General features: G+C 45.9%; 1 protein-coding gene across 1 annotated transcript; it reads left to right on the top strand.

The window, feature by feature from the left end:
* Positions 1 to 56430: 56430 nt before the first annotated feature.
* htr5ab (5-hydroxytryptamine (serotonin) receptor 5A-b) lies at positions 56431 to 60422 on the top strand (the record flags this gene model as incomplete). The annotated part of the gene is made up of 2 exons (XM_079754462.1): positions 56431 to 57153; positions 60090 to 60422. The coding sequence occupies 2 exons, from the start codon at positions 56431 to 56433 to the stop codon at positions 60420 to 60422; spliced, it is 1056 nt and encodes a 351-aa protein (XP_079610588.1).
* Positions 60423 to 60760: the final 338 nt, after the last annotated feature.

Genomic DNA, 60760 nt, shown 5'->3' with positions numbered 1-60760 from the left:
GTGTGTGTGTGTGTGTGTGTAAGTTACATGTGTGTGTCTGTATAGTGTGTCCTTTGTGTAGGGAGAAGGTGTGTGTTCGGTATGTATGTGTGTGTGTTACGTGTTTGTGACTGTATAGTCTGTCCTTGGTGTATGGAGATAGTGTGTGTTCTGTGTGTGTGTTAACACTCCCGCACGACCCCCACCCTGAGACAGAGAGACATGGCAGGGGTTAGTCACCACACACACACACACACACACACACACACACACACACACACACACAAACACACACAAACACACACTGACGGTGGATGATGCATGACTAATGGAGCTATTATGTGTGTGTGTGTGTGTGTGTGTGTGTGTGTGTTTGTGTGTGTGGGTGTGTACGTGCCCTTGCTTATTTCTTCTCAATTCCAGTCTGTATTTTTTCGCTGTTGTTGTTGTTGTTGTTTTGGTCGGGATGCCCGGGGAAGAGAGAGAGCCGGGTTTGAATTGGAGCAGATGTCAGGGCTCCGATTAGCAGCGCAACGGGGGCTACATTAGCTAACGGCGTGAAGCGGGGGCTACATTAGCTCACGGCTTGAATATCCAGAGGAACATGAGTTGGTGGGGAAACCAGAGCGGCTGTGTTCCCTGATGGGGAGCGGGAACACCGTCAGCAGCCAGCAGAAGGGAGGAGATAAGAGGCGGAAGAGGATCAGTTCTCTTTCAGGTCCTCTCTGGATGAGGTGAGTCACGCCACATCCCATAATAATCACAGACCACCAGCAAAAGTCCCTTCAGAGGAGGACTCACCCACGCAGGCTTTTAACGCCCTGGTCACATGATCACTAAGAATAACCACCGGCCGTGAAACATCAACTCATTCATGAAATGCCCAAGACGACATAAAAACATTTAAAACAACAGGGTGAATAAACAAACGTCTTATTTTTCATGTGTTTCGTGATCGTCGTTATGTTCAACACACAGACAGTCACCTGCAGGAGACACACTCACAGCTGCACAACGACACACACACACTAACAGACAGCTGCGAACCACACACAGTAGCACACACACACACACACACAGACACACACAGGCTGAAGATGGATTCATCACTCATGTTCCATTCACGCTCAATCAGTCCCTCGAGAGGCAAAGAAATCCACTCCAGGTTGAAGGGGTTGTGGAGTTGTGACACCATAAATGTCGCGGATCTGGGGGCGGGTCTATGAGGCTCGTATTTTAATTGCAGTTAATGAAAATTCCATTGAGTCCTTTCTATCTAACTGCCTTACAAGTGAGGCAGAGAACAACCAGAGGAACGTTAGCGTACCTGAACGTACACTGTTGTCTCCTATAGCAACACTAGTGTACCTGAACGTACACTCCTCTGTCCCATAGCAACACAGTGTACCCGTTGATAGACTTTTCAGTCCCATAGCATCACAAGCATTCCTGTACATACACTTCTGACTCCTATGGACTACAGCAACAGAAGCATCAGAAACCTCTGAGCACATGATCACCAATTCAGGTGTGCTCAGAGTCTTCGGAGGGTGCGGTTGATCGGGTCCCGGGGCACACTGGAATTGTATTTGGGTTCCAAGGGGAAAAAGTAGAAGACCCTGAGTCCAGAGCGTCTGCATTAAAAAAAAGTCCCTTTCCTTCCTATCTTGGAGAAGCAGGTAAAATGGATCAGAAGACTAGGACCGGCTGGTTCCGGGGGTATTTTTAAGCTCTTCCTCCCTATGAGGAAGATATCTTATATGTCCTGCTCTATCCGGTTAGATGACATTTCTTTCCCCCTCGCTCAATCCCTTGCTCCCTCCTTCAATTCCTTGCTCGTCCCCTTCCTCTCCCTCCCACTCCCTTCCTCTCTCTCTCCTCCTCACTCTTTAGCTTGTTCTTTGAACTCTGTTTGAATAATTCATCACTGCAGCAGAACCCGGGAGAGGGAGGGGAAGAGCGGAGAAAAGGGGGAAAGAATAGGAGAGAGGGAAAGGGAGACGCGATAAGTGGGGGTGGGAGTGTTGTGCTGCAGACAGACTAAAAAGACAAGGCAAATAAATAGACAAAACTAGAAGCTCTTTCTTTCTAGGAGCTCTTTCCCTTCCCTCTCGTCTCCTCTCATCCCCTGCCCTACTCTCTCATTACCTCTACTCCCCTCTCGTCCTCCCCTCCACTGATCTGGACAGGAAGTAATACCCTGACCAGGAGGATATGCTAATGAGAATGCTGCTTTGAACTTCTGACACATTAAGGTGGGCTGAGGCTTAATCCCCCACCCCCTCCCCCCCAAGAAGACCAACGAGATCCACCCATGACCCCCAAAGCTAGCCCGTCAGCAGTTACCTGCCCTCTTCATCCTCTTCCTCGGAGATCATCCTCTTCCCAGGAGAAAAACCTCTAAACAACCAGCGGCCACAGCCTCAACAACCAACTCTGCTAACATATAACAACATCCTGCTATGCTTACCGTTAACGTACCTCAACATTCAGCTATGCTAAATGCTAACATATTGCAACATCCAGCTATGCTTACAACTAGCACACTACCAAATCAAGCTATGCTAACTACCGACACGCTACCACCTAACATACCATCAGCTACTCACTGCTAACCACTAACACACTAACTACTAACCATGGCCTACCTCTGCTCAACGGTAACTGTTACCTGTTATTAAAAAACCCTATAACCCCCAAACCACTTACACAAACAAATTAGCTAACAGGCTATAGTAGCACTGAGGCGATAAAGAGAAGAATAGCATCAGAAAGAGGATTATAGAGGCTGTGAAAAGACAGAGAAATGTTGTCATAAAAAATGAAAGTTTAGATTTAGCATATCCCTATTACACAAACAAACACACGCACATGCACACACACACACACACACACAAACACACACACACACACACACACACACACACACACACACACACACACACACACACACACACACACACACACATAGACGCTATTATGGGATCTGGGATTCTTGGTTGAAAGACAATACCATCAGTCATTCAGCAGAACCTTCTCTGGTTCAGTGTGTAGGACCTGGCTGGCTTGAAACCACAACCTTCAGTCTGATCACTAGGATGTTCTTACAGGAGCCCCCCCACCCCCCCGCTACTGCCGGATCCTCAGGAAAAAAGAAACAGGATGTAGGCACAGGAACACAGAGAGAAAGAGGATAAGAAAGCTAGAGAAAGGAGAGGGGGTGAGAGAGAAAGAGGGAGGGAAAGGAAGAGAGTGAATATGAGAGGGAAAATTAAAGAATGGCGAGTATAGGGAGGGAGCGAGAGAATAGAAGATAGGCTGTGAAAAGGGGAGAATGCTGAGAGAGAGAGAGAGAGAGAGAGAGAGAGAGAGAGAGAGAGAGAGAGAGAGAGAGAGAGCAAGAGACAGGAAGGATTACAGAGGGAGAGAGAGGGATGGAAACAGATAAAGGGATGAAGAGAGAGAGGGATGAAGTGAGCTACAGAGAGGTTGGTAGAGTGAGGGATGGATGGGGTTTGGCAGAAGAGGTGAAGAAGCATGCAGTTCTGGCATTCGTTAGAAAGCTGAAAGCTTACATAACTCAAGGTCCCCCATTCAGATAAGCTTTCATAAAAACCAACAATGAACTCTCCCACAGAAAAAAACACAGTACACAGTACAGTTACAAACAAAGTTATACAGACACATTTGACTACTGACACACATTACAACTGACGAACACAGTACTTCTGACCGAAACACAGTACTACACAAACAAAGTGGATTTGACACACACACACACACACACACACACACACACACACACACACACACACACACACACACACACACACACACACACACACACACACACACACACACACACACACACACACACACACCCAGCAATACGAAACAAACACAGAACTGAGAAAGAATCTGTGTGAATGTAGAGCGTCGCTCCAGTTCCGCTCTGCACGTCATCCCTCCTAGGATTTCATCTGAGAACATCAACCAGAACACAAGCTTCAAATCTCACCCTAGTTTCACAGAGCCACCCTGATATATGCAATGTCTGGGACACAGCATAGAACCATTCAAGACCCGCCTTCTTATCAGAAAGAGGTCTTAATTGACATGCAAGTATTACCAATCACGGACCATACACCGGTAACAGTACTTTCAGTAAACTTGATTTACAATTGTTCAGCGATCTACCCAAAATAACGAACCTATCCAGAGATGTAAATATAAGAATAAACATGATCCACCCATAACGGAACATGGACTACATTTCTGTGAGAGACAATGCTGATAGCCAATGAGAATTATGTCTTGAGTTTATTCAAGAACCACCATGTATCAGACGGTAAGAGTGAGTCACATGGTGACATACTGCAAATGAAAAGAAGAAACATAGATAAACCTTGGTCTTACTCAACACACTCCACCTGACTCTAGAACACACACCACCACACACCTCCATCTGACTCTAGAACACACACCACCACACACCTCGACCTCACTCTAGAACACACACCACCACACACCTCGACCTAACTCTAGAACACAAACCTCCACCTGACTCTAGAACACACAGCACCACACACCTCCACCTGACTCTAGAACACACACCTCCATCTGACTCTAGAACACACAGCACCACACACCTCGACCTAACTCTAGAACACACAGCACCACACACCTCCACCTGACTCTAGAACACACACCACCACACACCTCGACCTAACTCTAGAACACAAACCTCCACCTGACTCTAGAACACAAACCTCCACCTGACTCTAGAACACACAGCACCACACACCTCCACCTGACTCTAGAACACACAGCACCACACACCTCCACCTGACTCTAGAACACACAGCACCACACACCTCCACCTGACTCTAGAACACAAACCTCCACCTGACTCTAGAACACACAGCACCACACACCTCCACCTGACTCTAGAACACAAACCTCCACCTGACTCTAGAACACACAGCACCACACACCTCCACCTGACTCTAGAACACAAACCTCCACCTGACTCTAGAACACACAGCACCACACACCTCCACCTGACTACAGAACACACTCCAAAGAGATGGAGTCTGTAGCACATAGCACTGTTATTAAGTCCCTTCAGTTGTAACCTGTCACTATTAGAATAGGGGATAATTTGACTGCTTTCCTCACTCAATAGACTCGCGATGACTTCACTCAAACCACTCTCTGAAACAATACTACAACAGCAGCCACAAAAACCTAACTGACTTTTCATCACACGAACACACCCAGCTCACAACATCTATTAATATCGTGTTTGAAATAAACACGATTAAATGAATAAAGCGATGACTAAGCGGAGGGCTCGTTGATCATCTCACTCTAGCCTGAAAATAGCTTGGCTAGCTAAAGGTTAGCGCTAGGGAAGAAAGTGGGAGGGCTTGAGCACTATGAGATTATACCATTACAACACTCTAGCTAAGAGTAGAGCTAACAGCGCCAACCAACATCAACGCCCACTTATCGTCTGACACAGAGCGCCATCAGCACTCGAACAGTAACCAAGAGCGGTGAATCAGCCTGCATGTGTGTTAGCGGGTTTTTACGTGTGCACGACACACATGTTCTTGTGCAAAAAATAAGAGTGTGCGGTTGTGTCTATGTGTGAGCTAGTGGGGTATAAGTTATGAGCAGGTCAGAGTTTGTGTGTGCGCTTGTGCGTGCATGTGCGTCTCTGTGTCTGTGTGTGTGTGTGTGTGTGTCTGTGTGTGTGTGTGTGTGTGTGTGTGTGTGTGTGTGTGTGTGTGTGTGCATTCAACATTCAATACTTTTTTTCTTAAGCAACATTATTCAGGTAATTGCAATTGTGAATCTGATCTGCATCATCCAATTATCCTTTTCCAATTCACCTGAGACAATCTCTGAGACACAGGCCTAGTCTCAATGTGTCTGACCCGTCTTGTCTTGCAGGGTTTCACAAAGATTTAGCTAATCTGGTGTTTAAATACCCAGTGCTCCAGAGCACCTCATTAAATAAAGACTCATCTGATGTTCGATAGGAGTAGAGTTACATCATAGCCTACGGAGGCTAATAGGAAAAATAACAAAATAAATCGCTCACAGGCAAGCTAACATAGCTAACATCGCAGGCAAGCAAGTATCACAGGCTAGGGAACTTCAAATACTGACTCACTAAGGCTAGCAACACAACCGCCAATCAGATATACCCAGTTACAAGTTACGCTCTGCGAGATGACCACGCATGTACAATCGCACACAAACACGCACACACACACACACACACACACACACACACACACACACACACACACACACACATCCAAACACACTCGACTGCACCCTGACATGCATGGTAAGTTAAACAGGCAGCCAAACATCTCAGGGGATTAGCATGTTAGTGTTACGTCATCAACAAAACTATGATTGATTCATGGGTTTTCCATGTAAAGTCAGCGTAAACATTTAATAACCAATGTCGTATATATGTAGGGTCATAAATAATGCCATTAAGGATAATAATATAATGCTGCAATCTATTAATAAACATAGTATAAAATCTCATATGAATTAATATTAATACACAATAAAATGTCTTCCGATGCGTAATAATACATCAAGTTATGCATTGCAATAAGAGAAGGAGAGGAGGGGGAGATGAAGGAGGAGAAGGGGAACAGGGGGAGAGAGGAGGAAGAGGAGAGGAGAGGAGAGAAGCATGTAAGAATTGAGGAGATGTAGGGGATACAAGAGATGTAGCAGATAAAGAGATATAAGAGATGTGGGATATTAGGGTGATACAAGAGATGTAGCAGATATGAGAGATGTAGGGAAGTAGGTCAACCTATTCAAACAGAGGCTGGCGGCTGAACATAAAGGCTGTGATGCGGTCTCCCAGTGACAGGGACCCACCCTGCAGGCTGCACCGCCTTTATGAAAGAAAATAATCTTTACAACCAAGAGGGGATTGTTACGCTACAAAATGCACTGGTGTAACAGCCTAAACTTATCACACGCCGCCGGTACAGTATGAAAACTATCACTCAGCGGTGTTACGGAACAAAATATATGTATAAAATAGGGAAGTAAAAATTAAATATATCATGCAATGGTGTTACAGTATAAAACATGCCTTAAACACTGGTTTAACAGTATATAATATGTCTCATACACTTGTGTTATTGCATAGAATATGTCCTACACTGGTATTACAGTTTAAAAGATATCCCATACACTGGTGTAACGGTATAAAATATATCCTGTACACTGTGGTCCGATGGATTGATTTATTTGCTTTATTGATTGAATATTGCTGTGGTGGGAAGATACGATCTCAAAGTAAAGAACAGAATAACTGCCAACAAACTGTCAGACATTAAGGCCCACGGGGTGAATTATTCCACTAGCAGCCATTCTTACTGATGACTTCACACATCACTAGCCTGGCTCTGGGCTATTTTAAATGTGAATCACTGTGGGCTAGTTTGGATGTGAATTGCTGTGGGTTTATTTGACTTTACATTTATAGATTTATAAATCTAAAGTCCGATTTCTGAGGCTAGTTTATATGTGGTTGGAAGTGAATTACTGTGGTCTCATTTAGATCAGACCAGGATGTAAACCCTAGTCTAATTTTGATGTAGTTTGGAAGTGAACCCCGGTTTAGTTTAGAAGTAGTTTAGACCAAATATGTCTGGATGTGAATCCCTGTTCTAGTTTGGATGTGATTCATGTGTAGTTCCTAGAGAGGAATTATTCTTATCAGCAAAAAGAGTGCAATCATTGAGAAAGTGTGTCTTCCTTGGCCTGAAAATAGTTAATAATTACCTCAGGAGATTCCTGCAGGACTCCGCAACACTTTTAATTAAAACACACACAAAACTCTCAGTCTCTTCGCTCTTTTCACCAAATGTGTGAATTAAAATATGGAAGGGATTTCTGGTCTTCTGCCCAAAGGAGATAACAAGATTCTTTCTATTTTTTGCGTGTTCAAAATCACAGACAGATAAACAGAACTAATGGAAACCCAACGTGAACAGTGACTTGGCTTTTCACTGCAGTACCAGCTCAGCAAATAAAGGAATTTAATGTTATCTGTGGTAGCTTCCAAGTTTTATAACTTCTATAAATAACACTGCAGCTACGTCAGGTGGGACCACGATGAGCGTGTTTAACCTGCGAGTCGTACGGAGTTGCGTCGCCGCGGGAGACCGGCCTTGCGTGCTCCTCTACCAGAAGGTACATCTGCTGCCCAGCATGTTAGCACGCTCGAACGCAGCAGGCTAGTGGCTAACAGACTGTGCTAGCTTGCTCCACCACACAGCCTGATAGATAGCACCACCACATAGCATGCTAGCTCCACTACGCAGCATGCAAGAGGCTAACACAGCATGCTAGCAGCTAACAAACTATCCTTGTGAATAACGCAGCACGTTAGTGGCTAAGACAGCATTTTAGTGGCTAACATAATGTGCTCCTCCTAGCTTGTTCTACTTCACAGCCTGGTAGCGGCCTACAGAGCTTTGCAAGCAGCCAACCCCTTTTTCCCGTTTCATCTAGATATCATCATGAAAGTATTCCCTTAAACCCAAGAGGAAGAAATACAGCAACTATATTGTTCTCTTCACTGTTGTTTAATGTCATTCACAGATTCCTCTCATCTCAACACATCGCCCAACACTTCATGTTCAAGATGCCTGTAATCCAGTTCTTCTAACACACCCCTCTCTCTCCCTCTCGCTGCAACCACTCTCTCTTTTTCTCCAAACACTCTCTCCCTCTCCCTCCACCCACCTCTCTCTCTCTTCAACCCCCTTCTCCCTCCTTCCACCCCTCTCTCTATCCCTCCACCCACCTCTCTCTCCCTCTAACTCTCTCTCTCTCTTCAACCCCCTTCTCTCTCCTTCCACCCTCTCTCTCTCCTTCCACCCACCTCTCTCCCTCTAACTCTCTCTCTCTCCCTTCACCCATCCTCCTTCTGTCTCCCTCCATTCCTCTCTCTATCTCTCTTTCTCTCCCTCAACCCCGCTCTCTCTTCTCCACCCGCCTCTCTCCCTCTCTCTCTCCCTCCACCCGTCTCTCTCTCCCTCCACCCGTCTCTCTCTCCCTCCACCCGTGTCTCCCGCCACCCGTCTCTCTCTCCCTCCACCCGTGTCTCCCTCCACCCGTCTCTCTCTCCCTCCACCCGTCTCTCTCCCTCCAACCGTCTCTCTCTCCCTCCACCTGTCTCTCTCTCCCTCCACCCGTCTCTCTCCCTCCACCCGTCTCTCTCTCCCTCCACCCGTCTCTCTCCCTCCACCCGTCTCTCTCTCCCTCCACCCTTCTTTCTCTTCATCTCACTCCCACCTTTCTTTCATTCTAGGTCTCTTGACATCATTTCACGCTTTCGACCCGCAGCTTTTACCATTTATCTACCCAGTAGTAAGGCCCACAACACACAACACACACACACAAACACACACACAGGAACACACAACACACACGCTAATTAAAACACAGTGGCTGCCATGTGGTTCCAGAGGGACAATAGCGGGGGGTTGATCTGCGCAACGATGCGAGTGGTTCGGTTAAATAGGTGTTCCGACTTCTACTTCCTGTGCCCCCGGTTCCCATGGGAACCAGGAAGACAGAGTGTGTGAATGGGAGGGGAAACTTGGGAGTGCTAAACTCGGGCTGAACCGTGTGTTCCGGACTAACGAGATGAACTGAAGCGTGTCCTGAAGCGCAAAGTGATTTTTTAGAAAAAACAAGGCTCCTTTCTCCACGTCACGATTGTTCCTTCTATGGCACCGTGTGACTCATTGAATATATAAATACTCTCTCCTCAAGGAAAAGCCCCAACTTAACTTTCTTTCTATGTTCTCCGATCTATCTAAATATATTGGTATATAACACAGGATAGACATTTATAGCAGTATATCACAATGTAACAACATCACATCATAATATAGACATACGTCAAAGCATGAAGTCACAGGTACATGATATATCACTGAATATAACATGTCCCTATAAAATACAGCCATAGTGTGAGGACCTATGATAGAGGCATTATTCAATGTTACGGTGTCATACATTACCAGAGTCAGACATGATCAGTGTCCTGCCTCCGATCAATTAGTTCTGATTCATTCAGCCATCAGTAAGATTAGATTTAATAGATTTTATATAGATTTTGATATAGATTTAGATCTGTCAATGGGCAGAACTTTCTATAGACTAAACTGACAAAACCCAAACCTCACCCCTACAGCTATGGTGGTGATGTGTTTGTGTGTGTGTGTGTGTGTGTGTGTGTGTGTGTGTGTGTGTGTGTGTGTGTTTGTGTGTGTGTGTGTGTGTGTGTGTGGGTGTGCGCGTGTGTGCGTGTGTGTGTTTGTGTGCACATGCTAGTGTACATGCGCATGCGTGTGGAAGTGTGTGTGTGTGTTTGCGCAAATGTGTGTGTTTGTGTGTGCGTGCGTGTGTGTGTGTGTGTCTGCACGTGTGTGTGTGTGTGTGAATGTATGCGTTTGCATGCGCTTGTGTGTGTGTGAATGGCTTAGTGTGTGTGTGTTTACCCGTAGTTCTACTTGTACTGCTTGTAGTTTGACTCTGTCCATGGTGCTGAATCCATTACACTGATACCAACAGACATCCATCTAGAACCATCTCCAAAATTACATCACATTGACCCTGTCTAAAGCCTTTCTGTCAATTGCTGTTGTTATTCAATATGGAATATATCTTAATCAATACTCAGTATTGATTACGGTGGCTTCAAGTGTCACCGGATTCACATTACATCATAAACCCCTTTTTCCACAACGAACACACGATAGGGATTGGCCTGTTTTCTGCTCTGCCTCCATGCTTGATCTGCATATGAAAGGCCTTCAATCTTTCCTAGAAGATACAATAGAAGACCCCCAGGTGTGTGACTGGATGCCAGAGTAGGTGACTTCTGGTCCAGTCTTGTTGAGATATCTCCGACACCACAGTTCAGTTTCCCTGCAGTGGCTGGCGGTCTGTATTTCATTAGAGGAGCACGTGTCTGTGAAGCAAAAGATAATCTCTACACACGCACGTCTGTTGGGCTTCTATTTGCATGTTTGTTCTGCTGCGTTATTTTGCTCCATATGTGCCAGATTTGGAAACACAAACCCACACTTCTTTTCTCGCAGTGTGTCACCATCGCTTGCGTCAGAACTGGAAAAAAGAACAAATGACGTTATAAGCTATTAACTATACCTCTACCGCTACTTTCTCCAGCATTAACTTTCATACCCACCAACCACTACAACCGCTAACTGTTTTAGCCACTCACCATCTAAAAAGCCACAACCACTAACCATCTCAACTGCAAACCTGCTCCGCTGTTAACATATCCACTAAACGTGGCTAGCTGTTCCTAGCTAAAAGACTAACCATCTGGACGATAGGCTAAATACAAGCAGGCATTTCAGTCAAACGATTCACACACATGATTCACACGCTAACACACACTTCCCCCCCCCACACACACACAAACACACACACACGCCATCTGTCAAGCTGCTCCCCCCGCCACCTTTGCCGACACACATACACAAACAGTAATGATTTCGTAACTTTGTTTCCACATCGTTAAGGTGTGCTCGTTATCTCTGTAGGCACGGCGATACCGATCGCTTTGTTCAGGCACATGGAGAGTGGTGGTGGCATCATCATCATCATCATCATCATCATGGATATTGGCCTGATTCGCAGCTCGGTGCCAAACAGAAGGGCCGAACCAGGACCTGCCAGGGGCCGCTCGCGACCCCCTGACCCCCCGGCCAGGCTGGCATCCCAGCAGCCATCTGCCCTGTGCTCGACCACACTGCCCAGAGCACGATAACTAGCACTATCACCACTACCAACACCACTGCCATCGCTATCTCTAACACTACCACTGTTAATACCACTATCACTACCACTGTTAATACCACTATCACTATCACTACCACTGTTAACACCACTATCACTACCACTGTTAATACCACTATCACTACCACTGTTAATACCACTATCACTATCACTACCACTGTTAATACCACTATCACTACCACTGTTAATACCACTATCACTATCACTACCACTGTTAACACCACTATCACTATCACTACCACTGTTAACACCACTATCACTATCGCTACCACTGTTAACACCACTATCACTACCACTGTTAATACCACTATCACTATCACTACCACTGTTAATACCACTATCACTATCACTACCACTGTTAACACCACTATCACTACCACTGTTAATACCACTATCACTATCACTACCACTGTTAACACCACTATCACTACCACTGTTAACACCACTATCACTATCACTACCACTGTTAATACCACTATCACTATCACTACCACTGTTAATACCACTATCACTATCACTACCACTGTTAACACCACTATCACTATCACTACCACTGTTAATACCACTATCACTATCACTACCACTGTTAATACCACTATCACTATCACTACCACTGTTAATACCACTATCACTACCACTGTTAATACCACTATCACTATCACTACCACTGTTAATACCACTATCACTATCACGACCACTATTAATACCACTATCAGTATCACTACCACTGTTAACACCACTATCACTATCCCTACCACTGTTAATACCTCTATCACTATCACTACCACTGTTAACACCACTATCACTATCTCTGCCACTATCCCTATCACCACCATTATACTGTCACCCACACTATCACTATTACCATCATGATCACTATCACCAGCACTATCAACATCACTATCGCAACCACTATCCCTATCGTCAGCACTGTTACCACAACTATCCCCAGCACTATCACTATGACCACAACCATCACCATCACTATCACCACCACTATCACTATCACCACCACTATCACCGTCACCATAACCACAACTAATTCCGTCGCCATCGACACCACTAACCCCATCACCACCACTATCCCTCTCATACACGATAAAAACTGGGTTAGCTGCAGCCACTAGCACCCTCAAAGAGCCTCAACCACATTCACACCATTGACCCTATGGGCCCTATTTTAACGGTCTGAAACACAAGTGAGAAGCGCCAAGCGCAAGTAGCTTTGTGGGCGGTTGTATGGCGATGTCGCTATTTTTTTTTCCTCCTTTCGCCGAACCGCCCCTTGGGGCGCAAGATCATTCCCTAATTTACCGACGTGTGGCGCAGGAGGGAAAAGAACGCTCTGCGACAGTTGCAAACTAGCAACGACACATGCGCCAGTGATTAAGTCAATTGCGCCGGATGCAAGATAGGGCCCTATGAATATAGGATCAAATCAGACTCTTTAATCCAAGGAAACCAACAGTGTATTTCGATATTTCACCACAGTGGTCCCAGACCACTAGAATAACCCCCCAACACTTATAATCCATGGTGTTATCCACATTCAACCACCCGCAGCCGGCTGCCATGTTGCCATCCCCAGCAATGTGTTTACATACGGAGCACGGCTGCGTTCCCAGCTTGGGAAATACCATCACAGAGCAGCCAAACCGGAGCCCACAATATAACACAGCCTAGATATGAACCCTGACAGCTGAGAATACAGCCAACCTGGCAACCCGCCCAGCCAAAATGACAACCCACCCACCCAACCTGGTAACCCAGGCCAGCCAACCTGACAGCCCCAGCAAGCCAAACTGGCTGTGAGGGCTGGGAAGAAGGGTAACCCGCAGCGTGTCTAGACTGGTGCAGTAGTGGGAGCCAGGAGGGGCACAGAATACCATCAGACTTGAACACTAACTCTGCAGAACACTGCAGAGAATGACTTGACATATTACAAATATCACATCCCATAATCAACCACAAACCAGGACAACAGACATCTGCACAATAAAAAAATGGACTTTGTGCTTAAGGTAGTTTAAACACAAAAAAATATATTTAAAGGATTATGAATGACAAGTAAATGCTATCAACTGTTAGATTTATTTGGGGGATAGTTGAGTAGCCAATCACATGCCATGGGGGGCATGTCACTGGGGAACACCAGCCAGGCCGGTTCTGGCAATTTGAGACGAATCGAAGCGCTTCAGACAGATCTCCCCTGGAGAGCCAATCACTGGTACACAGGTTGTGGTCCGTGGTCCGTGGTCCTTATCTGACCAATCAGAGAGACTACATTGAGGAAGGGGCCGGGACTTTTTTTGTTTGACGTATGTTCTTTAATATTGCATTGTCATGAAGTAAAGATATGACTTTTCATGGTGTTTTGTATTCAAAACGTGACATAATTAGTCAAATAGTTAGTTAATTTGTAAACATTTATAGGAAGATATGCCTTCGAAATGCTGAAAATTAGATTTTAAACCAAGGGATTATTTTTAATACAGATAAAAAATATCAAACATTGTATAGGGTAGTAATCTAGGGGCAGAGGAGGCTGGATTAGATAAGAGTAGTCCAGCGGGGGAGGGGGTTAACGAGCAGCCGAGCTCGTTAGGTAGTTCGTTAACCCCACTAACCCCAGGCAGCCTAACGACCTCTGGTGGAGATGCTCATTTGGTCGTTCCCAGAGATTATCCCGTTCCAACGCCTCAGATTACAACCGTGTTGTCGGATAGTATGAACGGACCCATATGCAGGATACGTTTCTATATTTCATCTAGTTTTCACTTTACCACGCACACACAGGCACACACACACACACACACACACATTAGAGAAGTCACACTATCTGCCCAGGCTTTTAATGTCAGTCCCTTTGATGGAGGCCTAGTTTAATATCGCTGTGGTGTCGTATATAACGCCACACAGTATACATCAACTGGTTCAGATACAGTGTGTGTGTTTCAACAGATTAAAGAGAGTCAATAGAACGTCTTATCGCCTCCATGCTTTCTAAACACCAGGGTCCTCGCTCCATGAGGGTGACTCTATCGCACAGAACACTGCCATGGAAATGTAATTCCTCCCCCTCTCCCCTCACAATTTTCTACTGCCCACGTTATGCTTCTTTTCTTCCCCTCTCTCCCCCTCTCTCCCTCCATCTCTCTCCCTTTCTCTTGCCCAAGTTCTGCTTCTTTTATTCTTTCGCTCCCTCCTTCTCTCAGCCCCCTCATCCCCACCTCCCCCTCCTCTGCCAGCCAGGGTCTGATCCATCGCCGTGGGCTAGCCAGTGCTACACAGCCCCCTATGGAGGGCTGTGTATGGAGGGCTGTGTATGGATGGCTGTTTATGTAGGGCTGTTTATGGCTGTGAATGAAGGTCTGTGTATGGAGGGCTGTTCATGGAGGGCTGTTTATGGAGGGCTGTTCATGGAGGGCTGTTCATGGAGGGCTGTGTATGGAGGGCTGTTTGTAGGGCTGTGTGTGGAGGGCTGTGTATGGAGGGCTGTTTGTAGGGCTGTGTATGGAGGGCTGTTTGTAGGGCTGTGTGTGGAGGGCTGTGTATGGAGGGCTGTTTGTAGGGCTGTGTATAGAGGGCTGTTTGTAGGGCTGTGTGTGGAGGGCTGTGTATGGAGGGCTGTTTGTAGGGCAATGGCAATGGCTCTGGGTGGAGGGTTGCTCTGGGTGGAGGGTGGCTCAGAGCAGAGAGTCTGTAAATGTCAGTGTCTTGGCGTGGCTGCTTGGCTGAGCGTGAGATGTAATCTGGCAGACTTTAGGGCCGGCGTGGACTGGCTGCCCCTTGATAAGGGGCCATATAGAGATATTACATAACACCCTCCAGTGCATACGTTGTGACTGCATACCCACACACACACACACACACACACACACACCCGACGCACACACACACACATGCACACATACACACACACACACTCCTCTTCTGTTGTACTTTAGTAAAGAGAATTTATACAATGGATAGAGGATGTCACCCTGAGACACACAAACACACACACACACACACACACTGCAGCACCTGTAAGTTCATTAATATGTATGGATGTACTACATGTACTGTGTGTGTGTGTGTGTGTGTGTGTGTGTGTGTGTGTGTGTGTGTGTGTGTGTGTTTGTGTGTGTGTGTGTGTGTGTGTGAATGCATTACATATATACGGTTAAACTATTCATGCATGACACCACATCAAAATTACAAGAAAAACTACAACACGCAACTACAGATACACACTGAACCATGGATCCCACTGAACATCACTCCCAGTCACACACACACACACACACACACACACACACACACACACAGACAGACATACACACACACACACACACACACACACAAGGGATGTCCCTCTGAAAGATGTAGGATGGGCGAGCAAACTCTGCTTAGGGGGAGCAAGGAGCTCTGTATAAGAGAGGAGGAGAGGAGGGAGGAAGGAGGAGGGAAGGTGCTTAGAAATAGGAGCGCTCTGTAGAAGGAGGAGAAAGCGGAGTAAGGTGAGGAGTTAACTAGAGGAGGAGGAGCGGGTAGACATAGAGATGAAAGGGGAGATAGGAGCGAGGAGGAAGGAGTGATGGGACAGAGAGAAGGAGAGAGAAGATAGAAGCTCTGCGTATGAGGAAGGAAGGACAGAAGGAGGTGAAGGGAGTGAGGACGGAGGAGCAGGGAGGCAGTGAGGAGCTGTGAGTGGTGCGTGGGCGGCTGGCTCTGTGGACCCCTGTAGAGCTCTGCTGCTCCAGATTAGCATTTCACTTCAGATGCCGACGCAATTAAATCCTGCAACACTAAAGGGCCCCTGGGGGCATCTTCCAGCCTCAATAATAGAGCCCTGACCGCTTCTACTGGGGTCTACTGCTGCTGCTTTTAGTCAACAATAGAGCCCTGACCGCTTCTACTGGGGTCTACTGCTGCTGCTTTTAGTCAACAATAGAGCCCTGACCGTTTCTACTCGACTCTACTGCTGGTAAAGTCAGCAATAGAGCCCTGGCAGTTTCTACTGGAGTCTACTGCTGGTAAGATCAACAAAAGAGCGCCTTTTCTTCCTGGGTCTGGTGGTGATAGAGTCAACAATAGAGCAATAGATCTCTGTAAAGTTTTTACAGAGAAATTAAAGCGAAAGACCCATCGACGTGGTTATAATAATAAATTGTTTTTATTAATACCATCATGATAGATTGTGGCTGTGCTCTTCTGGAGCTCCCAGCATGCTCTCTGTCTCTGCTGAGCTGATCTGGGGTTAGGGGCTCTGGCTAAAGCTCCCTGCTTTAAATAAGAGCTGTCCTCCTGCCCTCTGAAGGGTCACATGATCTCAGGGGAGTCGCTAGTCTTATGATCCCTGGACACTAATTACTATATCGGTCTGTAATATTCTGTCTACTGACAGTCTGTCTGTCTTTCTACTGTCTTTTTTTTAACTTTTATTTTGCATAGTAATGAGAACAGACATGTAACAGAAAAACAAACGAAAAGCACAGAAATAAGATTGGGAGAAAAAAGAAAAGGTCATGGAGTCACTTCGTTATCGTATAAATAGCTTGGGGGGGTCGCCAACCAGTGGAGGTGTTTCGATCCAGCCCTTTCTGCTCTCTGTCAGTCTGTCTGTATGTCTGTCTGTCAACCGAGACAGACATACTGTCAGTTAGCTGTCACAGACAGATGTACAATCTGTCGTTCTGTATGTTTTCTGTGATGGTTAGCTGTCTGAAGTTCTGTTTGTCAATCATAATTCCACATAGCCCGTTTCAAAGTGGGACATCATTAAAACACATCTTTACATCTTTCAATAATGTATCATATAGTTTAAACCAGCGTTCCTTAAACTATGGCCTTGTGGTCGACTTGGAAATGGGTTGACGACGAACAAAGCTCTCCCTCCCGTCTGCCTGGAATTATATTTTGGGTCCCGAGATGAAAAATGAACCCCTGGAGCATCACCTGATGAAAAAATGAGTTCTACGTTTACCAGAAGCCCTCAAAGCAACTAACCATCGGCCCATCCAAGGCTTTAGAGGTCCTTTCCTCCGTGGTTTACCATGGTTACCGTGGCGAACACAGTACGACGTACTGGCGAGATAGGCGGCGAGAGGTTGCTTAACCACCGCCCTCATCAGCACCAACCAGTAACAATGTCACGGTTATTATAATGGGATACTAAATGGGATAGCAGGGGCACTGCCGAGACACAGGTTTGATGAGGACTGAGAGAACAGCAGATTAAAGCTCCGCTAGATTCAGCTGTTGTAATGATTACAGAGCTGGCGGTTGCGTTGTGTACGCAACCTCAGTTACTGATAGTCTCAATGGAGACTTGAATACACAAAGGAAATGTATTATCCACTATAAAATATGGAGAGCCTTTGATTAAAAGTGAATAAGAAATAATATCTGTCATAACATATTTTGTATGGTTTCAGTTGCAACTGACACCATAGAATAAGAATGTCTAAGAAGGTCTAAGAATTAGACATTCGGATCTTAAGTAATTTGGTGTTCTACTGAACAGCTTGTTTAACAGTCTCTGAATCAGACTTTTTTAGAGATAGACCCAAACCCAGTACCTGCTGACATCAAAGTTAGTGGCTAGTGATTACACAGGAAGTAAGGCAGCTAACAGGCTACTATAGCCAACAGCCTATTCTATAAGTACTTAACAGGCTACTATAGGCAGCTCACAGGCTCTGATTGGGGGCAGATATGAAGTGTGAATACCTGATGGGAGAGGAACAGCAGAGGGGAAGTGATCAGCGTTCCAGCAGGAAGTGGCAGTCAAGACATGTTGTGGCTAATTAGGCTGTCGCTAGGTGCTGCAGCAGCTGATGGTGCTAGTGGTCATGGTAATCAATCACATTACCCAGAAATCATTGCCAGCTTTTCGTGTGTATGTGTGTATGTTCTTATCTATTAGTGTGTTTGTTTGTGTGTGTGTGTGTGTGTGTGTGTGTGTGTGTGTGTGTGTGTGTGTATGTTGCGGAGGGGGGGGGGGGGGGGGGGGGGGGGGGGGGGGGGATAGATAGAAGTGTGTCACATGTGTGTAAATAAGCAGAGTGAGAGTATTACAGAAAGAGTATGATCAAGTAGTTAGTATAACAGAGCTGAGTATAACAGACAATAACAGAGTAGAGAGTATAACAGAGTAGAGAGTATAACAGAATAGAGAGTAAAACAGAGTAGAGAGTAAAACAGATTAGAGAGTATAACAGAATAGAGAGTAAAACAGAGTAGAGAGTAAAACAGAGTAGAGAGTAAAACAGAGTGGAGAGTAAAACAGAGTAGAGAGTATAACAGAATAGAGAGTAAAACAGAGTAGAGAGTAAAACAGAGTAGAGAGTAAAACAGAGTAGAGAGTTAAACAGAGTAGAGAGTAAAACAGAGTAGAGAGTAAAACAGAGTAGAGAGTTAAACAGAGTAGAGAGTAAAACAGAGTAGAGAGTAAAACAGAGTAGAGAGTTAAACAGAGTAGAGAGTACAACAGAGTAGAGAGTAAAACAGAGTGGAGAGTAAAACAGAGTAGAGAGTAAAACAGAGTGGAGGGTATAACAGAGTAGAGAGTTAAACAGAGTAGAGAGTAAAACAGAGTAGAGAGTAAAACAGAGTAGAGAGTAAAACAGAGTGGAGGGTATAACAGAGTCTCCTGTTGCCTCTGCCTCAAACGCACAATGATGTCACCCACGCATCAGCGATGATGTCAGAGGCTTGCCGAGTCAGTTCGACCCCGGACCTTCCGACGTCCCTCTTCTAGCGGAGACAAAGATATCAATATGTCCACAGATCGTCACACACACACACACAGACACACAGACACACACACACATATAGACACACACACACACACACACACAAACACACACACACACACACACACGCACACACACACACAAACACAAAATGCCTGGGGAGCCATTGAACTTCAACGTCTTAGAAATATTTAAATATTAAACTCCAGCTGATTCATTAAGAGTGTCTCCACTGGGAGCTGAAAGTCACTTTTCATTCCTAAACTCCTCAAACAGAAGATAATCGGGGATTATGGCCGTGAACTGCATGCAGAGTCAGCCTCCGTTCCCAGAGAGCAGTAATCTGTCGTCTGATGCTCCTTCTGCAGCAGCTGTGAACCTTCTTTGACAAGCTGGGGTCCCTGTAGACCAGCCCAGGACATGGCCGACCAGCCATGGACTCTCCAGGCTAACCGTGTTCCTCTTGACCAGCTGTGGTCCTCGAGACCAGCCGTGGTCTTCTAGACCAGCCCTGGACCCTCTAGACCAGTCCTTTTCCTCGAGACCAGCACTGGTCTTCTAGACCAGCCGTGGTCCTCTAGACCAGCTGTGGTCTTCTAGACAAGCCGTGGTCCTCGAGACCAGCACTGGTCTTCTAGACCAGCACTGGTCCTCTAGACCAGCTGTGGTCTTCTAGACCAGCCGTGGTCCCTCTAGTCTAGCCCAGCAGTGGTCTTCTAGACCAGCCGTGGTCCCTCTAGTCTAGCCCAGCAGTGGTCTTCTAGGATAGCTGTGGTTGCTGTAGACTAGTGGTTCCCAAGCTTTGACTTTTGGTGGAACACTTATTTGTCATAAAGACCTTTCCCGGACCACCTCTTATTCAAAAGGTAAATTATAGATAAATACACATGCGATGGCTGGAAAAAGATTGCCAGCGCCATCTTAATACACAATTATGAGTGCAACAAGGCCATGGCCAGTGGGAAACAGCGGAAAGAAAAAGTCAGCAACGCTGCTTATGCTCCCAGTGTGTATACTTGGCAAACACAAATGAGCACAAAACATCAATAGAAAACATTAAAGTGAGACACAGATGAGATGATGGAATGCAAGAGCCAAACCATGTTTGAAATCACATAAAGTCCATAATACCATAATAACTGCACTATATTTATGAGATATATATATTCTTAAATGTTCTTTATAATCCTTTCTCTTATTGTAAATCAGTATATTCAGGAATAAAATCCCTCATACCACCTACCACCCTCGCGTCCCCCCCGAAAAAACTGCCTGGTCCTAAAGACCAGCTGTGGTGCCTCTAGACCAGCTGTGGTGCCTCTAGACCAGCCTGCTGTAGACCAGCACCGATCATCTAGGCTATCGCCCTCTAGACCAGCCTGCTCTAGACCAGCACCAATCATCTAGGCTATCGCCCTCTAGACCAGCCTCCTCTAGACCAGCCATGGGCTTCTAGACCAGCTGTTGTCTCTCTAAAAAAGCATCATCTAGACCAGTAATCCAATGTTCCTCTAGACCAATTAATGCTCCTCTAGACCAGCCGTGGTCCTCACGACCGACCCTCTAAAATAGCTTTGGTCTCTCTTGAACCTCTGCTGTCCTCTAGATCAGCTAGATAGGAGAGAGGAGGAGAGAGGGGGAGAGAGGGGAAAAAGGAGAGAGGGGCTAGGAAAGGGGAGAGAGAAGGTAGGAGAGAGAAGGTAGGGGAACTGAGATAGGAGAGACAATCCTGTCCTCCACATAACAACCAGAGACAGGAGGAGAGGGGGAAGAGCCTGGAGATGAGCGGTCCAGCTGACTCATCATCGTGATGACAAAGCCGTGACAACGCCACATCATGTCAGCGGGATGCCAGCCCCGGTCGTCGGAACCCAAAGAGGGACGCGTGATAAGCAACACGCATGACATCACTGTGTCATCTCACCCCCCGCCCACACACGCTTCCTGCTATTGTTGCCGATAGAAACTACTGGCCATTGGGAATGCAATAACTGGACTGCAACAAGCTAAACACAACAACTAAACACAACAAGCTAGCCTAACAAGCCAACACAGCAAGCTTAGAGAACCAAGTAAACACAATGAGCCAGGACAACGTGTTAACACAACAAGCTAACACAACAAGCTTACCACAGCGAGCTAGCACAACAAGCTAACCACATCACATCACAGCAATAGCAACAAATATGAGATGTGATGCTGGACAGCCCAGTCACATCTTCAGAGATCTCTCAGAAGAGCATATAAGGTAGGGTTTAGCCAGTACAGACAGGTCATTAAGAAGCAGGTAGGGGTTAGACAGTACAGAGAGGTCATTAAGGAGCAGGTAGGGGTTAGACAGTACAGACAGGTCATTAAGGAGGCAGGTAGGGGTTGGACAGTACAGAGAGTCTCTGTACTGTCTAACCCCTACCTGCTCCATAATGACATGTCTCAGACTGTTCATTAAGAAGCAGGTAGGGGCAGTTAGGGGCACCTTGCTTTGAGATGCCTCCAGGTGGTCTATGAACTTTGGTGCTGGGGGGGCGTCTTTAAAGATTGGGAAGAGTTCTCTGACGCAACATCAACACCTCTGTCCCTCAACCAACTCTCCCTGATGGCACGTAGCCACACTATGCTAGGGACACGCTAGCAGAGATACCGTACAGGAAAAAGGAAACAGATGAGGACGAAGAACCCAAATCCTGCAACCTTTTATTCCAAAACGTCATAAAAAGATTATAATGTGGACAGAGGAGATGAGAGACATAGAGCAGAAGAACAGAGATGAAAAGATTAAATAAATATCAGGCAACGGTTCCTTTACCAATGAGGAGGGGCAAATAAAGAGAGAGAGAGTGAGAGAGAGAAAGCGAGAAAGAAAGAATCCTTGCTAAATAGTCTGACGGCTTCAAGAGGCAAACAGAGGCTCTTAAAACCTATTCAGGCGCTAAACATTAATACCTCAACCCTATCTATGGGTTAAAAATATGAATATATCAAACTAATTTATGGTTCAAACATTACTGTACCAAACCTGTTAATGGGTTGAACATTAATCTATGGAACCTGGGTTAAAATATTCATCTATCAAACCTGTTCGTGTTGACGTTATCGTGTAACGCTTTGAGGGTTCTTGGAGTAAGGAGTCAGAGGAAAACTCATTAAAAATGTTTCTTGTTGCGAACCAAATTACCTTCAATTTAACACCCCCCTCTCCCTCTCTGTCTTCCCCCGTCTACCTCTCTCTCTTCTCCCACTCCATCATTTCAGCTCAATCCCTCTGCCTCCCTCTGTATCCATCTCTCTTCACCTAGTCTCTCTCTCTCTCTCTCTCTCTCTCTCTCTCTCTCTCTCTCTCTACATTGTTGACCTTCTGGCCCAGATCACGTTGCGTGGCCTCTAATAGGTCCGCCAGCGCCTCCGAGAGAGATAATTAGAGACAAGTCACCGACACGCGGTAATGACGGTCATTTATTCCTCCGTCGACCTCCGGTGCGACTGCTCCGTGACGTAGTAACCGACACATTTAGAAAAACACTGTCCAACAATAACCTGATGACTTAATTACATATTATATACATATATATAGAAATACACACTTAAAGTCCAGTGCCACCACCTTACAGCCTTCCTAATATACGTGGATGAATAATTATGCAGAAATTACATAAATATGACCAAAGAGCAACAACAACCGTTGCTGTAGAGCCCCAGATTTACGCACTCTGAGCAACGCAGCGCACACACATCTCCCCTCTGAACCAATGAGCCTTTTCTGAATGGTTCCACCAAGTTGACCCAGACATCATCTCCATCCATGTGTCCGGCCATCTCTCATCTCCGCGGTATTCTTACTATTTGAATCACAGTGCTGGTTTTGATATCAGTAATAGAAATGATCCGGATATCTTTCATCATGTCACAGTGGGGGGGTTGGTCGAGGAAAATAAAAGAGCAAGCCCCCCTAATTAAACTTGAATTCAATTAAAACACGAACAACGATAGTAACGGCGTTGATTTGCGTGTCTTGTCTCCGATACAGCATTCGAGATGATGTGAATGATATTATTATTATTATTATTATGATTATGATGATGATGATGATGATGTTGATGATGGTAATGATTATGAAAGAATGAAAGCCCAGCTCCGACGCGGAAGCCCAGCGGAGCCGCGGATCATCTAGTGGACATGTCCAAGTGACGCGACTCGGAACGTTTTCATTCAACAATCAAACATAACCGGATCAATACAGACGCGCGGGTCCCCTACCGCGGCTTGTCTGATGAACACCAGTCCAGTCGTCTCCTGCTCGTCCCAGTAATCCTCAGTGTTTCACCCGCACGGCTGTCAAGACGCGGTGACGGATCATGGTGTGTGCCGGACAAGGGTCGGTTCGCTGGGTCCGCGGGGGGCTCTCAGATACCTGGCTGTGGACCCGGTTCGTCCGCTCTGCGGAGGATCTGCTGCTAGACGCACCGAACACTGCTCGGCTTCAAGGCGCGCGGGAAAAAGAGGCACGGAGCCCAGTCCTGGAGCGGAGCCTTCTGACTGGGGGGGTTAACAACAATCCGCCATTTTCTTCATATTACTCCAAGAAACAGTTTGATTCGTAAAGATGACAACATGGAGACACATACGCAGTTCACAGGCCATTGTCCATTGTATTTCGCTGATTTTTGAGTGACTTGCTCTCTCTAATGAGGCCATGATATCAGCTGATTAGTTTACACCGGAATTGAAAACATAACAATTTGTGTTCAGTTAGCCACAGCAGAAAAAAGCTAATAGCACCGCGCTCACCTGGCAAAATCAATACCTGCCTGCCTGGCTGCCTGGTTCACATGAGGAGAAACACCTGCAGGCTACAGAGACCCTGATGGACCCAAAGTTGCTAACGCCACAAAACCACACATTTGAATTGGAAATCTGATTCTGAAGACTTTGGTTTGGGTAGGGGGTCAAGCTCCCTATCTAACACTACCTGACGTGGACTCAGACATGAGTCCATACACAAACAAAACACATTACCACACACACAAACACACACACACACACTGACACACACACACACACACACACACACACACACACACACACACACACACACACACACCAGAGTAAACTGAAGAGTAAAATAAATCTAAAGCCCCTTACTAAATGGATACCTTTGTAATGACCAATAAGCAGCCTAGCAGATAGATACCTGATAATCTTCCAATAAGTAATCAATTGGTGGCAGTTGCAGAGTGTGTGTGTGTGTGTGTGGGGGGGGGGGGGAGATTACACATGAGACTACATTGAAAGGAAGAGAGAATGATGGGAGGAAGAGACAACAATTGACTAGTCTGTTTCATCCCTCTCTCCCTCTCTTCCCTCTCTGTCTCCATATGTCACTCTCTCTCCATCTCTCTTTAACCATCAAACTGCTTCGTTTTTAATCTGCACCCCAGTAAATATAGGCCTATTTGTTTATATCCTGGAAAAATCAATTAATAGGTTACTAAAATATGGTAGCATATATAAAAATATGCATTTATTTCCACGCCTTTTGCAAATCTACCAGTAAAATAATGAGTGAAGTCTTTGTCACAATTGATGTGCAACATCTGTTGCAATATCATACAACATGTATCAATATAATGTATACGTTGCTGTCTCCAGCAACGTAAAACTAGTGTGTGTAGATCCAGTCCGTCCCGGAATCCACTCCAGGTATTCCGCGTCTCTTTTGCTCCGCCAGCAACAGTCTGCCAATAATCAATAATTCACGGAGAGAAGAGGTGGCGGCAAACGTGAAACCTGGCACCGCGGACATCAGAGTAACCCTTTCATTAGTACATTATTCACTCACTGCTTCATTTCATGAGATACTCACTGCTTCATATCAATTCATAACCCGCTAGACCAGACCCGTCTCCCGTCGTTTTAATAGAATAGTCTATACTTAATTCTAATCTCATCCACTGCTGCATGTAGGAATTGACCCAGTGTGATATTGTAGTCTCCATCTCTCTCTCTCTCTCTCTCTCTCTCTCTCTCTCTCTCTCTCTCTCTCTCTCTCTCTCTCTCTCTCTCTCTCTCTCTCTGTCTCTCTCCCTTTGTCTATCTCTCTCTCTGTCTCTCTCCGTGTCTGTCTCTCTCCCCACCCTCTTCAATTCTCTCGATCACTCCTTCCTTACCTCCTACGTCGTTGTGTCTCTCTCCTCTCCTCATTTCCCCCCACCCCCTTTCTCTCTTTCTCTATATCTCTCCCTCTCTCTCTCTCCTCACCCATCTCTCTTTTACTCTCTCTGAATCTCTCTCTCTCTCTCTCCCCCTATACATATGCTGCATATATATCCCTCTCCTAACCTCCTCTCTCTTCTCTCACTCTGTCTGTCTGTCTCTCTTTCTGTCTCTCTCTCTCTCTCTCTCCCTCTCTCCCTCTCTCTTGTCAAGCTCAAACATTTACTATGTAATGTAAAAAGTCCACCTAAAAAGATGTCTTAAAGTACATACATTAATATTTAACTGAAGTAAACTGCACTTCAACTTCTACAGTTAAAGTTGTCTAGTAGTAGATATAAGTAGAATATTCATCAATAATATCACTTTAACAACCTCAAATATTTAGCTTAACTTGATTATAGAGTGTACACAGCAGCATAGACATAAGTGGGGTGGACTGTGGTCTAAACAAACATAAGGCTAACTCACTGACTGGCTAACTGGCTAGCTCTCTGGGTGCTAGCTAAGAATAGCGAAGCAATGTGAATTATTCAAACCAGTGGGTTGAATACCCAATGCGTTTCCTCCAGAGGGAATCAAACCTGCGGCCTTTCCTACTGTAGGCCTACTATACATGTTCTCAGCTGTGTGTCTGGGTTTGCTTACTTTGAATTTGAAGTAGGATTAGTAGAATAAGTATTGTTGTATCAGTTGTTGTGTCAGTAGTAGTATTACTGTAGTAGTTTATTGTAGAAATATAAGTATCAGTAGAAACACAGGTAGTATAATTAGTATGTATTAGCAGTATATCAGTCATACTGTAGTGGTACTAGTAGTAAGTAATAAGTAGTATTAGTAGAAGTAGTATAAGGAGTATAATCTCAGATTCAAGATGCTTTAAGATACAAGAGAGACTTTCTCACATAGACGATTAAACGGTCTTCTATAATATGACTTATTTCTTTACTTCTCTTCCTTTGTCCTTTCCTCTCTCTCTTTGCTCATCCTCTATCGTCTTACCTCTCCTCACTCCTCCTCTCTCCTCTCTACTCACCTCTCATCTTCTCTCCTCACTCCTCCCATCTTCTCTCTTCTCCTCTCTCCTCCCCTCCTCTCCTCCTCTCCTCTCTTCCTTAACGGTGACAAGTGACTCCCAGCGGGGTATAAATTTTGAAGAGCAGAAGGCAAGAGTTGATCAGCGATATATTGGACCGCAGGTTAGAACCCGCCTTGTGGACCAATCTCATTACTCAGCACTTTGCTTTAATGAGCCTGTTGTCATGTAGACACCTGCAGCTCTACCTCACCGCCTTCAACAGTATTCCATAGCCACATTATACACACCATACACATACCACACCATTCACATGCAAAATAGCATAGTACACACATATCAGATATATACCATATGCATACCATATAGAATAGTATACATACACATACCAGATATATAACAAATACATAGCACCTAGCATAGCATGCATACCATACACATACCATATATATATCACATACATACTGCATACCATATAAATACCACATACATACCATATATACCACATAATTACCACGTACATACATCCCATATATACCATACAAATACTAGACATACCATACCATACACATCTCATACAGAACATTGTTACCATTATATCAACACACACACACGCACGCACGCACGCACGCACGCACGCACGCACGCACGCACGCACGCACGCACGCACGCACGCACGCACGCACACACACACATACACACACTCACATATACATACACATAGACACATAGACATAGACACACACAGACATACACACACAAACGCACACTGATGCAGACAGTTCCTACATCAAGCTGACAGCCAGAAGGTGCTGAGCAAACTGAACACTGACTAAATTATCCTCGCTTCACTGCTCTTTCTCTATGTCTCTCTTTCTCTCGCTCCTTCTTTCTCTCCACATCTCTGTCCCTCTCTGGCGCTCTCTCTCTCCCCCTCCCTCTCCTCTCTCCCTCTTCTCTCTCCCTTTTCCTCTCTCCCTCTCTCCTCCTCACTCTCTCTCTCCCCCTCCCCCATCCCTCTCACCCTTTCTCCTCCTTCCTCTCTCTCTCACCCTCTCCCCCTTCCTCTCTCCCTCTCCTCTATTTCCCCCTCCCTCTCCTCTATCTCCCTCCCTCTCTCCCTCTCTCTCTCTCTCTGGTGACAGTAGGGTTCTCCTCTTCTTGACTAAACAGACCAAATGTGGCCCGTGATCACTGCTCCACCTCCTCTCGCCTCCTCCTCTCCACTGCCCTCTCCTCTCTCCACACCTCTCCTGCACACCTCCTCTACCTCCACTTACTCTACCTCCACCACCTCTATCCCCCCCTCGCCTATCTCCACCTCCCCCCCTCATCTCCCCACTCCCCCATGAGACTCCCCTATCTGCAGTTCCCCCCGCGCCTCCTCTCTTCAAGTCCCCCACAGTGCTCCCCAGTGATTTTATAAAATTAGAACGTTTTTTCAAGTTCCCAGTTGATCATGTTTAATGTATGCACCCGGCAATGCATAATTAATCAGGCATAATAAAACCAATTTAAACATCACATCATTTATAATCAAATTATACATTTACCTTACCTAAAGCCTCTCAGAGGGCACTGCACAATAGAGAGTGTGTCTGCGTGAGTGTGTGTGCGTGAGTTTGTGTGTAGGTGTGTGTGTGTTTTTGTGTGTGCTTGTCTGATTTAGTCTGTGTGAGTGTATGTGTGCGTCGATACATGCGTGTAGTGCCTGTGTGTATATACGTACATGCAATACTTTCTATTTCTTTAGTGTATTCTGTTGGAGGACCAGCTCATGACGAAGGCCCCGGCCAAGCCGGTACGAGCTGATGCGGGCTCTACAGGAAGAAAGAAAGGCACGTCTGACAACTTCCTGCTGACGGCCGTCAGTGGGTTGGTCTCCCCGGGGAGACGAAGAGTGAAGACATCAGGGCTGTCTCCTGGGATCCGACCCATCAGATGGATCCGCCACGCCTCTTGGACGCCGGGATTAAGAACACAAGCAGGCGTTATTCTGTGAGATGTCACGTCTCCCGCGTAAACGTTTGAATCAATTTCACACGTCTTGGGCTCTTGTGCTCTGAGTTTACAGTCACACGGCTCTCACCTCTGTTGTCAGTCGCGCGGCGCTAATCCGGTTGCGGCGTCCGTCATGGCAACTGGGGCCCGCGGCTCCACGGGGATCCAAAATGTCTGTCGCCGAATCGGTGTGAAAGTCAGATAGGGAGGGGAGGAGACGAAGAGACGAGGAGAGAAGGAGAGAAGGAGAAAAAGGAGGGCAGAGGATAAGAGGAAGATGGGGTGGTATGTTGAGTGTGTCGTTGTCTGTTGTGTACTGAATAGTCATTTACATGAGACATAGGTAGGTGCAATCTACTGGGGTGGTCACAAATTGTGCATGGATTTTGTGGCCATGCACATGCACCCGCTCTGAGTGCAGTGAGATAAGGCGTGCTTTGTTAGTCGGAATACATCTGAGATCAATGAGGAGAACACGGTGGTCGGGGTGTTTGACTCACAGCACAAAGGTCGTGGGTTTGAGGCCTCAACGTCTGCAGTCTGCCTGTCGTCATCTCAGAGCACGATACCCTAACCCTAACCTCTGCTCCTTCATGATATGAAAAGATATTCACAATACGTCCGTCAGGGGAAAAGGTTCTGCTAAATGACTCAATTGTAAATATTGAAGGTGCGTGTGTTTCAGTCAGCTGGCTGGTCTGCAGGGAAAGGGAATGTCTCCTCTGGTATTCTCTCCCTCCCTCCTACCTAATGAGAGACAGAGCTGGAAAGGTCATGTTTGTCCATAAAGGTTATCCCCATTCCCTTGGTAATTACATCCATGTTTTATGCGCTGGATTATTAACTGTGCCCATAAAAGATTGTGTGTGTGTGTGTGTGTGTGTGTGTGTCTGTGTGGCAAAGTCAACAGCTCATCATACACTACACACTGCACTCTACACTAAACTACACACTACTATCAAAACACAAAATACATGATGTATCAGAAGAAAAAAGAAAATAAAGACTTTTTCTCAGCAATGTATAACGTTTCAAAAACAAGTATCTTAGCTTTAGCCTACTCAGTAATATTTAACCATATCATGTATATTATATAGCTCTAGGCTTGAGGTCTAGCTCGGCATGATTTTGTGTTTGAAGCAAGCTGACTGATCTGAAGGGAGATGAATAGCTTTCAGTCACGTGATGTTTTGCTCGTATTTGCGTGTGAATGACACAGTGGAGCGGTACAGCGCGGGAGTACCGTGAAATGTCGCCCCCCTGTGGCAGAATCCAACAGTCACAGGCATCAACTAAGTACGGCTTCACTTGAACCATTTCTATCGTTAAAATTCTCAAACAGGGTTCAAAGAAAGGGAATGAAACCCTGAATCTAAAAATCTATTGTCTTGCAGTACCCTGTGAATAAACAAATACAACGTATATGTTATTGAACTGGCCAATTAACAAAGTTACATTAATGTGGTCAACTAATTGGTTTATTACAAAAAAAGGTTACCAATTGAATTAAACTAATAAATCATGTTTGGTTTGGTTACTTTCGTTATCCCTCTCGTATCCCTTCTGCCTTTAAGAAGCAAGGACAAGTGATGAGTTTATGATGTTGGTGCAGATAATCAGCTCATAAAGACGATGAGAGCGATAAGGGAGAGGTAACGCCCCGTTTCCACAGTAAAACACATTACCCTGCATTCTGACTGCTCTGCTCTAAACCTCATGGTGAGGATCGACTCTACTGCTCTTTGTTCTTCTGTTCGGCGGTCTGTCCTGGACCGTGTGTGTGTGTGTGTGTTTGTGTGTGTGTGTGTGTGTGTGTGTGTGTGTTTGTGTGTGTTACCCCCTGGTGACCTCAGGATCATGGAAGTGCGCAAGGCGGGCCGGGCCGTCCTCATGTTCATGGCTCTCATCTTCTTTACCGCTGCCTTCACCCTCAACACCCTGGCCGGCCTGGGATCACGGAGTGGTGAGTGTGTGTGAGGGGGTGTGTGAGAGTGTGTGTGTATGATTAAGTATGGCACATTGATACATGGTGTGTGCAGTTTTTGTATAGTGTATTATACATGGTGTATGTAGTGTATTATACATGGTGTGTGTAGTGTAGGGGTAGTGTATTATACATGGTGTGTGTAGTGTAGGGGTAGTGTAGGGGTAGTGTACTATACATGGTGTGTGTAGTGTAGGGGTAGTGTATTATACATGGTGTGTGTAGTGTAGGTGTAGTGTAGGGGTAGTATATTATACATGGTGTGTGTAGTGTAGGGTGGTGTATTATACATGGTGTGTGTAGTGTAGGGTGGTGTATTATACATGGTGTGTGTAGTGTATGTGTAGTGTAGGGGTAGTGTACTATACATGGTGTGTGCAGTGTATGTGTAGTGTAAGGGTAGTGTACTATACATGGTGTGTGCAGTGTATGTGTAGTGTAAGGGTAGTGTACTATACATGGTGTGTGTAGTGTAGGTGTAGTGTAGGGGTAGTGTATTATACATGGTGTGTGTAGTGTAGGTGTAGTGTAGGGGTAGTGTATTATACATGGTGTGTGTAGTGTAGGGGTAGTGTATTATACATGGTGTGTGTAGTGTAGGTGTAGTGTAGGGGTGGTGTATTATACATGGTGTGTGTAGTGTAGGGGTAGTGTATTATACATGGTGTGTGTAGTGTAGGTGTAGTGTATTATACATGGTGTGTGTAGTGTAGGTGTAGTGTAGGGGTGGTGTATTATACATGGTGTGTGTAGTGTAGGTGTAGTGTAGGGGTAGTGTATTATACATGGTGTGTGTAGTGTAGGGGTAGTGTAGGGGTAGTGTATTATACATGGTGTGTGTAGTGTAGGTGTAGTGTAGGGGTAGTGTATTATACATGGTGTGTGTAGTGTAGGGGTAGTGTATTATACATGGTGTGTGTAGTGTAGGTGTAGTGTAGGGGTGGTGTATTATACATGGTGTGTGTAGTGTAGGGGTAGTGTATTATACATGGTGTGTGTAGTGTAGGTGTAGTGTATTATACATGGTGTGTGTAGTGTAGGTGTAGTGTAGGGGTGGTGTATTATACATGGTGTGTGTAGTGTAGGTGTAGTGTAGGGGTAGTGTATTATACATGGTGTGTGTAGTGTAGGGGTAGTGTAGGGGTAGTGTATTATACATGGTGTGTGTAGTGTAGGGGTAGTGTATTATACATGGTGTGTGTAGTGTAGGTGTAGTGTAGGGGTAGTGTATTATACATGGTGTGTGTAGTGTAGGGGTAGTGTATTATACATGGTGTATGTAGTGTAGGTGTAGTGTAGGGGTAGTGTATTATACATGGTGTGTGTAGTGTAGGGGTAGTGTATTATACATGGTGTGTGTAGTGTATTATACATGGTGTGTGTAGTGTAGGTGTAGTGTAGGGGTGGTGTATTATACATGGTGTGTGTAGTGTAGGTGTAGTGTATTATACATGGTGTGTGTAGTGTAGGGGTAGTGTAGGGGTAGTGTATTATACATGGTGTGTGTAGTGTAGGGGTAGTGTATTATACATGGTGTGTGTAGTGTAGGTGTAGTGTAGGGGGTAGTGTATTATACATGGTGTATGTAGTGTAGGTGTAGTGTAGGGGTAGTGTATTATACATGGTGTGTGTAGTGTAGGGGTAGTGTATTATACATGGTGTGTAGTGTAGGTGTAGGGTATTATACATGGTGTGTGTAGTGTAGGTGTAGTGTATTATACATGGTGTGTGTAGTGTAGGTGTAGTGCAGGGGTAGTGTATTATACATGGTGTGTGTAGTGTAGGGGTAGTGTACTATACATGGTGTGTGTAGTGTAGGTGTAGTGTAGGGGTAGTGTATTATACATGGTGTGTGTAGTGTAGGTGTAGTGTAGGGGTAGTGTATTATACATGGTGTGTGTAGTGTAGGGGTAGTGTATTATACGTGGTTTGTGTAGTGTAGGGGTAGTGTACTATACATGGTGTGTGTAGTGTAGGTGTAGTGTAGGGGTAGTGTACTATACATGGTGTGTGTAGTGTAGGTGTAGTGTATTATACATGGTGTGTGTAGTGTAGGGGTAGTATCAGACTAGTCCAGGTATTCTGAAGAGAGTCTGTATGTATAGCACATGATGTATGTATGATACATCTGCTACGTATATCCAGGTATTCTGCTACACCCAGTGGGTGGTGTATGTAGTGTATTTATGATATATTATACCTGTGCAGGTGCATCTATGTACTGCATGTTTAGTGAATATATGATATATTAAGATGGTAGTGTATGGTGTATGAAGTGTCTGATATGTGATAAACCTGTGAATGTTTAGATGGAAGTGTACAGTGATTGATGTGTATGATGTGTGATATACCTGTGCAGGTATTTCAATGGCGGTACATTGGTTCATTTAGTGTATGATGTGTGATATACCTGTGCAGGTATTTCGATGGCGGTACATTGGTTCATTTAGTGTATGATGTGTGATAAACCTGTGCAGGTATTTCGATGGCGGTACATTGGTTCATTTAGTGTATGATGTGTGACAGCATTACTCATTGCGCGGCTCGCAAGCCACATGCGGCTCGCCAAGCCTCTATTTGCGGCTCGCATGGCGGTAAAAATATACAGTGATATGATCATGCAGTGAATACAGATATTTAAAAAAACAATACAAACAATTATTTAAAAAATAAATCAACAGCGGCATTAAAAGGTGGAAATATAGCCTTGTCTAGAAAATATTTTTAAACTTGCTCGGCTCTACGCTGACAGCGGGGTTGCCAGATTGGCGGTTTTCCTGCATAACAAGAGAGAATGTGCTCTTTGGATGGACTTATTCTAATAACTTATTCTTCAATAGCTTCCATGTTATGTGACCCAGTGTCTCCACATTATTCCAGAAAATAGCACACAGTCACACAAGTCTTAATTTTCCTCTCAAAGTGCACCAGATTGATGCATTCCAGGTTAAAAGGTACCAAATTTTCTTCCGGGGGAGCATGCCCCCGGACCCCGCTAAGGACCGGGTTCCCTCCACAGTTTCACAAAATTCTGTGGGAAACACTGCTTCAGGGAGGACATATTATTAAGCAGGCATACTTATTTATGACTGGATTTATAGCTTTTGATACTTTGCGGTAAAAATGGCTCTCCTGTTGACGTCGTCCTGTCAGTGCGGCTCTCCTGAAAAAAATAGTGAATACCACTGATGTGTGACATACATGTGCAGGTATTTCGATGGCGGTACATTGGTTCATTTAGTGTATGATGTGTGATATACATGTGCCGGTATTTCGATGGCGGTACATTGGTTCATTTAGTGTATGATGTGTGATATGCATGTGCCGGTATTTCGATGGCGGTACATTGGTTCATTTAGTGTATGATGTGTGATATACATGTGCCGGTATTTCGATGGCGGTACATTGGTTCATTTAGTGTATGATGTGTGATATACATGTGCAGTAGTGCTGCACGATTTGGTGAAAAAGCCATAATGCGATAATTGTGGACAATATTGCGATTTGCGATTGCGATTGCAATAAAATAAACAAATGGTGTCATGAGTCTCAACTCAAACATACAAACTTAAACTAGCATAAAAATACAAAAACAAAAAATGTACAGTACTGTTTTCAAAATAACAATATTTTACAAAATTAGATAAATAATAAAAATATATATTTTTCAAAATAAAGGCATTTCTGCAGTGCAAACTTGTTAGTTTTTCTCAATAGAACTAAATAAAATAAATAGAATAAATAAGTAAATACAAATTATTATTATCATATATATATATATATTTTAAATTAAATTGCAGCCTTCTGCGATTATACAATCACAAAGGCTGATATCACGATTGCGATTCGATTAATCGTGCAGCACTACTGTGCAGGCATTTCGATGGCGGTACATTGGTGTATATAGTGTATGATTCATGATATACCTGTGCAGGTATTTTCAAGCAGAGTACGGAGGACGTGACCCTGAAGTACAGGACCCCACTGTCTCCAGCCACCTGGTCTCTGTTCGTGTGGGACTTCGTCTACGTCTGGTTCTTCTTCATGTTCCTCTACTTCCTGGCCGGCCTCTGCAGAAGGTAGAGACCCCGAGAGGCCAGTGGCAGACCACTACCAGCACGTCACGTAGTACAGGATCCACTTACCCCTGGGCCTTGAGAAGGCTTGGTGGGCCCTCTTTGGGATTTCTCTACGTTATTGTTTTATGTTCGTATTTGGAGACAAGTTCCTGACAGAGAATACCGCCGCGCCGCTGAGTGAGAGCAGATAAAAGTTCTTGCTTCACATCAAAACATATCTTTGACAAGATGTCAAGATTTGAGCCTTTCACTATGTGAAACATTTTTGACAATTCTGCTGTGTGTGAAACATCGTTGTTTTTTTCTAACATCTTGTTATAGCGTGTGAGAGGTTTCTGGAACACATGGAATATCTTAGACCTGAAGGTTGGAAACATTTAGTCTAGTTTCCAGCAATCACTGTTCAAAAATCTTCTCCTGCTTTAATACTTACTGATACTGTGGGGTTCTCTGCTGGTAGAAACCATCATCTGCTCAGAGCTTGCTACTGGGCTCTGACCAGTCACTCCTCTCTCCTCTCTTTATCATGCAAAATATTCTGGAGAGTGAGAGTCGTCAAGGTCTTCTCAGTGTCTGCACAACCTCTTACTATTTGGTAGGCTTCATACAAAAGCTTTCAACACACTGTCCTCTCTGTCCCCTGAGTTTTTCCCACTTCAGCTCATGTTTTGTGTCGTGCGCCTGGACCACTTTAACTAGCCGCTGATGTCTCAATCACGTCACAGTCATACGTCAGCGTTATCCAAATGGTTTTCGTGCCTTTCATGTGGCGACACTATAACAGAATACCGGTGTTTTCAAATCATCCACTTGGATGAGCCTCTTGGAATAAATCTCAGCTATCGGTGGACACGGACAGACACAATATTTGCGAAGGCAGTAAACCAGGATGGTTGTAGAAGACTAAGCAAGGACTTGGTCGACTAACACAGGACCTGGTAGCAGTAGACCAACACAGGACCTGGTAGAACAACCCAGGACCTGAAGCCGTGGACTAACCCAGCTGTTGTTTCCTCAGGGGCGTGTATGAGTGGATGTACACCACTCCTGCTGTGCTGCCCTATGGGTTCCACGCCATGTTGGTCCTCAACATGAGCCTCAACATCACCTGGCTCTTCCTCTACCACCAAGAGTAACACAACATGTTAGGTTGTTAGAGAGACATGTTATAGGTTGTTAGAGAGACATGTTATAGGTTGTTAGATAGACCTGTTATAGGTTGTTAGACATGTTTTAGGATGTTAGATAGACATGTTTTAGGATGTTAGATAGACATGTTTTAGGTTGTCAGATAGACATGTTTTAGGATGTCAGATAGACATGTTTTAGGTTGTCAGATAGACATGTTTTAGGATGTTAGATAGACATGTTTTAAGTTGTCAGATAGACATGTTTTAGGTTGTCAGATAGACATGTTTTAGGTTGTCAGATAGACATGTTTTAGGATGTTAGATAGACATGTTTTAAGTTGTCAGATAGACATGTTTTAGGTTGTCAGATAGACATGTTTTAGGTTGTCAGATAGACATGTTTTAGGTTGTCAGATAGACATGTTTTAGGTTGTTAGATAGATATGTTATAGGTTATAAGATAGATATGTTGTTAGAGTTAGGGTGTGTGTGTGTGTGTGTTCCAGGATGCTGCTGCCATCCTTCATCATCTCAGCTCTGATGTCGTTGACAGACTACCTGCTGCTGTTCTTCTCCTGCCAGGGCCTCAAGGTGTACGGGGCGTGGCTCCAAAAGCACAGCCCGGCCGACCTGTGGATCCTCCGAGTCCTGGTAAAACACTCCACTGAACCTACAGGCTCCATACTACATGCTTGGGCCCACAACATTTCGTTTCTCCTGGAAAACCATGGGAGCGTTGTGAGAGTGTGAGGGAGCGTTGTGGGAGCACTTTGGGAGCATTGTGCGAGATATTATATTTTTCACTGTAGGAGATTGCGGGAGTGTTGCGGTAGCATTTTGGGAGCACTGTTGGTTGTTGTGGGAGTGGGAGAGTTGTGTGAGCGCTGTGGGAGAGTTGTGTGAGAGCTGTGGGAGCGTTTTAAGAGCGTTGTGGGAGCGTTGTAGGAGCATTGTGGGAGCGTTTTAAGGGTGTTGTGGGAGCGTTGTGGGAGCGTTTTAGGAGCGTTGTGGGAGCAATGTAGGAGCATTGTGGGAGCGTTTTAGGAGCATTGTGGGAGCGTTTTAGGAGCGGTGTGGGAGCGCTGTAGGAGCATTTTGGGACTGCGTGTTAGGGCTGGAATTGACTTGCTGCAGAAAACGCATACGTGTACGCATCATGGCTGCAATGCGCATTCTGCCACCGTTTGGTGCGGTGGTCGCGCACGTCATCACAAGCGATCAAGAAGATGCAATACTGACAAGAAAGTTGGGGGCGATCGAGAGAATAAACAGTGACCTCGAGGTCAGAGTCGGGGAAGTCATTATTGGCATGGGGAAAAGTTTTGAGTAGAGACTGGACCTAGTCCGCAATTTCCCACACCTGTATGATAACACTCTTTCAATGCATTTTTCTGCCTCTGTCTTAACAGTAGTAAAATGATCAGTTCTTCCTCTACCAGAGTCTCCATGTTGTTAATTTACATGAGAGCGCAATACACATGCTTTTGCATGATTTACGGATCTGATTACTGATTACTGTTGTCTGCCCCAAGTGAAGACCTCCATTATCATGGCTTTTGGCCGCTTAATGCTGCAGCATGTCTGCACACAGGACCCAGCAGGTCGAATAAACTTACGCTTGTCGTTACAACAAGTCTAATCCAGCCCTTAGGAGCATTGCGGGAGCGTTGTGGGAGCATTTTAGGAGCGTTGTGGGAGCATTGTGGGAGCAACAGCTCTCTGGGTTTTAAGTAGTAGAAGTTGACAGCATCAAAGAGACCCGCCTGCCGGCCCCCTTCGCCTGGCATCATCAAAGTGCTTCAGGTGTCATGGCAACCACATAGACAATGGGGTGCGCTGGTCTGAGCTTCAAAGACCAGAGAACAGAGACGTCCTGTTCAGCATTTACACACTGGATTGTAATATATACATATATATGTAGATAAATATATATATATATAAATAAGAGCATTTAATTGTATTAAAATAAAACACTATACACTATGTATGTAGTATTAATATTTTTGTTAGTAGTATCAGCATTATTATATACAGTTGTTTTATATATAGCAGTATTAAGTTATATTATATATATATATATTATAGTCCATAGTATTCTGTGGTGTTAAGGTGCAGAACGGGGTAGCGGTGTACGCAGCGTGGGGGAGCATCTCCACCCTGATGTGCCTGTCCGTCTACCTGGAGAACCGGACCGCCACGTCCAAGTGTGACTGCGCCATGGTTTCCCTCATGATGCTGCTCATGGAGCTGCTAGCATGGTGAGTTAGCACAACTCATTACAGGTGATGCTAGCCTGGTGCGTGAGCCCTTATGGAGAAGTAAGCATACAATGCTACTAGGGATACCAGCATGGGGAGTAAGTCCCTAGCGAGAGGTCAGCATACAAGGCCACTATAAATACACCTGATTGCCTGGTTAGTGAGTCCTAATGGAGAGTTCAGCATAAAACGCCACTAGTGATGCTAGTACGTCTCCATACGTAGCTACTAGTGATGTAGCAATTAGCATTGTGAACATAGGTCGCTATACGTGAATGTATCGTATGCGTGGTTAGTGTTAATCACCACCCCAGATTGAGCTGCCATCATGGTGAGCATACCTTGCTACTCGCTGCCACTGTAACTAGTACCACTGTAGCTCTTGTATTTCCACAAAATCCATCTTGCTTATCCTGTTCCTCTGTGGCAGGTTCTTGTTGGAGAACTTCTACCTGGACAAGCATGTGCGCTACGTCCTGACCGTTTACCCTGTGACCATCCTCTGGCTGGCGGGCAGTGTCACTCAGTCGGCACTCCCCGGGAATTACATCTACGACTTTTCCGGTAAGCACCCTGCCTTCCCTTCTCTCAGCGATGAGTTCTGTAACGAAGTGACAGGTGTCGTCCGGGGTTAAGCCCCTCACTCCCAGTGCCTTAAGATCACTATAACCGCAACAGAGAACAGCTGCAGTCCTTCGGCTTAAGCCGTGATCACATGATGAGCATTCAGTGTCGGCGTTGCCCGCATTGGCATTGTTTTCCTGCAAAGTTGAGCGTTGAAGGCCAACCTACCCAGGGCGTAGCAGTAGCTCGCCCAGGATAGGTTGGCCTGGTAAGTTGGGGCATCACAAGTACACCTTATGAAAATCTTTCCGGCCGTTGGACTTTCCAGGTATAATGGTGGTGGTTCTGAGGCACCTGGTATGGTCGGGGTCTGGGGTACCTGGTGTGGAACAGGATGTTCGGTATCTGGTATGAAATGGGGTCTGCGGCACCTTGCATTGAACGTGGTCTGCGGCAGCTGGTAGCATGGACCAGGGTCTGGGGTACCTTCTATGGAATAGTCTGGGGTATGGAGTACTTGGTATGGAACGTGTTCTGGAGTTCCTGGTATGCAATGGCCTGGGGTACCTATTATAGACAGGTTTTGGGGTACCTGGTTTGCAATGGCCTGGGGCCTGTTGTACCTGGTATGAATGAGGCCTGGTTTACCTGGTATGGCATTCTGATCCTCATAGAGGAATGTTTGGTCTGTCCCTAATGTGAGTGTTCTTCTGTCTTCTGCTTTCCAGTGGTGATCCTGGGTACGGCGTGTGTGATGTTTGTAGTGCGCCTGGCCCTGGTGTTGTGGCGACACCGAACAAAGCCTCTCTACAGCGACCCCTTCACGGTCCGATCACCGGTGGAGATAGCCCTGACCCAGAGGGGGGTCTTCCACTAACGTACTTCACGTACCCCTGAGAAGTAGTGGGTGTTTGTAGCGGAGTGAGACTGTTTCTGTAGAGGAGTTGAGAGTATGTTTGTAGCGGGGATGAGCGTGTGTTTGTAGCGGAGTGAGTGTTTGTTTGAAATGGAGGTGAGATTGTGTTTGTAGCAGAGTGAGAGTGTGTTTGTAGCGGCGTGAGAGTGTGTATGTAGTGGATGTGAGATTGTGTTTTCAGTGGATGTGAGATTGTGTTTGTAGTGAAGTTGAGAGTGTGTTTGTAGTGGATGTGAGATCGTGTTTGTAGTGAAGTTGAGAGTGTGTTTGTAGTGGATGTGAGATTGTGTTTGTAGCGAAGTTGAGTGAGTGTGTGATGAATACACACAAGAATACACACTGATGAGTGTGTATTCTTGTGTATTCTTTAGTAAAAAGCACCTGTTATATGCTGCATTTCCACTGTATTTGAGCGGTCATTTGAGGAGAGACATATCAGTTCCACAGTAAATGAACAGCTCTCTGTATGTAAATCATGTCGGCTTGAATAAACAACGTTCAAATCTCAATCTAAAATAGTCTTCCTCCCATATACACAGCACACACACACACACACACACACCTAATTTAACCATGATACGGGGATAATTGCGCCAGCAGATGGTCCATCAAGACATCAGCCAGCTGGCTCTGGGATCAGATCTTATCAAACTAAAGTCCAAAGGTCAGATCACCGATATAAAGACAGTTGGTCCGTTTAGTAGACAGGTCCACAGGGAGGTTGGTCCGTTCAGTTAGAAAACAATCCCCAGCGAGGAGGTTGACGACTCGAGGTAGGATATGATGGCGTTCTCCTTGAGGACCCGCAATCCAACTGACACACCAAGGACCTCCGGTCACGTGATCATGCACGCCGCGACCATCGCCCTGGCAACCCTAACACACATCCTCTGTGAGGTGGTTCGCTGTCTTGCGACCGACCGCAGCACCCCCAACGGTGAGTTATCTTACCCCTCTTTCTTCTCAACTCTCTCTGGTCCTTGAATTGATCTGGTCCCCTACCAATTCAATCAAAGAGAGCGTTGGCCATCTATTGGCATGGAAAATAATCATTTGCATTGCCAAGGCATTTGGAAAATGAGAAAAAGGAAACATGATCGGTAATCTCACTCTCCTCTCCTGTACAGATTACATAATGATGTGCTCTGTGTTTTGGAGAGAGGACCCTGGAGCAGTTTTAGTTAATCATTTCCCCAGCAGCACGGTCAAAACAATCCATTAGGAAGCTGCTTTATGACCGACCTTTAACCCATCCCCACACAAAACCACACTGCACTGGGTGTTAAGCCAGGGAAACTAGTCTTCGACTTTCCAGAAAGGAAATTCAACCTTTTTTCTAACTTTATTTTCCTTCTAACTGTCTCCACGCAACAGCCCCATAAGTTCTCTATCAAATCAAATCATGTCCTTTAAATGCATGCAGTTGAATTAAGATGCATATTTTCCATGTAGTTCTTGAGGCGTTACTGCCACGCATGATTTCCCGCAAGGTTTCGTTCCAAAGTCCTGTCTATCATCACCATGCTTATTAAGTCTGGCAGAATGTCAACAGAGCATCCAGCCGGGCTGGCGACTGTGAAGGACGTCGTGGTCGTCATAGTGACATGCTGGCGTTTGTGTCAAGTGCTGCTATTTTGTAGCTCTCTTCCAGGCGTCCGCCAGGAATGTGTCGGCTACCTTTCCCATGGAGGTCAGCATGGACACCTGGGCGGAGAACTGCTGGATCATGATCAACATCTGGACGCTTGCTTGGATGTTGCACGCCATCGCTACTCTGTTCCAGCGGTACGAGTTCCCTCCCCGTTACCTAACACCACTGTAGACTGGTTTGCATCAGAAAACCTCTCTCTAGGTTAAACACAAGCTACTGCATTATTAACCAGTGAATGGCTGATATGACTGGGGACCTGGTCAACTAGTGATAACTCCTTAATGCGACACACCTGTCCTCACCTGAAACTGAATTGAAGGGGTATAAATAGGGAAGCGGATGTGAGATGTATTAAAGCAGGGCTGAGAGGTTAGGTACAGCAGGGCTGAGAGGTTAGGTACAGCAGGGCTGAGAGGTTAGGTACAGCAGGGCTGAGAAGACAGCAAGGCTGAAAGGTTTCTACAGTGGAACAGAGATGTGGAATACAGCAGGGCTGAGATGTAAGGTACAGCAGGGATGATATGGTTGATGTTGACTCCCCGGCGTGTAGATCCGTTGTCGGACCTCTGTCCTGCAACCCAGAGATCCACTCCCCTCTGTTCTTCCTCGTTTGGACCACCATCAACATGTTCAGGATAGCCGCGATCCTCCACTGGTCCAAATAGTAAGAGGTTTTTAATTAACATCTCACACACTCATACATTCACATTGACACACAGACACACACACACACAGGCCTAAAGTTGTTATTATGCTGATGTTGCAGTGATCTGGTTGGGACGTTGCTATCCAGGTGGCTGGTAGTGGGGTGTAGTTTCTTCACCCTGGGAATGTCCTATCGTAACCTGGCCCACCACAGCGCCTGGCTTCAAATCAACCACCCAGCACAGATCTGCTGGATACGATACCTGGTACACACGACAACACAACAATACAACAAGACTCTTCACAGTTAGAGCTATAGAGCTATGGTGATGATGATGTCGATGTCCGTCTGTGTCCGTCTGTCTATCTGCCGGTCTCTCTCTCTCTGCCTGCCTCCCTGCCTGGCTGGCTGCCTGTCTTGTTTGTTACTGTTTGTCTGTCTGTCTGTCCACAGGCCCAGAACGGTTTGGCTGTGTTCGGCTGCTGGTCCCTGCTGGAGGCGCTGGTGGTTCTGGGTCAGGTCCTCTGCTACGTGGGGGGCTTCCCGGACCCTATGGTCAGCTCTATCATCTTCGTCCTCATCCTCCTGTTCATCAAAGTCTGGTAGGACTGCGTCACGCCCATCATCTCGTACAGAGGGACCTCAGCTGGACTGAAGGATGAGCTCCAGAATCGAACCTGGTGACATCCCAAGTGGGCATGTCCGTCCAGATGCATGCTGGATAGATCAGCCTACCAGTCGGTACCGTCCACTAGGGAGACTGATCAGCCTCATCTTGTGTTTTTTTAGGGCCCTTTAAAGTCCTTCCTCAGAAAAAAAACAAACCCAGAACTGCAGAGGTTTTGACTTCCAGTTGACGTCTTCCTGTTGTGCGTATTAAGTGTTTTATTGCGTGTGTGTTAAGTGTGTTATTGCGTGCGTGTGTGTTAAGTGTGTTGTAACTGTTCCCCTCAGGTTTGCGCTTGAGAGACTCGTGTTCCCCAGACACCTATGCTACACCTTCACCATGTACCCCACCCTGATCCTGGGCCTCGGAGCCATGTTCACCGCCAGCTACCAGTTCCAAGCTATGGCTGCTAACACCATCTTATGTGGTGAGACACTTAACCATAACTTATCTGTACCTTACCTTTACTGCACCTAGCGTTAATCATAATTTAGGCTTACCTTAACCCCAAAGATCTATTGTGGTGACACTTCACCATTTTCTTAACTAGATCTTATCTACACCTACCTTAACTTATTTTTTACCTCAACTGCCCTATCTAGTGTGGTGAGACACCTAACTACACCTGCTAAACCATCTACTCTAGTGAGACCCTTAACTACTTCTTAATTTTACCCTAGTGTACTACAACCTGACCTTAACTGCAGCATCTACTGTGGTGGCACTTAACCACTTCTTACGAGACCTTAACTAGCCCCTACCTTAACAACACTCAACCTTAACTATTCTCTCAATCTAAGTCCAAGAGAAACTGACCTGCTGCGGTGTTTTTCAGGTATCATAATGGGGTTAGCCACCTGCTTCAGCATCTCCAGTACCGTCTACAGCTGTTTTCTCGACGATGAACCCCCCGCCCAGCCCCCGGCGTTAGAGTTCGACCTGACCTCGGAGAGATGCGAGACGGTCTGCCAGGTGGAGAGCGACAAGACCAAACACATCAAGTCTGTTCCGCACATCCTCAAGAAAATACTCAGTGACTTTAGAGTTGGGTCACATTAAAAGAACAGACTTCCTGCGCCTGACCCCCTTTCCGTGTATGTGATTAAATAGAGTAAAGTGTGTCTGCTGATATTCTTTACGTGTCTTAGTTTGGTTTATGGTTGGTATTTTGTATGCACTGCAGAGTAATCGCCAGCAGGGTGTGCTAAGGAAACATGTCAAATAACAGGGCCTTGATGTGATCATATGGGCTCCGGCTTGATTGTACACTTCACGTAACCTTCCGTTGGATTGAGTAATGATTACTTTGTGAGTTTTCAGTTGAGAAATTAGAATTGTATTTTTTGATAGGTACCACTACACGGTTTAAGTCGTTCATTTTGCGTTTGGAAATTACCACTCACTGTTTTCACGCCTCATACCTGCTTAGGTCTAAGCATACAATGCTTAGAACACACAAAATAAATTGAAAGGATAATTGAGCCACCTGATGGTGAATAAATTGGGTTTGAACCGGAGCTCAGTTTATTTTCATCACAGGGAAAGTCAATTGCGGAATCTGTATTGCAATCTAAACTGGCAAGTGATCCTCCAGCGAAAGTTAAGTAGAAAAAGTCACACACGCATACGCACACGCACGCACACAAACACACACACACACACACACACTCACACACACACAATGTAGGCAATTCTGTGAAATAATCGGGTTGAGTTTTTGTGATGTTTTGAAAGGAATTCAATATCAAACAGACTGTCTGTGATGAAGTGAACCGACACTAGAGAATAAAGCGCTGCGCTGACTCATCTCACCACAACTAAACACAAACTCTCTCTGGTCCCCGACAATATGCCCTTCGTTCAGTTCACTCTTATTTAACCTAAATGAAAACGATTTATATTTAACAGCATGCATTACTGTTGTCATTATTATTGAATGCCGATTGACTGCCGTTTCCACAAACCAATAAATGTGTTATAATTGTCTGACAGGTTTAGGGGCGGTGATATGCCATCGGCACATCTCAATGCAGAAAAACCCCAATGGACTCTGAGTAATCTCTAACACTCACGAAGTGCCGTAGGGGAACACAATGGTTATTGTTTGTTCTGTACTGTGGAAGGTAGTGTGTCCTCATTTGTATTCAGAGTATTGTTTTGTGTATGATTTGTAACATGGAGAGAGCTTTTTAAAGCATTGAAAATGAATGTCCTGAGCAACGTTACGTTATTTTATTCCATTTCATCAGATGTGTGTTCAGTCCATAAGGCTTGTGAAATGAAGGAATTCCAGTGACTTTGTTCCAATATTTTAGACAGGACAGGAAATATGAGTTGTTTCTACAGTACTACAAAGGTTTTGTTAACCTCTATAGTCTTAGAAGAGTCTAAGGTTTACGGTCAGGGTTACGGTAATGGTTAGGGCCAGGGTAAGGGTCTTGGTTAGGGGCTTAGGAGTTAAGGTAAGAGTCCGGGGTTAGGGTCAGGGTTATATCCTGGTGTTTGTTATATGAATACATCTTTGTATCTTGTCTAGGTGCTTCATTAAATTACCCTGTTGAACATTCCGTGGGGCGCTCGGATTTGCTTCAGGCTCATGACGCAGGTCATTCATTGGTTCTGCTGCTCTGAACACAACGTTTCAGCCGCTGGAGAGTCCGTCTGAACCCAACCCCCTACCTGGAACACCTGCTCCCTGCTCCCTAAAAAACCTGCTCCCTGCTGCCTGAAACACCGGCTGCCTGAAACACCTGTAACCTGAAAAACCTGCTGCCTGAAACACCTGTAACCTGAAACACCTGTAACCTGAAACACCTGTAACCTGAAACACCTGTAACCTGAAATACCTGCTGCCTGAAACACCTGTAACCTGAAACACATGTAACCTGAAACACATGTAACCTGAAATACCTGCTGCCTGCTGACTGAAACACCTGTAACCTGAAACACCTGTAACCTGAAACACCTCTAACCTGAAACACCTGTAACCTGAAAAACATGTGACCTGAAACACCTGTAATCTGAAACACCCGCTGCCTGAAACACCTGTAACCTGTAACACCTGTAACATGAAAATTTACATTACATTTACATTTAGGGCATTTAGCAGACGCTTTTATCCAAAGCGACTTACAATACTTTTTTTTTTTTTTTTTTTTTTTTTTATAAAACTTTTCATAAGAAGTGAAACAATATATTGCTGTCAGTACAGTAAAGATGTTCATAGAGCCAAGTGCAAGTACTAACAATCGCTAGGCTAACCCATTCCCCGTGTACAGCAATGCTAGCAGCTACTGCAGATGTTAGACAATTAAGTACTATGAATAAGTGCAATGTAGATTAAGTGCGTACAATAAGTGCGCACGTTAAGTGACAGGATGTACAACATACAATGGTGGCCGGAAGGGGTTGGGTAGCTATGCAGAGTCGAGGTGAACTCTGAACAGGTTTGTGTGTGTGTGTGTGTATGTGTGTGTCTGTGTGTGTGTGTGTGTGTGTGTGTGTGTGTGTGTGTGTTTGTGTGTGTGCGTGTGTGTGTGTGTGTGTGTTTGTGTGTGTGTGTGGAGCAGGGGGTTAGTGGGTTGGTTTAGGAGGGATGGCGGTTCATTGTAAACTCTCAGCAGCTTGTCACAGGACACAAACAGACAGCCTTGAGTCCTTCTCTTGTGTATATACTTGTCTTAATGTGTTTGCGTGTGTGTGTTTGTGTTTGAGTGTGTGTGTGTGTGTGTGCGTGGGTCAGATGTAGTGCAATAGGTTTTTTTCCTTGGATCCACTCCATTGTCCTCACTTATATCTGGTCCATCCAAGAACCCTTTACACTGAATGAGACAAAACACACTTTGGCCAACGTGCACGCCACATGCACACACGCCTACACACACAGGCTCCCCTGGGAACCAGATCAGCAGAGATGTTTACTGCCTCCACCTGTTCTAGAACATGTCTCATGATCGAACAGTTAAATATGTTCCATGCAGAATGTTAATACGGGTATAACATAATATCTATAATGGAAAATATAATGTGCCTAACACACCTGCTGTAGGACCTTTTCTTCATGAAAATGTGTTAAATGAATGAACCGCCGACGCAGTAATTAACAGATAACACTTGTTGGCCTAGCTCAAGCTGGGCTCACAGTTATTAGAATTAATTAGCTAGCTTTTATATATTGCACGACTTGTCTATATGCTAGCAGTCAGCGACGGTCATTGGAAGTAGTAGTAGAGAGCGATGTGTGTACTTAGCAGTAGTACCTAGCAATAGATGATACCGACACGGCTAAAGAACAACGCTAACTACCAAGGCTAACGACGGTAGTTAGGAGTGGTAGTTAGCAGTGTTAATTAAAGATTTGTTCATATGGTGGTAGTTGGTTAGCAATGGTTATTAGCAACGGTAGTAGTTAGCCTTCTGAATATAAAACCATCCTAACAACAGGAAGAACCGATCGCAATACAGGAAGTGACAAAAGACACAAGCAAGAGAAAGCAGGAAGTGGAGAAAGCGGATAGTTCTGTTCGATATCCGTGCCTTTAAAGCTGTGTTGATCCCAACGCTGATCCCAACGATGGAGAAACCCTCTATTATGCAATCATGAGCTGGGGTCGCAGAGAGGTCGTCGTCAGGTACCTGAGTCCCACGTCACCGGGGACGCGGGGCTCTGATTGCTGGAGATCAGCGGGTGGAGGGTCCTCCGTTGGTCCCTCGACCCACCGATGAAGCACCCTGCATGGCAAGGCACCAACGGCTCCCAGGAACACTTCTCATTACTGCTGGAGCTCCCCCTGAGTACCCTCAGAGACTCAACCGTCTGAAGGAGAGAAGAGACACTGTCAACACCGCCGCCTCCTCCTCCCCCCTATCCTCTCCCCCACTCCTCCTCCTCCTCCTCCTCCTCCGCCTCTCAATCTCATCATGTTCTCTCCTCCCCCACCTCCTCCCAATCCACCTCATCTATCTTTCCTGCCTTCACATATTCCCTCCCTATGTCCCCCTAAGCCTCCACTCCCAATTACCTCTTCTCCCCTCCACCTCCTTTTTCTCTACCGCCTCCACATACACCAGCCCACCTAATCCCCCGGCTTCTCCATCATCTCTCTCACACCTCTCCTCCCCCTCCCCTCCCCTCTTCTCCCCTCTCCTCACCTAACCTCTGCTCCCCTCCCCTCTCCTCCCCTCTCCTCACCTAACCTCTGCTCCCCTCCCCTCCCGTCCCCTCTCCTCACCTAACCTCTGCTCCCCTCCCCTCCCGTCCCCTCTCCTCACCTAACCTCTGCTCCCCTCCCCTCTCCTCCCCTCTCCTCACCTAACCTCTGCTCCCCTCCCCTCCCGTCCCCTCACTACTTCCTTGTACAACGGCACTTTATAATGAATAACGGAGGATAGACCAAAGTCGCTTTGAATATTAATATTCTATTTTCCGAATGGTAGATTCAGAAGTGTTTTATGAAGAACCAGACGGTTTCCTGTCGGGAAACAGTGTTGATGGCTGAGGGTGGAGACGGTTCTCCGCTCTGACGTCTTCTAGATCCTCATCTTCATGCATTAATAAATAATGAAATTGATCAAATCAGCCAGCGTTAGATTATTATATTTAAGTGCGGTACTTGCCTCAGTGACACAATGAGGTCGTATGCAGATACGTCAGGTATGGATAAACCAGCAACTCGTACAGCAACCCTCTCCCCCCCAGTGGTTTTACATACCATAATACACTGAACACCTGGTGCTGCTTCGTTTCTTTCCCGTTCCCTAATGGGGATTGCATATTTTTGCATGTAATTACGTCGGTGCGCTGTCTTGAATAATGTATGCCCCGCAACCTTTACAAAGCCCTGGTATTCTCGTCATATGGGCGATTAAACTAAAAGTACTGTATATACGAGTGGCCATAGCCAGCTGTATTCCGCCTGCCTTTCTATAAGCAATATTCCCGTGTTTCGCAACAGCTGAGCAGGTGGAGACACCAGAACAGAGGTTGGAGGATCACACATCACTGATTCAGTTTCATAACCACTCCCCCGCCGCCATCATCCTACGGCAGGCACCCTGCAATTACACTGAAGGGTTCCTGGGGAAGCACAGTGATGTCGCTGCTTGTTGTTCGTCTCCACAGTGGATTATGCAGCAGCGTGAGCGAACATCCCCGGCAGCCATTGGCCTACACTGTCTGACCCCGCTGCCTCCCACGCTCGGGCGCGTGGCGACGAGCGGATTAATCCGAGGAGGGAAGGAGACAAAGTGAAAATGAGTCGTCGGCGCGCTTGAAAGACAGCGACCTTGCCTCGCCGGAGAGGAGAGAACAACGTGCATCCGTTTCGATCATTAGAGGCAAGGTCAGAGGTCGAAGTTCGATCACAACACTCCGTGGGAGGCAAAAAGAGGAAGTGATGAACAATTTGGAATGAAGTGCGCTGCTCTAGGAATCAGAGGGAAGCCGGGAACTAAACCGGCACTACCATGTACAAGACACAATACTCTACCTCTTGAAGTTCAGTTGATCATCGTACCTTTAAGGAACCCTATATTACCACCAAGTTTGATGTTAATTAGCCATTACAAACCAAATCAAATCCACCCATTTGTGACATCACAAGCTGGGGTGTCCAATTCCAATGTTTAATGGGTAGATCAGCCTACCAGTTGGTACAGTTCACTAGGTAGGCTGTTGGGCTGATCTGTCCATCATCGACTTGGGTTTGACTTAGTCCCACTAGTGATGTCATTAAGGGATGATGACAAGTGAAGGCTAATTAACATGACACCTGCAGAGGACCTTTAGGAGTCTGATCTGACTGAACCACCGGGGCGTGGGTCAGTGTCTGCTGCCAGGGAGAGATCACCGCTCCTATATGACCCTCTGTCATGTCGCCACATACACATACACATCGCGAACCTGAGGATGCAGGCGCGAGGCACCGAATGCCCACAGCGGGATCCAATGACTATAATACGGTGTTGACAGGCAGAACCGGAGATGAGAGAGATCAGAGAGAAGGAACGGCCCAGCCAGTGAGCTCCATCAGCACGCATAAGAGAAGGTGTGGGAGGAGAATTAAGAGTAAAAATAAATGAGACGATGAGGGGGCAGAGTGAGATGGTGCGACATGGTGCACATTCTGGCTGTCTTCACGCGGTCTGCTAGTGTCCGACTGAGCGCGGCCCCTATTGTCTGAGTCTCGATTTACTGCCTCCAGTCCAGTCATGGGCTGCTGCAAAACCCATTCAGATATGAATGTGTCCTGCTTTATACTACTGTACCTTCAATTGACCAGATATGAGTTTGAAATAGACCAGACCATTCAATCATAACAATAGAACAGCTTTATCAACATAACACTACATAATCGATATATATATTGGATAATCTTCATATTGACATCATTATGGACTGATGGAGTGTTTTTTTTTTTAAACATGTTTAACCTATACATTGACATTATGGCCAGATTATCTATACAACATATCCAATACATGCGTTAACATTATGACCAGATACACTGTATACCTTATCTATACAACATATATAATCTATACGTTAACATTATTACCAGAACAGACTCTATACAAAATCTATACATCATATATCAACTATACATTAACATTAAGACCAAAACAGACTCTATACATAATCTATATATCCAACATAATCTATGCATTGACATTATGACCAGATTCACTGTATGCAACATCTATAGATGAAAAACATCAGAACAGCCTATTTGCCAAATCTCTACATCGAGACCATGAAGACCCTAGAACAGAAACATGGGAATGGTAATGTTGGAAACACAACATATTAACACGCACACAACCACCAGAACGACACGTGACTCGGGCCCCTGGGGTTGCGAGTTGGATTCCTGCCAAACGAGGGCAGGACATTGCAGCCTCCCCCCCTCCCATCTCCTCCTCCCCCCCGCCTCCTTCTTCCCTATTCCCTCCAGCCCTCCTCCTCTCCCCTCCTCCCTCCCCATTCCATCACCCCTCCTATTCTCCTCTCCCCCCCCCAACGTGATTTAAACCCAAATCCATCAACAGAGAAAATAAGATAAAGTCCTTCTGTTGCTTTAAGCTGGAACAACATGTTTTGAATAATTTCACAATATGTTCAATTATACATTAACACATCCTTTGTTATGTTGTTATTAATCTATTATTAATGACTTAGTGGATACAGAATGTGGCAAACAAATATCTTTTGTTTACCTCATTACCGTGCTGTAGTCCGGGCAACCAATTGAAAGGTAAATATCGACATAAACAAAGAAATAACTGGGCTGTATAATCATCTAACCTAGTAATCTAATTTTTTTATAATCCAATAATATATCTAATCTAGTATCTTATCTAGTCTAGTAATATATCCATCCACTGATCTAATAATGTAATATTAGATCAATCAAATATCTAAAATGTATTGATCTAGTAATCTAATAATCCAATAACAACAAAAGGAACATTGAATAATCGAGTTATCTAGTCATCTAATAATCAAATCATCTAAAATCAAATCATTGAGTAATCTATTAATCTGGTAAAATAATGATCTCGTAACCTAGTCATGTAATAATGTAGTCTGGTCCCTGGCTGCCGCAGTGGGCCAGCGGTGGGGAGATCTGCGTGTCGATGCAGCGACGCATGGCCTGGTTTACTGCGGACACAGGCTCAGAAGCTCGTCACTGGACATAATATATAGTGGGACACAATCTCAACCTTGAAACCTCCCCTATTGTGTCTATATGGCTTGATTTATGTGTGTGTCTGAGTGTGTGTGTCTGTGTCTGTGTGTATGTGTGCGTGCGTGCATGTGCGTGTGCGTGTGTGTGTGTGTGTGTGTGTGTGTGTGTGTGTGTGTGTGTAACGTTGCTGACATAAATTCTGTGTTATGATGGGTTTGTAGCATTAGGGACTATGTAAACCGAAGAAGAGAATGTCGCTCTCCGTGGTGCTGAACGTAAACCCAACATGCCCCAAGGGTTCTACTCCTCCACCCCTCCACTCCCCAACTCCTCCACTCTACCCCTCTACCCCTCCACCGCTCCACGCCTCCGCTCCTCCACTCCACTGAACATTTATTTCAGTGTAAACTTTGAACCATTCTGTAGCGATACACATTTTTGAAAGGAGTAAAGTACCCTTTCAAGTTAAAGAATATTAACCATATCAGAACTCAATTAATTTCTAGAGCTATGGGCCCAGTACATTGTTCAGTAATTTAAGATGGACCGAGAAACTGCCAATCTCTGTCGACTCGACTGAAGACAGCGTTGAGTTGGGGGGGGGGGTCCTCGAACGAGGACACGAACCCAAAGAAACTCAGCCGGCTTTAAAAAACATCACAGTCGAGCTGCGCCATGTCAACACACCATGAATAAACGGAGCGTAACGCTGCATTCCGCCACGCGTCCGCCACACAAGAACCCAGCGCCACCCCTCTCTCACGGACTGAGTTGGTTCGGTCCGGTGGTCCCTGGGAGCAGAGCCGCAATAGACCTAGACAGACGCGCCGCAGCGGCCACAGAGAGGCAGCATGAGCCCGGACACTCAAGACCCCCGCCCCGCCGAGACCCCCGGTCGTCCCGGACTGCTTCTCAACGCACCGACCACGAGGTGGGTTCCTTTTGCCGCGGTCGTGTCTGGGTTCATGGTGTTTCCACTTAATGCGCAGTAAGAGTGGGAGAGTGCGTGTAAGAGCGCCTCAGCCTCAGCACCGTGAGGACTGTGAGGACGCGCAGTCCACTCCCGAGTTACTTTCTCATTTCATTACAACACCATATCCACGCACCGTGCGGGTCACGCGGACACTCTGGACGTACCAAAGTTACACCGTTTGGATTTAAAACCACGCTTTGAAAACAAGACGACACGCCAGATAGTGACTGCAGGTAACACAGATATGTGTGGAAATGTATCTAAGGAAGAATAACAATAACAATGTGTGAAAAGAACCCACCGGTTGTAATGTTCGCCTCCATACGGACGCTGCATTACTTCAGTTTCAAGAAATTTGTTTAATTCACACTGGGTTTTTTAACGAGGTCGCGACAGCCTCTCCTGAAATATAAGGAGGTGTCAAATCTTCCTGCTGTGTTATTGCCTGAATAGCCTCATTAGTTAGAAAAAGCATTTGAAGACTTGTTGAATTCAGAGAGAGAAAAGAGAGACAGAGAAAGAGAGTCGGCAGTGCTGCAGGAAGGAAACAGGACGACCTTTAGCTCGGTTGGTGGCATTTAAATAACAGTTTAATTAATTAAAATGGAATTATCTCACTCAACAACGGCACATCTAAGAGGGAACTGGATGTTCTGAGGGAAAAACAAAAATCAAACAAGGAAATTCATTTCATAACCAAATAGAATAGAAAAAATGTAATTGATACATAAACTTTTTTTTTTAATTTTCACTGGAAATGGGTAATCACTGACACCTTTCTGTAATTACCAACTTTTATTTCAAATCATTTCTTGGTTTGTCTTTCACTCTATGTCTGTTTATCAGTCTGTCTATCATTCTGTCTACCTAGGGCAATGGTATAGCTGTTATAAGTCTGTCTTGTGTATCTATAGAAACATAGTGTGTGTGTGCGTGTGTGTGTGTGTGTGTGTGTGTGAGTCTGATTATCTCAGCCTCTTCACTCGTTTTGTTGAGCGCCGTCGTCTGACTGGCTGCTTCCCGCTCAGCGCTCGTCCAATTTGATGGCGCTTTGGGCTTGGTAATAGTGTGTGTGTGTGTCTGTGTGTGTGTGTGTGTATATCCAGGCCGGTTTGCGGTGGTGCGTGTGTGTGTGTGTGTGTACGTGCGTTTGTGTGTGCACATGTGTGTCTATGTCTGTGTGTGCATTTGTGTATTCAGGCCGGTTTGCGGTGGTGTGTGTGTGTGTGTGTGTGCCTGTGCGTATGCGTCTGTCTGTCTGTGTGGGTGTGTGTGTGTGTGTGTCATGTGTGTGTGTGTGTGTGTGTGTGTGTGTGTGTGTCCTGATCAGCAGCTTGTGAGGTGAGAGGACTGACAGCTCCGCGCCCTAACATCCATCACTTTTCTCCCACACAAACACACAAACACCCTTGACACCAAACACAGACACACCCTGCAATAATACATAGACAATGATACAGGTCAATAATACATAGACACACACACACAAACACACACCATGCTACAACACATACACACACACACACACACACACACACAAACATCTGCCCAGCGGTCAATACCTTGCCTTGCACAAGGGCAACTTCACACTGGCGCACCAGAGAACCAAACCAGCAACTCTTTATCTTACATAGCAGGGTATTATTCTTCTTTGTGAACACCTAACAAACACACCATGGTGGAAACAAAAACACACACACACACACACACACACACACACACACAAAGTCAAAAACATTCTTTATAACAAGTAGGCGAATATAGTCATGAATAAATGAATGAGATTTCAAAACAAACTTAATTACAATTCAACTTTAATCCAGCTGAATAAGATGCATCTGACAGATGTATTACAAAGGATTCTTTGGCCAAAAAGTCTGGAAGAAGCAAAACCAGTTGAAACCATGCAGGTCCCATAGTGTCGGACACCACATTTCCGAGCGCCATTAATATTTAATGTGATGGGAGCGTTTCTCTGTGTGATAAACTGCAAGGTCAGCTGGCCAGAGGAAGTAATGAGTTAAGGTGAGCTGTGAAATGTCATCTCCGCTCCCAGAAATACAAAATTATCTTATTGAAGCGCGCATAGGCCCGGTTCAGTCCTTCTGCCCCTGGGATGGTAAATTAGACTCCATCTGGCTCGAAGAACCGTTTACCTACGAGGACTGCCTCACTCTTCCAGGCAGACAGCCGCCGCCTCCATTACGGGGAGAACTTTCCTTTTCATCTGCTGCTCATAAAGATTATCATCTGTTTGGTAAGATTTCTACGACAGACAAGAGTTTCCCGGTGATGACTCATTTATGAGCCATCAACCAAGACTGAATACAAATATAAGAATAGAAAATTTAGACACATCGGTTGAGAGTTAGACAGTAGAGAGGCAGTTCATTAACTAGCAGTTAGGGGTTACACAGTACAGAGACAGTTCATTAAGGAGCAGGTAGGGGTTACATAGTACAGAGACAGTTTATAAAGGAGCAGGTAGGGGTTACACAGTATAGAGACAGGTCATTAAGTAGCAGGTAAGGGTGAGACAGTACATAGACAGGTCATTAAGGAGCAGGTATGGGTTAAACAGTACAAAGACAGGTCATTAAGGAACGGGTAGGGGGACAGTTTAGAGACAGGTCATTAAGGAGCAGTTAGGGGTTAGACAGTACATAGACAGGTCATTAAGGAACACCTGAGGTTGGGTTGAACAGTACAGAGACAGGTCATTAAGCAGCAAGAAGGGGTAAGACAATATAGAGACAGGTCATTAAGGAGAAGGTAGGGGTTAGGCAATATAGAGACAGGTCATTAAGGAGCAGGAAGGTGTAAGATATCTTGCTCAAGACTGAGATATAGCTTCAAACAGATTATTTCAGCTGTGATCAAACATCCTGGCCACCAGACTATGACAGGATAAGTATTCTGAGGCCTCCAGAGATATATTAGGCCAATTTTCACAGCTTTGTTATTCTCTAACTCTTCATCACATTAATTCCGCTTGTCGAAATCTTTTCACATGCAAATGTGTTTCGTGAGTCAAGTTAATAGTATTTCTGTTTCTAATTATGTTGATTTGTGCAGTCATCTGATATTTATACCCCTGACAAGATAGGTAGCTTTTGGGAAGTTGTTCGTTTTTAACTGTTATTCATGAATATGAAATATGTTCGAATTTCAGAAGGTTTCATTATGAAAGAACAGATCCCATAAAAAAATACAATTAAACCAAATTGATTCAGAAACCCTTCTCTGTGGCGAAGATAAAAAAAATGTGCATTTGTCGAAATTGTAAAATACAAGCATGAAATTGAATAATTCATGATTGGCCGGTCAGTCAGAGGTCTGACTCCGATGCAAATCAATGAGGAGAAGTAGAGTAAGAGCGAGCTGAATATTAATGCTATCAAACATTTCCCACAGTGAACTCTGCCTTTATAAAAGCAGTAGATAACATTGCACTTGAAAGTTGCGAGCATGCTGCTGGGCCACAGAGGCCTGTTGCTGGGGCTCCTTCTGTGAACAAATCACCCAACGCCTCATTGGCCCGGCACTGTAGAAACCCCCGGTGGCTTCAAGGTTTCTGGTGCACAGGGGACAGACATTCAGCACATTTAGTTTAAGTGCCATGATTTCATAGCTTAAGACATATGGGTTTTAATATAATTCATGTAGTAGCGGTAGTCGTAGTAGCATTTATTTTAAGAAGTATTAGGAGTAGTCGTGTTAGTAGTAGTAGTCGTTATTACTAGTAGTAGTAATAGTGGTAGTGGTACTAGTGGTAGAACTATAACTAGTAGACGTAGCAGTGGTTGTGGTAGAAGTATAGGAAGTGTAGAAGTGAACAATACAGGACAATCTCTGGATCGCTCCTCTCACAGCTGATGTTTTCCTCATGCGACCGTCTCATTAATTCTCCTCTCCACCCTCCCCCAGGATGATTCTGCCATTTGAACCCTTTTCCGGCATGTCCCTTACCCCCCGACTACGCCCCTCCTCCTCCTCCTCGTGACCTTGAGAAGCCGCCATGTCGTCCTTTAACTCCAGCGTCCTCCTCGGTAACTCCAGCGCGGTGGTGGCGGCGGCGGGTGCCCCCGGCCACGACTACGGGGGCAACATCTACCGGCCCTTCTCCGTCTTCAGCGTGCTGACGCTCACCCTGCTGGCCATGCTGGTGGTGGCCACCTTTGTGTGGAACCTCCTAGTGCTGATGACCATCCTGAGGGTGCGCACCTTCCACCGCGTGCCCCACAACCTGGTGGCCTCCATGGCCATCTCCGACGTGATGGTGGCCGCCCTGGTCATGCCCCTCAGCCTGCTCCACGAGCTCAACGGCCGGCTGTGGAAGCTGGGCCGCGTGCTCTGCCAGGTGTGGATCTCCTTTGACGTGCTCTGCTGCACCGCCAGCATCTGGAACGTCACAGCCATCGCCCTCGACCGCTACTGGTCGATCACGCGGCACCTGGAGTACACGCTGAAGACACGCAAGAAGATCTCCAACGTGATGATCGGCCTCACCTGGGTGCTGTCCGCCATCATCTCCCTGGCACCGCTGTTTGGCTGGGGTGAGACGTATACCCAGGGCTTCAAGTGCCAGGTGAGCCAGGACCCCTTCTACACCATCTTCTCCACCTTCACGGCGTTCTACCTGCCGCTCTGCGTGGTGCTCTTTGTCTACTGGAAGATCTACAAGGCCGCCAAGTTCCGGATCGGATCTCGTAAAACCAACAGCATCACGCCCATGGGCGAGGTGAGTGAGGGCCCCTGGAGTGGAGCCTGAAGGTACACCTTGGCCTTTAAGACCATGTTACAACCTCGCCTGGTCACCTCACACCTGGTCACCTCATCACCTGGTCGCAATACCTGGTAACATCCCACCGTGTCACCTCATCTGGTCACCTCATCACGTGTTTGCCTCACCAGGTCACCTGAACTGGTCACCTCATCACCTGGTCACTTCACCTGGTCACCTCACCTGCCCACCTCACCTAGTCGACTCATCACCTGGTCACCTCACCTGGTCACCTTACCTGGTCACCTCACCTGGTCACCTCACCTGGACACCTCACCATGCCACCTCACCTGGTCACCTCACCTGGTCACCTCACCTGGTCACCTCACCTGGTCACCTCACCTGGTCACCTCATCACCTGGTCACCCCACCTGGTCCCCCCACCTTGTCCCCTCATGACTGGGTCACTTTGTACACCTTTATCAGTTCTCATCCGGTCCTCACCAGGAATTGTATTGTACAATAGATATATGTTCAGTTTCTCTTTTTTATTCACTGCGGGGCACACTGTTCTTCATCAGCAGAATGCTGCTGGTTGCTGCATAATGACTTTCGATACATCTGTTCATCTTCTGGTTCATTTAGAAGAATTAGACGTTGTAGCAAACATTCAGTGTTAAACGAAATAATAAGAAGAGGATTCTTCCTAGCGGCCAGTGGCTTGGCCACACTCGTGTTTTTCTGCGTTGCCGTCCTAACAAGACCCCAAGCTCTCCAGACGCTGCCTCTAATCACCACCCGGCTGAGCGCTATTCAAAAAGCTCCATCAACATCCAATCTGGAACCGTCTCTGAGCCGGGAGTCCCTGCTGATCAGTGCTGCAGCGTGGGAGAGCTATTAGTGCTGAATGGAGCCGTCCCCAAACATCCTCCCTGCTCACACCACTTCATCAAATGCCTCAGCAAACCCTCAGAGTGCTTTCAAAACAGCCACACAACGAGAAAGGAAGGGTGTGTGGAAAATATGGTAATTCCCTACAGACGGTTCTATTTACATGAATTTATGGACAAGAAGATGGTTAAAAAATGGATTCCCTCGACATTGCCGAGTAGAACGCGTTCCAATCTCTGCACAGAAACAGACAATATCCGTTGACTGTTTCTACTGCGTCAACATCTCACAACGTCTCACTCACCTGCCTCTTTCCTCACCTGCCGCTCTCCTCACCTGCCTCCCTCAGATGTCCCCTCACCTCCCTCCCCCTCAGCCTTCTCCTCACCTCCCTTCCCCTCAGATTTCTCCTCCCCTCCCACCCCCTCAGTCGTCTCCTCACCTCCCTCCCCCCCAGCTGTCTCCTCCCCTCCCTCAGCCTCAGTTCTCTCCTCCCTTGCCTCTCTCCTCACCTTCCTCCCAGACACTTTTGTCAACTGTCGATCTCAACATCCCTCCTGTTACATCCCTAAAATCACCAGCCATGTTGCCATGCCAACAGCCGGAAACTTATCTCACAGGTAAATTCTCCAGGCAGCCTATTGAAAGCCAGAAGGGTAGCCTGATCCGAGAGGATCCACAGGTATAGAGGAGAGTGTTCTGGCATTCATGGCTCACAGCTGCCAATCTGGAGCTCAGCAGCCGTAATGCCCGGTGTATATGCACAGCGTTTATCTGGCTCCCAGGTCCTGGCCTTCTTGGCCCCATATGGATTCCGCTAACAGACTCCAGATTGCTTGGTGTTCGCGGGCCACCTCGCTTTATAACCACCCCCCCACCTTCGATAGGCGCCAGCTGCTCCTCACACGTAAAACCAAAACCCCCTCGCTGGTAAGCAACCTGGAGTACAAAATGGACTCTAATTATTTTTGACATTTTCCCTTTCCCCGCCTCACCCTTGGAGCCGTGGTAAAAACCGTCTCGCTACGCAGAGCACCTGGCCCTCCACCTATCAGCCGATAGTATTGGTTTATTAGCGAGTTGGAAAATGGTGGTGAGATACAATTTTGGAGTAGTTTTGAGGTCTGAATGAATTATGGGGAGAATATATACTCTTAGGATAGAAGGTTCGAAAGGTGACAGAGGAAGGAATAGTCTAAGGTCGACCTTCTGCCCTGCATTACCATAAAGTACTTCAACGTACTGACCTCGGCTGGACTGAATGCTATTATTTTACATTCAAAAGAATTTATGATCTTGTGAATTGAGAATGTGAAGTTCTGCTCTGCCTTCAGCCACTGCTGCACAGCTCACTGATTCGCAGTTGAAGATAAAATAAGAATGTTTTATGCATTACAGCAGTGCTCAAGGGTGTGGGGTTTACGTGCCACTGAGTTCAACACCAAGCACACATACACAGAGAACAATTCAAAGTCAATTGAAATATATATCAGCGGGATATTTAAACCCAAAGGGAGGGGCGGAGGGGGGTGGGGGAATTCAACTTCCTCTCCGCAGTCCATTCGCTTTAATCAAAGTCGGTTTGTCCGTCATCCAGAACTCAGCGCCAGGAGGCTTCTGGGCCGATACGGTTCAATACGTGGTGAGGGGAGTCGGGCGGCCCGGGTCACAGCGGGAAATCAATGTTCATTTCTTATTCCTCACTCGGCGCCAGTACCGCTCCCTCAGATGATCACACGGATACACTCTCTCCGCGCTTGCCACCCTTGTGGCCGCCGGTTCTCTCTCTTTTATACCTCAGCACTGCCTGCTCAACGAGCTTCAGGTTTGCCTCGTTAGAGCAGGAGGTTCACTTAAGGCTTGGGGTTGGAGCCAGTGAGCTGCAAGATATCTCCTTTCATTTTCCATTCCCCTCAGCACTCCCTGCCATCTGCCACAATGTATTGTATACTCATGGTTTAAGATAAAATACGGTTTGGTCAAAGGACTGTAGTATGGTCTGCAATCAGACTTACTGACTGTATATTGTGTTCTGAGACTGACTTTATATTATGGTCTGGCAGGTGAAGGACGGCTCTCTTCAGCCTCAGATGGCGTTTGCGGCACGCCACGCCACCGTCACCTTCCAGACGGACGGGGACACCTGGCGCGAGCAGAAGGAGAAGAAGGCTGCCATGATGGTGGGCATCCTGATCGGCGTCTTCGTCCTCTGCTGGATCCCCTTCTTCATCACCGAGCTGGTCACGCCCCTGTGCTCCTGCGACGTCCCGCCCCTCTGGAAGTCCGTCTTCCTGTGGCTGGGCTACTCTAACTCCTTCTTCAACCCGCTCATCTACACCGCCTTCAACAAGAACTACAACAACGCCCTGAGGAACCTCTTCTCCCGCCAGCGCTGAGGCCACACCCCGCTACCGCCTCCGGCTCCGGGGGGAGGCATTCTCTCATCTTCTTTAATGAAGATGAGAGAATGATGAGGGCTTTCATTACTTGGTGCAGGAGGTTTCACCATAGAGACAACAATTAGGAGACATTAAGAACAGTTTGACGCCCGTGAGGAGGTGAATGGTACTTCGGAAGAGCAGATGTTTCGGCGCAAGACTTATCCGAGGACCACCTGACAACAACAAAGTCAAGTCACGTCACGTCGAGAACAACAGGAGTTGGGTTTGATAACTCAACGTCGGAAAAAGACATGAACTGATAGACTTGCATCCATCTTCTGCTCAACTTGCAG

Source organism: Pollachius pollachius (assembly GCF_949987615.1).
Source record: "Pollachius pollachius genome assembly, chromosome: 17".
Lineage (NCBI taxonomy): Eukaryota > Metazoa > Chordata > Actinopteri > Gadiformes > Gadidae > Pollachius > Pollachius pollachius.
The sequence above is the reverse complement of the archived record's forward strand: the minus strand, read 5'-3'. Positions and strand labels throughout refer to the sequence as shown.